This window comes from Saccostrea cucullata, unplaced genomic scaffold (assembly GCF_032062105.1).
Source record: "Saccostrea cucullata isolate Sc308-1 unplaced genomic scaffold, CSIRO_AGI_Scuc_v1 ctg4646, whole genome shotgun sequence".
NCBI classification, from domain to species: Eukaryota; Metazoa; Mollusca; class Bivalvia; order Ostreida; family Ostreidae; genus Saccostrea; species Saccostrea cuccullata.
In genome coordinates, this window is record NW_026921196.1 from 43947 (window position 1) to 116035 (window position 72089).

Below are 72089 nucleotides of genomic sequence, written 5' to 3' on the forward strand. Positions count from 1 at the left end.
ATAGTCTTATGACACCAAATGCTGGTCAACGAACCAATGAATATCCAGTAAGGAGGACGTTTCCTGGGGTCAACAATGATGTGTTGGATGATTTTTTGCAGTATTTTGAAAATATTGCAGAACTAAACTCATGGAAACCCGAGAAATCCCGCAGAGTGTTGTTAAGCACTTTGCGAGGACAAGCTGAGAGCTACGCATATGGAATGCCTGTGGCTGTACAGAGAGACTATGAGGAACTAAAGGAGAAAATAAATCAAAGATTCGGACATTCTGCGATGAAAGTAAGATATATTGTAGATGTCAAATTAAGGAGAAGACAACCTGGTGAGTCCCTGCGAGATTTTGGACAGGCCATCGAAGATCTGTATTGAAGGGCTTATCCAGGAAATCAAGATTTAGTGGAAGAAAAAGCTATACAGTCCTTTTTAGATAAGTGTGGACAATCTGAGGAATTTCGACTTGCAGTGAAACGGACCAGAACCAGGACACTTCAAGAAGCAGTTCTTAATGCGATGCAAGAAGAATGCTTACGAATTGGGAAAAAAGAATTGATAAAGGAAACCAAACCAGGCTATATGCCTGTGAAGATTGAAGATGGGGAATTGAATGGTGAAATAGCAGCTGCGGATACTGCCAAACCTCCAAGCGCGGGTGACGGATTCAACAGTACCTATAAAAATATGAGAATTTCCCCAAGTACACGTACCGGTGCAGGACCAGGGAGGAGGGGACGCCCATACAACCCATGGAACCAGAGAGAAAGAGGAGGATTTCAACCAAGTGACAGTTCTCGAGACCAAAATTGTTTTGAAAAGAGAACTGCAAGTACTTATATTAACTAAGATGACTGATGCCGCAGGCCAGGTGTCAGTCAGCTTTATACGGCCTAAAACCAAGAGAAGAAAAGCTACCAGTGTGATGAACTTTTGATTTAATCTAATGACATTTTTATTTGATATAATTTTGTTGTTTTACTTTTTGTCGTTTTATTGATTGTTTGGCTTTTGTGTATTGGGCAATTTTTTTTTTATTTGCATAATGTGATTTTACGTATAATTCATGTTCATGTTTTAAATATTGATGACAATGGAAGTCATGTTTCAAAAGGAGGGACCAATGTAATGTTTTTGTTTATGTATGAAAATATGTTATTGTTATAAATGAAACAGAGATAGGGATTTTGTTTATCTGATAAGCCCTAACCATGGTACCTGATTAGTGCCCTTATCTTGGAAGTCTAATTAGTGTCCTAATTATGGCGCTTATCAGATGCCCTAATTGTATCAAGTGTCTTGACACCTAACGATGGTGCAGAGGCCCTAATACTTGGAGCCGATTGCCCTAATAGGTGCCCTAATGATGGAGCCGATTGCCCTAACAGGGTGCCCTAATGATGCAGCCTAACGCCCTAACAGGTGCCCTAACGATGGAGCCTAACGCCCTAACTAGGTGCCCTAAATCATGTTAGGTGTCAGACAGGGTATATAAGGAGAGAGAGTTAGTGAGTTGATATACATAGCTTGGAATTGATTTGTAAAACTACTCTTGGATATTGTTAATACACTCGTTGAAACAAACTTTGTCGTTGTTCTGATGTTAGATCTATAAAGATCTAGAGTTCCTATCTTCTACACGGGATCCAAAATATTTTGTGACGCGGGTAAAAACAAACACCCCATAGAGAAAAACGTTACAGGATAAAATCTATCCTCCAAAAACAGAGGCCGCCTAGACCTGTTAGACTTTCACTGAACATTTTCTGTAGTAAAACACAACACAAATTTGGGGCTTTCTTCTTTCTCTTTCTTTTTTAGCAAATCCAAAGGGGTGGTTGCAACCCCCGTACCCCCCCCCCTTCTTGATCCGCCACTGGGAAGTATATATGTCCCCGTTTCTAACCGTCGATTGCCATATTAGAAAGTTTCAAAAGCGATGTTTTCCACTGACACCTCCCCCCTTAAAAACGATCTCGAAATATGAATTTTCTTTCAGAGTTGACGACGTCATATGTACAGTTTACAAAACATTGGTACAAATTTCTAAATGAGAGAAGTTAAAGATTTTATATTTTACATGCACATTAAAAGGGCCTGGACACAGTTTCAGCTGATTTTTTAAAATCCCAATTTTAATGTTTACAATTCCCACACAAGGCATCATCTATTGATTCGCAAAAATTTGAACATCATTTTTTTGATTAACAAACAAGATACTAGTACAGAACTTAAAGTTCTTCATAACGTAAACAAGGCCTGTGCCTTGTTTTTGTTTACATATAAAAATTATCATAATTATAACAAAATGAAGTTCAGCAACTCAATAGTAATCGTCAAATCGTATTTAGAATTAATTTTTATTTGAAATTATCTACTTTCAAAGAACATATTTTAGTATATTAACCTGTGTAAACAAAAACATGACACTAGCCTTGTTAACATAACAAAGGTTTGGAGCTCAAAATCTGTCTTGTATCTGGACAACTAGTGTTTAAATTTTTGATGATCATTAGAAAGACCCTAGTTAAATATTTGTAAAAATGGAAAAATAATTTTTGAAATTTCAGCTGAAACTGTGTCCATGCCCCTTTAATTACCCATGACAACTACCGGTATGAGGTGCCGTTATAGTATTTACTGGCAGAAAGTGATATCACCAATTCAAATAGGTGATACATGTATCACCTATTCAATTTGTAATATGACCTATTGGAATATAATATGTGATATCACCTATTTGAAAAAGTGATAATCCCTAATGGCTATTCGAATAAGTGATATCACCTATTCAAATAGGCGATACCACCCATTAGATATGAATTGGTGATGTCACCTATTCGAATAGGTGAAATCGCTTATTTGAATAGGTGATTTCACTTATTTCAATAGGTGATATCACCTATTCAAATTATTTATGAAATAACAAATGCTCCCAGGGCTATATGTCTAAAAATCTTATTAACTTTCACTTTCGTTTTATGTCTCATTGTTATTGGAGACAGCTTTGCATTTAGTTTTAAGCACCAAAGTAGAATTTATAGTTTGTTTTGCTCACAAATTAATTTATTACACTTATCTATCATATATTATATAAGAAAATTGAAAAATCGTGAAAAACGCACAAATGTGGAAATTTATATTGTCTAGGGAACATTCATTATTTCTTGTTGTAAGAAATAAAAATAGGTGATATAACCTTTTCGAATTAGTGATATCACCAACTTAAATTGAATAGGTTATATCACCTATTCGAAAAGCTTTTATCACTTATTCGAATAGGTGATATATCCTACTTATTTTCAATAGGTGATATCACCTATTCGAATAAGTCATATCACTTTTTGCCAGTAAATACAAAAAAGGCGTCTCATAGACAACACCATGTCATTATTGAATTCATAACCTTTATCTAGAATTTGAAATACTTATTAAAAAGTTTAACTTTTGTTATTTTGCATCAGAAGAAACAGATTTAACACATTTTATGCATAAAATTATCTTTGGCATAATTTTTTGAACTTGAATGCCTTAGATTTTTTGGTATGATGAACAGACAAAACAGGACACTCATAAAGGACGGTTGAAATTAAGGAATCACTGGCTAATTAATATAGTATGTCAGGGACACCGTTGATTTCCCTCACTATCTAAACTAACTAGACAGTGATTCTTTATATTTCCATTTCATTGTGAAATAAAATTGTAGATTAAGATTTTAAAAATGTTGACATAGATTTAAATTAGGACGATTTTCTCCTTAGTTTGGACTTTCAGTAGGGCGTGGCATTCTCGGCGCTACATAATGGCGAATACTAGTAGATTCTCATTGGTTACGAAATTAATAACATCAGGAACTTAAAATTGTTGTAGATAACGATGAGACGACTTATGCCCCACCTCAGTGCCGTGAGAGAACTTTTAATGGGCTAATTACTACACCAGCTGACATTCGGCCGCATTTCTATCATATGTACACTTCAACAGTGAAGGGAACCTGTGTAAATTTCAGAAGCTAATTAGGAAACGTCGAGAATGTCACGCCTTACTGAAAGTCCAAATTAAGCGTGTAATGGTTCTACACGAAGACTCAAATGCCCATTTCAATAGCATCGGCCACTGACGTCAAACATAAAAGGCAGCCGCACCAGATTTATATGCATATTTGGCCTCCTTAGCTTCAGACACAGAGACAGATGCGCACAATATTTACATTCATATTAGGCCTCCTTAGCTCCTGACCTATCGACCTGCCTAATTTACTTTCCGGTTTATCAAGTTATCGAATTATCAAGAAATCAACTCCGCTGACTGTCAAAGAGTTATCACAGAGAAAAAAAAAATAGAAATGAAAATATGTCATTATAAAACATCTCATCCCAACGATTTAAAAAAATTAAGCGGGGTGGGGGCAAAATTTAAATTGCTTTTCTTTATGGTTGTTTCCTTACCTTAATGTATTTCAGAATTCGTTGAGAAATGGCAAAACTCAAGAAAATGAAAATTCCTTGAGATGATGTCAGAATTGTCACAACAAATGAGAAATACGAAATGTGCAAGATACTGTCTATAACCTGCAGTAGCCACACGCCTCCAGTCAGGAAAAACAGCTTCATGAAAACAACAATATCAAAGTAGAAAACCTCCCCGCTGGACTTTTTAATATTCTTTGTCTTCTTGATGCTAATTACAGTGATGACAAACAAGACAGTGTTTATAATACAGGTCAACAGAAGAGGAGCGACGAAGGTGACCAGGTTTGGGATGAAGTGTTCAACAAAACAAACATTAGTACCATACCCCATATTTCCATTTATAAAGTAAGACATTACCGCGTTTGTAGCCACTACAATTAAAGGAACTAAGTAGCAGAATGTCACGTACCGAAGAAATAAATTATGTTGTTTCTTTCTATTTGTATTTGTTATGGCACTAAGAGATTTTAAACTGCTGAACGTTTTGAACATTTGCAGACAGCATACAAAAAGGCAACAACAGAGACACAACCAAAAGTAATGCAATAAAAGCCCAGCGAGCTTGCAGGGTAGGGTTGCTTTCTGCAAGGCATTGGCTATGGTGTATGTAACTTGCATGAAGAACAAGGAGAAGGTGGTACTCATTAGATTCATTCCAGGCAGGGTCCTCAGGTCAGGGATAACCATGTAAAGGAGGAACAGAAGGAATAGCGACAAGATACTGATAGCATTCAGTACAGTGGTCAGAGTGTCCAGCGCCTCCGTGTAAACGCCTACAAGAGAGGCTCTGGACAACATCTCTGCACAGACTCCAACCTTACCATTATAATCAAGCATGTATTCTCCTAGATAAAATACTTCACGTGAATTCATTAAAACTATACGGTAATTTCTCTCGTCAATTTCTACATCTTTTACATCTATCACACGGTGTCGACAGATAAGCAGTTTGCTAACGATGACTGTACCCGCGGGACGGACGATAGTCGCATCTTCGTAATGCTTTTTGAAGGAATGATAATCATTTTCTAGTATGAAATTCGGAGCAGTTAGCATTTTACTTATATTGCAGAAGTCTATCCCTTTTAAAAGAAAGGAGATCTGATGTGGTCCTTTAACTGTATGCTGCACTTGCAACATTTGAGGAATCTTCAGGAGTTCTCTTTCAGCAGCCTCTCTATCGAATCGATTTATGTATACTAAGGAATAATGTAGGAAGACCTGCATTTCGTAGATAAATAATCTATATTGGCGGAGAATCCGCACAGGTACTATCGGTAGGAAATAAACGTCTACGACTCGTGTGTCACTGTTCTCGGTTGAGTTCGTGAAAATTTCAATGATAGACGACCGCACTTTGAGTAAGACGAGTTCTGTGCTGTTTATAGTGGCTGTAACATTGAGGGAGCAAAGAATGTGTAATTCGTACGTTATGTGGTTTGGAAAAGGAATGATCGGTACACAAACTCCGTCCACGTAAATGCGGCCTGGAAAACAACCATATTCCTCTGTGAACTGCAAAAGTGTATTAAAGAGTCAACACAAGGAATCGTTGATTTTTTTGATGTGCTAAAAAAATCAACAGCTTAAAAACTTACGACTTTTCAACTTTATACACTACCATTCCCCACGATAAATTAAAAGTCCAGACTTTTTGATATCATTGACGACTGCTTTTCAATAAAAAATGGAATCCGTAAATTTAACTACCTTGTCATTGGTCATTTGCAAAATTATTTTGTTAAAAACATTATGATTGTACATACAAGTACTCTGACATAAAAAAAGATGCTTGAGTTTCTGATTGACAATATCTATATGGTTTTTGGAGACCAGGTCTTCCAAACAACCAATTGGCCTTCCCACGATTACCAATTGCGCCCGTTATTAGCAGACCTTTTTTGTATTCATATGAAGCAAAATGTGTCCAAAATCTTATACGATGAATTAAGAAAACACTTGATGTGGCCCCGATGTGTTGAATCGACATTAAGATATATCGACGACGTATTGTCAATTAACAATGGCTATTTCCATTCTTATGTCGATACGATATATTCTTGTAAATTAAATTCTGTCAGTCGATGCATCTTGGGGTTGGTGTATGTAGGTGTCAACAGATTGAAGAGTGTATTGAAGTTTAAGACGTGACTTCTCATCTGGCCAGCTTCCTTTTTCAATCTTGTTAGAATTTATTGACCAGGTTATGTACTAGTATGTTGCAGATTACGAGTTCCAAATTCTGAATTCTGAAGATCCTTTTATTTACAGGAATGTATCTATGGGCATTCCTATTTCCCAGAAATCTAAAGTGACTTGTGTTTGATATTTAGAATGAAACATATAGAGATAACGAACACTATTCAAGCTCAAGTCCATAAAACAATACAAAATGGGAGCAGAGCAAACATGGATCCCCAAAACATCAGAGGTGGGAAAAGGTGTCATATGAAAGAGTGAACATCCCCTGCCAACCGGTCACACCCGCCGTGTGCTCCTTGTCATGATCTGGAAAATCCGTCTGGAATTTAGTGACTGCTGATATTCTTAGTTCATTAACTTGTTTATCAATAATTTACCTCGTTTTAGAAATTGTACATACATTGTACTAGTATTACGTGGAACATGCTAAAACGAGGTAAATTATGACAAATGAGTCGATGAAACAAGAATATCAACAGTCTCGTTTAAAGTCACAATTTCGTAAGATCTTTGATCGATACAATGACTTTGTAGGCAAATTGAGTCAGATGCTGACTGACATTTTTCATACTTATTGTTAGTCCATTGTTTACACACTGAATTGAAGATGGATTTTCCCGTTAATTGCCGATGGCCTCTATAGCAAGTCCTCAAGCTCAAGACATGGAGAGAACTAATATATGTCTTTGGCCTGCTATTCAATCCATATTCATATTGTATACTTTTTTGTATATTATGAATAAAACACTTCTTAAACTACAGCAAGTCCTCTGTTTTTGAACTTAATTTGACTACGAAATGTTCATTCTCCTTGATCAATGCATAGCGTGTGACCGATCAATAGGGGATGCTTACTCCTCCTTTGCATTTGATCCCACCTCTGGAATTTCTAGCGGTCAGTGTTTATTTCTTGTTCTCATTATTGTATTGTTTGAATATTTTTTATGAGATTGATTACTGTTTGCTAAGCTTTTAACTTTTTTTCTCAAAAGCAATTAGACCTTGTTATTAAGCTTCATAAAGCATTTAAGCTTTAACTGTTTTGAATACTTGCCACGTGTTTCCTGTCAAATGTGGAGGCCTTTAACGTCATTGTTGGTACAAAGAGGTCTCTCATAAGATTGGAGATTAAAGGAATCTTGAATCCGAATACTGGTTCACAGCTTTCTGGAGAAGGGAAGTGAAGTGTTATATTTTCTTTTGCACAATAAGAACAAAATACATTTCTATAAGGATACGCATGCGGGTGGTGTCGCATATCCGGTAAAGACAAACAAGCATTTTTGTACATGATCTGCTGGATATTTGATTCATCACAAACTGCTAATTGGTCCATAACTTCCAATCTTTCAGGGGAATTGCAAATTCGACAAATTTCATTTTTATACTTTCCGACTGGAACAAAAGCTTGCCAACTTGTATTTGTACACGCCCAGTTTTCAATCTGATCGACCTCGGTGGAATGGACTGCATGTTTACATGTTGATATGGATCCAATTGGCGGGCTTGTTTGACACAAAATGATGTCGTTGACATCATACAAAATACCACAATTGTTTCGGATAGCCTCCACTAGAACTTGATTAAATCTCATGAAGAACTCATACTGGAGTTGATTGTCACAGACGATATTGATGTTCACAATCGTGTACGGCTCAGATACAAGAGAAGAATTTGAAATGGTGTAATTAGTGTTGCAAAGGAAACAGAACACGTTTTTGTATGTAATGTTATTTGATACAACAGGAAAGTCAAAATCACCAAAGTTGTTTTCGCAAAGATGTACCACCTTTAGTTGCTCCATGGGTTTTTCCATTCTGTTTATCACACCGTAGCATGTTGCTACAACTTGTATTTTTTGTTCAATAAAGAGTTTTTGATCAGGGAATGTAGCTATGGCATTAGTGATGCATTTTACTGGATACAGTAATGCAGTATCCATACAGCAGGTACACGGAGCATGGAACAGGCATGAAGGGGAACATTCGCAGTTTTTCCCGGTACTGTTCCGGATGATACTTGGTATAATGTCTCGGTTACAAATACGATGTGGATACACTGCCGCCAATTTCTCGAAAAGTGATTTCAAATGAGCTCTCCTGTACTTTATTGAACCCTCTATTGTTTCTGTTTTGGTGCTCCAGATTTTGTTGAGAAGTGATACATCATTGTACTTGATTGCATGAAAGAATAAAATATGTCTATTTTTACCCTCAATGTTTTGAGCTTCAGAAACGAAACTGGAAAGCTCAAGAAATGAATATCCATTGCTCTTCTTATTGTGGTAATAATTTTCTGGAATATTACACAGAAAACAATAGTAATTTTTATATGGATACGTTAGTTCTGATACAGGATTTTCCTTACACAAAATCCGAGTGGTATTTTCCGCCAACGTGGGACAGGAATTAATTAAATGTGCTTTGGCTTTCCTTTTTAATTTACAAATGTAGCAAAATATGTTTTTGTAAAGTCGAAATTTGTTCACATAAGCTGAAGAACACGCAGCCCGGAGATCATCATCGGGACAAGGCTCTGTGAAATACTCATTGCCAGAATCATACGGATAAACTGAGGTAACTATATTACGAAGTCTTTCAGGAGGGGCAAAAACAATTATGTTATTGAAGAACTTAGCTAGCTTCGACAGTAGATCATTTGAACTTATAAAATATATGTAATTAACAGTCCCGCCCATGGATATATCCCACTGTTCTGTGTCGTCTTTACTTTCTGCATTACACAATGCACAATGAATATTGTAATATGTGTAATTAGTAACAAGTGAAGTCACGAAGATTCTGTCCTCTAAGCTATAAGGTGGACTATGACAAAGTGACACTTCGACATCTGCAGCGGAATCGGGACAATAATCAATCACCGGGTATTTTGGAAATCTCCCTCGTTCTACAGTGAAAGACTGTTGAAAAAAGGGATAACGATGTCTTGTGATTTTTCTTTCGAAAAATTTGTCGGGACAACATGTCTTCTGATAATCGCAGTCATCTTCACATGAACATGACGGACAACGAGTCTGGGCAGAATTTCTCGTGTGTTTCCTATTTCCTTGCCAATATCTGCAAGTTCTTTCTTCCCCACAAGAATTAATATAAATACCCATTAATCTTGTCAGGTTTAGTTTACCGCATATGCAAACTGACGTACAAAATATAAGAATCTCGTACAAAATGAATAAATTCATCGTTCCAAGTGCACGTTCAAGTATCGAGTAAAATAACGTAATCTGAAAAAGAAAAAAAAATAAATCACAATTTTAAATACCGGTATATAAGGTAGTTTATCACGAACAAGCTACGAAATCTGAGAATATATGTAGTATTCTGCCAAACTGCCAAGATACCGGTATCTTACAGTTAAGAAATTTGAGAAAAATTTGGTATACACTTTTTAAATTAAAAATTATCTGTCACATTTATATTTATGTACTTTATATAAAGTATCATTTGCTAACATGTGTTCATTTCATTTGCATTAATTTTACATACTGAATTGATCATTCTGTACATAGAAAAACTAAATTTATAAACTCTTTCCATATCGAACTTCACGTATAAGCAACTTAGAAGCAAGAACGCGCCACATTCCACTCTGATATATACTGAGTGCTGGTTTCAAAATATTCCTTACATCATAATCAGATAAATTAGACACATTTTTCCAAGTTTTCACAAAATATTACAGGGAATTACATGTAGTGGCCTTTAGCAAAACATGACGGTGGGTTTATGACAAGTTGATACGAGAATTGTACTTTACTTGAACGTTCTGACATAGTGACGAATGAAGATAAGACAGACTTCTGTTATAATTCTTATTTTTAAAAGGCAAAAAACCCACGGGCCTTATAGGTCACCTGAGCATCATGTAACAACTTCCAACAATTGAATTTGGTTCGTGTTTTAAACCAGAGCCCCTGAAATTAACAATTTTGAAAGAGGCACCATTGCTCATCATAACTATACACTTGCATGTTACTTAACACTCAGAGGTAGGTCAGAGTAACAAAAAGAAAATGCATTTTTCAGTGTTATTTAAATTTCATAACCAGTTGTGCACCCCATCTCACAGGAACCATTGTCCCTGGGGGCCATATATTTCAAACTTTTGGAAATTTTATGTGATTGCCACTTTTCCTAAGTATTAAGAATAAAAGTAAAATTTGTGAAAGTGCAAGGATGTGTCAATCAAACCCGTCTAAAAAATTGAAGTTTTAATAACTTTTAGATGAAACAAAATTTTTTAATATGCTATATTTTTGTGTGAAATGCTTTTAAAATATATGTCGTAATATTAAACAAAAAATATTAATTCCAAATCATTGTCCATGCACCTTTAAATAAATTGACTCACTTATGGCACTGTGCTGTACAAATAACCCGAGATTTTTTGTGAAACCTTGCTTACCTTTGGATTCTAATAGCCCTTTCCAAATATTTTAGAAGTCAAGCTTTGGATCTGTACAAATTTTAAGTTTTGAAATATACGGCTTACTGCTGTTCTTTTGCATTATTTTTGTCTCGAATGACCTGGAAGCGTAAAATCTGACTGTCTTTGAAAAAAATATTATCGATGAAAATAAATTACCATACCTAATTAATAACTTTAACCCCGTATGAATTTCACAGGAATTCCTTAAGAGTGGATTCTTTACATTTTCTCATATTTCTTGTATTAAAGAATTAATGAAATTAAGGTAGGATTCTTCTCATTTTCTCATATTTCTTGTATTAAAAAAATTAATGAAATTAAGGTAGGATTCTTCTCATATTTCTTGTATTCAAAAATTAATGAAATTTTCACAGAATACAGAAAATGTCACTATGTGATGATATCAGTGAGATAAAATTTGTTATATATTAGAGGTAAACTCTTTCCTGGACATTAAGAATAAAAAAGTAATTGTGTTGAGGAAAGAAAAATATGGCTAAATACATTCAATAGATATGATTTCAGACATGTAGGTATTTTTACGTTAAATACCACAACATGATCAATTCCCAGGTTACTTGATGTACACTTTAAAACGGGGCCAACTGGGGTTTTATTGTGCGAAAACTACAATAGCGAAACTCTTTAACTGGATAACATATGTCATTTACATAACTTCAGTGTACATGCCAAGTTTGGGGAAAATTTACCATCCAGGAATTCTTAAGAGATCGTATCAAAATAAATATACACTTACGATAGGATTATATAGGAAACGTGCCAATTTTCCGCACTGTAAAGCAAATTATACAAATACTACAATAGACTTTTTGCTCAAATTATAACATATGATGAGTAAATACTCTACTGTACATTAAAAACTCAAAATTTTACCGCCTTATTTCCAGAGGGGTCATCTCAAAATGCGAAAAATTAATGTTTTTTCCTGTTTTTATGGAGTACTACAAAATAAATGTATGACAGATATAAAGGATAAGTACATTGTACTAAAAATAATATAAATGATCAAGAGATTGTCAAATTTCAGATTTAAATTTCAAGAGTATAATACTTTTTTTTCTTTTATAACAATTCATTTTACCCATCTTAAAGAGATGTAGTTTAAAAAAACGTGAAAAAAAACACTATGACGACGTCAATCTACCTATCAGCTGAAAAATTGTTTGAAAATCAGTTATGAAAAATTATGATTAAATTTTTCAACCAGTTATTTCTTAATTTTGTTAAATTGTGTTAATTAAGTGAAAAAAAAGTTAAATACGCTTCATTTTACTATGATGTGCGAAGTATTGCGCAATGGAAACCCCAGTCGTCCCCCCTTGACGTCAAGAATCTAGTAAATGTCTTTAGCACTGGCGGATTTAGAGGTGGACCCATGTCCCCCCCCCCTCTTTGAGTCCAAAAAAATACATAATATTTGATAAATCAATGTTATTTTTTGTGTGGCTTTGGGCCCCCACCCTGACCTCAAAGCGGTCGCCCCTTTTTTTCAAAATTTCTGGATCCGCCACTGTTTAGACTAACTTTTTGGTGCTAGATCCATTATGAGGTAATAATGACTTTCAACTTTCTTTTTCCCGTACTTGACGGCTCTAATAGAATTAATTATAATCGAAAATAAAGTATTTTCATTGAATTCAAATTGAAATTACATGAAAAAAAGTCCCGATACCTATATCAAATTTAACATTATTTCAAAGAAGAGGCCATGAAAAAGAATATACAAATTACCTTTTTCTGAAAGACTGTAGGCAATCTGGATACATTTTCTTGTTCATTGGAAATGACAGCTTAAATTAGATTTAACATTTTATTTCAAAGAACATTTTGGAAACACCATTTGAAAAGATCGCCTTACAAATTATGAAAAATAAATTGTGACGTTGTGAAAAGACAATATGTAGGCAATCGAAAAATGGTTGATACATTTTCTGTAAAATTTAACATTGGAAATTCCGACAGCTTAAAATAATGATTTTAAAGACAATGGATTTTCCAGACGTTCAATCATGCATAAAGAAGATAGGGAAACAAGGCGGGCAGAATGCCTATAGCGTCAGATATTAATAAACCATATTCAATATGTGAATTGAGTATTTCAATTAACTTCTCATTATTAAAATTTATGAAATTATGAGAAAAAAAAAACTTTTTTGAGAGAAAAAAAATCTCAAAAAAAAATTTTTTCATAAAAATATAAGATGATATTCATGGAATTCGAACCCTATCAATAAAAGTCCGACGTATGACTCAAATAAATATAAATACTCATTAATCTTGTCAGGTTTAGTTTTACACCGTATGTGCAAGACGTACAAAATAAAAGAATGTCGTACAAAATGAATAAATTCATCGTTCCTAGTGCACGTTCATGTTCACGTGCATGTGAATTTTTAATACCGGTATATAAAGTAGGTCATCACATTTACGGAATCTGAGAATATATGCAGTATTCTTCCAAACTGCCAAGATACCGGTATCATACAGTTAAGGAATTTGAGAAAAATTTGGTATAAACTTTTTAAATTCAAAATGATCTGTTACATACATATTCAATACGTCTTTTCAGGCACGTAGCAACAGGGAAGACCAGGGTCAGGGGGGAGGTGTCCCCCCACTTTTTGTTTCAAACTTTACTTTTACTATTGAAATGTGCATGTGGTTGCCCCCCCCCCCTCACTTTGCTAAAGCAAAGTGATATATTAAGGGTAATGTAGTAATTGTATGAAGAAAATGTGATACTGAAAGAATTTTTTGTTGAAAAAAGTTGGCCTCTACCCCCACCCCCGACCACTACCACCACCAAATAGTATTTTCGAATTTGGGCAAATTTCCTTTTTTTTTTTTTTGCTATATGCTTTTTGTCAACTTTTTTCCTCTGGCTCCCCCCCTTCCCACTTTTAAAAACGATGTTACGTCACTGCTTTTAATTACTTGAAGCATTTCAAATGGTATAACACTCAATCTTTAAAAAATCCTTCAAAATATAGGCTAGAAATAAAAAAAAGATTTTTAAGGACTATTTCTTCATATGGAAGGATTTTTCAGCTTGCCCCATACCACATTGAGTACCACATTGTGGTGGTGACGGGTGAACAGGGGATGATTACTCCGCCATGGCACCTGATCCCACCAATGTTTTTAAAGGTCCATGTTTGCTTTGCTTCCGATATATAATGCTTCAAAGGACATTGGGTTTTTCAATACTGTTCGTTATCTCCTTATATCATTGAAAGAAATCCACAAAATGTACTATTTGCAGGAGAATTATCAATATTCCAGTATTATATCATGCCCTGCAAAGAAATATTACAAAATACAATGTTGATATTTTAAAAACAAGTATTACACATTATTTACAACACACTGCCAAAAATTATAGATATCACCTTACCTTTTGAACAGATATCTTAATTCTACAGTATCATTTGCTAACATACAGGTGACTCTCGATGGCTCGAACTCCGATCTCTCGAAGTTCTCGATCTCTCGAAGTAAACCTCCGGTCCCGATTTTTTCTTCTATATAACTAAGCAAATTTACTCCTGATCTCTCGAACTTCTATCTCTCGAAGTTCTCTATCTCTCGAACAAAAACCTGGGTCCCATTACACATATTTCATTGCTATCTCTCTGATTGCGCGTGTATAAACACCGATTTAATTGAGCCTGGACTTACCTGGAAAAACATTGAACGTCTGGGGCTGGCATGGAGGTGTTAATTGGGTGTTTACATAGATGACACTACAGCTGTGGGTCGTTCGTGTGTTGGTATAATTAATTTGTTATTATTAATAAATTATAAACGATATTTTAAAACCAAGTATAGAAAATAAATTTATAGACAGTAATTATTTACAATATGGCAAAACACTTTCTCTAAGCCAAAAATTATAGATTTCACCTTATCAAAACAAATAAATATTGAAACTTCAGGAGTATTTAGATCATTGTTGTCTGATATCAATATCTAAAATACGATTGAAAAGTGCAGTAACTTTTTATTTACATATACTTTTGCTAACATATGAACTGAAAATTCGGATTTCATGAAGTACTTTGTGTTCTTCAGTTTGAGACTCTTTGTGTTCACTTTTTGTGCGGTCCCTTGAACTTTGCACCTGTATTAGTTGCATTTACATATTTAATTGATCATTCGGTTACATGGAAAAACTAAATTTATAAACTCTTTCCATATCTAACTTAACGTATAAGCAAGAAAGCGTCACATTCCACACTGATATACATGTATACCGAGTGATGGGTTTAATATTCCTTATACATATAATCAGATAAATTAGACACATTTTTCCAAGTTTAACAAAATATTACACAGATTTAGTAGGCATTAGCAAAACATGACGGTTAGTTTATGACAAGTCGATACGAGAAACGTACTTTACTTGTGCTTTCTGACAAAGTGACGAACGAAGAAAATACAAATATTTGTTATAATTCTGATTAAAAAAAACAATAGGCCCACGGGTCTTATAGGTCACCTGACCCTCGTGTAACAACTTTCCAACAATTAAATTTGGTTCATGTTTTAAACCAGAGCCCGTGAAATTCACAATTTTGAAAGAGACACCATGGCTTATAATAACTGTACACTTGTATGTTGCTTAACACCCAGAGGTAGATCAGAGTAACAAGGAGAAAATGCATTTTCAGTGTTATTTCCACTTTATAACCAGTTGTGCACCCCATACAATTGTCCCTGGGGCCACATATGTCAAAATTTTGGAAATTTTATAAATTTTATTTCATCATAAATGGTTTATTAATACCAATGAGCAGATTTCAAAGCAGTATTTTTTTTCCGGATATTTAACCCCACCCCCAGTACCCCTGACCCAGGGGCCCTGAAATTAATCATTTTGGAAGAGGCATCGTTCTTCATATTACAATTGTTATTAGATCTTTGGCAAAATACCCAGGAGCAAAGGAAGAGATTTTCAAGGAATTTATGCATTTTCACTTTATAATCATCAAAGCCCCGCCCTAACACCATAACCCCTGACCCATGAAACCACAAATTTGAAAGAGGCTTCCTTCATCAGCATATCTATGAACAAAGTTCATTGGTTTAATACCTAGGAGCAGAGAAGAAGATTTTCAAAGAAATAATGCATTTTCACTATATAATCTATATAGCCCAGCCCTAAAACCCCTGACCCTGAGGCCATGAAATTCACAATTTTGGAAGAGGCAGCCTTATTCAACATAACTAATATGTACTTTCTTAGTTGATATACCCAGGAACAGAGAAGAAGATTTTCAAAGAAATACATGCGATGCATTTTCACTATATACTCTAGCTTTTTGCCAAAATTGGTTGCAGTTGGTTGATTGGTTGCAGAGAAGAAGCTGAAAATGTTCATATATTAACATGATTAACGCATAACGCCCGACGACGGACGAAAAACCGATAGCAATAGGTTTACTTTGGTGACCTAATAAAAAGTTCATCACACATTGGAGAGGGGAAGGGGTTGGTTCCTCACAAGTTGTTTGTTTTTCCTCTTATAATCGCTTTTTTTTGAAAGTGTTTTTAAGTTTCTTTTCTTCAAGTTCTGAATGAAGATGAGAGTACTGCGCGGAACGCAAGGGTCCAAATTTTTAGGCATTGATTAAACCGTTAACGGCAGTGAAAAAACTTTATGCTAGCCTTCCAGGAAGATGCAGAGAAGTGCTGATTCAGAAAGGCGACATCTCAAAATATTAGACTGATAAGAGTTCATTTAAAAGGCTGGCAAGGAATTCAGGTAAGTTGGTTTTATATGAATTAAATGGCAGCCATTAAAAAAATTGACTCATTTATAGCACTATGCTGTACATATAATTCGAGATTTTTCGTAAAACCATGCTTACCTCTGGATTCTACCAGCTTATTCCAAGTATTTTAGAAGTCAAGCTTTCGATCTGTACAAATCTTATGCTTAGAAATATCCAGCTTTGCATTATTTTTGTCACGAATGACCGGGATACGTAAATAGCTGACTGTCTTTGAAAAAAATATAATCGATGAAAATGAATTACGATACCTGTTTAATAAACTGTAACTCCGTATGAATTTCACAAATTTATCATTTTCACGATATTTGCTTCTAAACCCCCTTTCTCGTGTCTTTGTACATGCCGTCTAAGCCAAATTCTCTTAAGGTAGAACCTATGTCGGAAAAGTCTTTGTCACAAGATTTTCAAACTGTTCAAAATGATAATTTGTATTCGCTTATTAATCAGTTAAAAGAACATTATATGTTTCCCTGTCATTAAATGTAGTACAGTGCAACTTGGAATGATAATTAAATACTACGACTAAACATTTTCAGTCATTTTTAGGGGTACTTGTCATGAAGAGAATAAAATATCTTTAAACATCGTCATTTATAGACTTTATTAACTGAACAGTACTAAGCAATATTTTTCAAGAATACATCTTTCTAATTCAATTATTGATATAAAAGATAAGTCCACATTAAAAAGATAAAAGAAACCAAAGACATGTTCTCCATATATAGTTGTGTAGATAAATTATCGTAGAAAAAAAATGCTAATAAACAGTTTGCAAGTGCTTTTCCTCTGAAAGTGTAAATGAGTGCTTTTCTGAGGAGGGGGGTACTGAGTGTTAATCGGAGTTAGATACATTGTGTTTTTATTGTACTATGGGTTAAAAATTTATTTCTGAAACAAGTGCCTGTTTAAAATATGATTTTTCATCTTGTTTATCAACACATTTTCCCCCGAAACTCCTTATTTGACCTACAGCATTAGCATTACATAATAAAAAAATTTTACTTTTGTTAGTGTTAACGTGTTTCTTTTCATTTTTTTTTTAGTTAAGGTCAAGATCTATTAAATGAAAGGTGCCAACAGAGTAGAGAGTTTATCAAAGAACTGCCAACGATGGTATTGTTCGCCCGCCTACCTCTAAGTCAATTTTCAAAAGTTAACATATTTGAATGATTTTTTAAAATATTTTTATAGATATTTATATGAATTTTCATAAAATATTACTTATTTGGGAAAACAAAGAAGGGTAACCCTATAATTTTGGTAAAACCTGTGTTTTTCACTATGGAATTCAACGGAAAAAACGGAATTTTTTTAACCCCCCCCCCCCGTGAAACAAAAATTCCTTTTTACAGGTAATATGGACTGTCATTTCACAAATTTGTACCAAATCTTGTGTTTCACCGGGGGGGGGGATGTATGTTTATAGTCAAAAAACGACAAAAATGCTTATTTTTTTCACTTTTTTCAGAGCGATAAAACAACTAAAACATTGTATTTAATTACTGTATATATGTTTCATTTATTTGCGTGAGACATAATAAAAGATATAAGGAACATTTAATTATATCCAAGACTTATTTTAAAAGAATGGTGATGCTTGAAAGTCCGATTTTAATGGAAAATATCGTCTACCCCCGCCCCCCCCCCCTTTATTTCAAGAGCTGGAATTTGATACGAAGATTTGACATCCAAAAATCCTGCTAAGTTTCACTTAAGATTTTCGTACGACCTACTCTTATGTCAGACTTGTGACTGTGAAGTCACATTTCAAACTTCTTGCATGCACTCGTTTTTTGTTGTCAATAACGTTTGTTTTTGCTGATAAATAATGAAACAGAGCTATATATTTATTATCATCTACTAATTTAAGGATTATAAAGCATATTGAGACTGTTGCTAAGGACAAAGTCTATCGTAAGTAAAATCTTAAGTTAAATCTGCTACGAATGCGTTCGTGAAAAGCACTTAATATTTGTCGTAAGAGATTCGTAAGTTAAGTCCTAAAGCAAAAACTTAAGATTTTTTTGTGAAAAGGGCTGCTGAAAAAATGTGATTTTACGACAATAATCAGGAAAAAACGCCGAAATGGCTCTACCGACGTTACCATTTTTGGATTTTGTAAGCAACGCATGACGCTGAAGAATGACGCATGACTCGCTTGTATGTTTAAGACGTCCATGGATATTATACTATTATACATCTAAAGAAGCATACTAGCAATTCAAACATTGCTATTTTTTTTCCCCCAGAAAAATCGTATGTGCCGATAATTCATCTGCACTGATATGTATTTATACCGTAATATGAAAATTTTAGAGGTATTGGGTTTAAAAAATAAACTTAGTAATGAATTCATAGACCAAAGAAGATGGTGATTTTTTTTTTTAATTTCACAATGTTGTGACTTTTTGCAATAACTTTCATGTACTTGAATGAAAAAGAGATCTCTAGGGCAGAAATACAAAAAATATGGAAAAAATGTGATAAAATGGCGCTTTTCCAACAAATTCCAATAGGGTCCAATAGTAAAATTTGACAACTTTTGAGATGGTCCCCTAATAAATAGGGGTGGTAAACATTCGATTTTTTAATCTTAAAACAATAATTATAACAGTAAAACTTTATTATCAAAAAAATTATCAAAATTCCTAGGGCAGAAATAATTAGACTCGGTCTCGTTAAATAGCATATGAAAAGTAATGATTTTCTCCATCATTGTGACGTCACAATGTGAAAATGACGTCAATATATGGGTGACTTGTGACAAAATGGTTGTCACAGTCTTACTCGAGCACATAGTCGCAAACCACGGCCAAAATATACGATCCTCTCCGGGATCCCATGAGAGAGCTATACCCTAGGTATATGCAAACGGTTTGTTCCCGTTTTGCACACATTTGAATTTCAGGCATAGAAAAAATGTGTGCAAAATGGGAATTTGACCAGGTAAATTCTAACCAGAAATCGGACTATAATTGTTATCAAAAAAACATTTCACACCTATTGTTCTATACCTAATTATCAAATGTGTGCAAAACGGGAACACACCGCTGTACGAGGGGGTATCAAAAAGTTCGTGGACGCACTTTAAAATTAAAACCGCTCTAGGTACATCAATGAATTTAAAAAATCTAGTTAACATCATTTTTTCTATCTAAAGAATAAACCACAATTCATAAATTTTATTTTTTGATAAATTAGTCATGTTTTTGTAAGCAACGGTATGTCCAGGCGGCGTAACCTCGAACACGACGTTTTTTTCGACCTAAGTGTAACTGAGAAAAAACTCTTTTGATACGAAGATTTGACATCCAAAAATCACGTTAATTAAGGGTTTTATGTTGGGACACTATTTAGCCATAAAACCTTTTTTTTACGTCATTCTGGAAGTTCTATGAAAATTTATCGTAAATTTTGCATGGAGTGCCCAAACAAATAAGGCCTTGAAAATGACATCAAAAGGGGGAGTGGTTTCCTTTTCCAAGATTCTTTAAAGTTTTCCCCTGAAAAAATTCCTATTGGCCTAGATGTTTACACTGGCTACGGAGAAATAAAATGCATCCAGAATACTTGGTTTTTTTTATGCCAAAAGAGATTTAGAGAGAAATTGGATGCACAGTAAATGTCGATTTGTACTCAAGGTGTGAAAAATCAATCACGTCAAAAAAAGACGTTGATCATGTGTTGTACATATTTTAACTCCAAAAAGCAAAATATGCTGGCACAATCAAGTGAGGATCATGTTTAACCCATTTGCAATATTATATGCATTGAAAGCCACTGTTCATGATATTGTAAAATCACATAAACAAGATAGTTTAAAGTCCTTACTCATAATAGTACTTATTTTATAGCCTCCGTCCACGAACTTTTTGATAATCTCTCGTAAAGTTTAACGTATAACTCAAAAATTCCTATGAAGCATCTTATAATGATTTGTACAAGGTTTATGAAGACAATAGACTTTCCAGACGTTGAATCATAAATTGGATTGATTGTTTTAGTGAAGGGAGGCAGATGGTTAAAAAAGACGTTTGTTTTGAAGCCATGCGAAAGCAAGCCGGGGAAGAGATGTGTCCTTTGTTAGACAATTTGTTATGAAAGATTGCGGAGTTACAGCTAGAACAAGATGTGTTTGTGAATTAACACTATGCGCCCACGGCAACAAAATTCGAAAAGGTATTTTTAGCATATAGGTAACAGGCAAGGTTGCATACCAAATATGCAGTCTCTATCTCCTATGGTTTAAAAGTTATGGCGAAGGTATGAAAAAGCTATTTTTAGCATATATCCAGTAGGTCACAGTCAAGGTCACAAGGTCGTTGACCTTGGTGTCATTTGAAAGAACTTAATTAGTGGAGAATACATACCAACTATGAAGTCTCTATTTCTTATGGTATAAAAGTTATGGTGAAAGTTCAAAAAAGCTATTTTTAGCATATAGGTCACAGTCAAGTTCACAAGGTCATTGATATTGGTGTCATTTGAAAGAGCTTAATTAGTGGAGTATGCTACCAAATATTAAATCTCTATCTTTCATGGTTTAAAGGTTATGGCGAAGGTTAAAGTTTGCAGAGAAAAAAACTAATTTTTAGCATAAAGGTCACAGTCAAGGTCACAAAGTCATTGTCTTTGGTGTCATTTGAATGAGCTTAATTAGTGGAGTATGCAAACTAGTACCAAATATTAAGTCTCCATCTTTCATTGTTAAAAAGTTATGGCGAAGGTTAAAGTTTGCAGACTAACAGACAGGCAGGACAAAAACAATATACGCCCCGGATCTATCGATCCCGGCGCATGAAAATGGTTGAATATCTAAAAAATAATAATCTTGTATTATCAAATCCCTAAAATATCGTTTAATTTAGAGTTTTAACATATTAGATATGATAAAAATAAGGCCTCCACAACTATATCCATATTGGATAAACGACGTTCCCAAGACAGACATCGTTGCAAACCACGGCCAAAATGTACGATCCTCTCCCATTCTGGCCTTGGCTGCTTGATCACAAAAAGTGTCTTAATCTTGAATATTTTCGCCCCTCTATTGTGAGGTCATACGTCAATTACAAGTTTTATTTTCATCGCAATCAACAATTTAGGCCTACATTGATCAACAGTATTTCGTACACTGCGATTGGGTATTGAAAGATCGCATCAAAGTTCATTATCCGACTATGCTTTACTCGCATTGGTCAATATTTTGTTGAGCTACGAAATATTCTCTTCGTAGGAGAAGCTATATCGCAGACTACGGACCCTGGCTTGAGACGAAGTAAGACAGAGTACTTGGTTTTTGATGGTCACCATGTTCTTTCTGGGAAATGATATCCTTATCCAACCTTCCCATTTCCGAGATCTGGTCATTTCTGAAAACGGACTGGTCTTGTTATAAAAATCAACTTGCATGGCAAGAAATATAAGACTCGGAAAAATATTTTAGCATCTAGAACAGAATGCTTCAGAGCATGTCATGTGACCGCCTGGATTACGTGATTCGCGCATGGACAGAACGGTGGCAAATATGCATTAAAATCAGAGAGGGGTACTTTAAAAAATAATGAACATGCACTGAAACCTTATTTTATTTGTTTTATGGAAGATTTGTTCGCAAACGTTTTGATCCTCGTAAATTCCTTTAATGTTGCTTTATAGATTTAGCTTGGGCAAAATAAGGAGTTTCGGGGCATAATTTGTAGATAAACAACACAAAAAAAATAATCATATTTTAATGTATAATTTTCAATTAAAATCAAGAAAACTAGTAATGATATTACTTATTCGAATATTACCTATTCGAATAGGTGATTCACTTTTTGCCACATCGTCTCAAGCTACGGTCCGGAGTCCGCATATAGCTCTCTCCAGAATGGGAGAGGATAGTACATTTTGGCCGTGGTTAGTCCGAAATATCTGACGTTTTCCAGGGGTTTTATTTTATGATTTTGATATTTTACATGGCAGGAAAACGTCAGAACCGGCGCCATTACGTTAACTGGGAATTCGCCGCCTCCAACTGGAGGCAGCATTTCGAGTTGATTTTAGATACTTGCGAATCGAATTAAATTTCAGAGTCACATGTTATCAGTAGTACAATACCTTTAGTACTTACTACCGGGTAATATCCTTTTCATGGTTCAGTTATAAAATATACAATCCGTTGAAAACATTTTATCAGAGTGTCGAGATTTGTCTTCATTTCGTGCATTTTAAAATCTTGCAAGTACTGGAACGAAATATGGAGTGATATTTTCTTTTCATCGATATTGGTGAGTACTAGAGGCATTGTGCTATTGATAAATTCTGATTTCGCCATTTAGTTCTGTTCGCAAGTAATAAAGATGAACTCCGTTTGGAAACGGCGAAATTTCCAGTTTTCGTAATGGCGCCCGCTCTGACATTTTCCTGGCATGTAAAATATCAAAATTGTAAAAAGGCCTAGAAAACGTCAGATATTTCGGACTAGGCCGTGGTTTGCGACGATGTTTTTGCCAGTATATACCAAAACGGTGCCTAATATTATATACCCCGCGAAATTGTTACAAAATAACGTCGTCAATTCAAATTAAAAGGTAAGATTTTTCTCATACTTCTTGCATTTAAAAATTAATGAAAATTTTCACAGAATCAAGAAGACAATATCCCTAAAAGATGGTATCAGTGAAATAAAATTTGACCGTTATATATTTGAGACAAGAACAGGTTAAGGTCAATACATTTTACCTGGACATTAATAAAAAAAAATACTGTTGCCAATTAAGCGATCCTTACTTGTATTGCAAAAGATTGATTTTTTTCCTTTTGCATAGAAAGATACTGCCATAAAGGGCCTATAAGATGATGTTACCAAATTTACGTGAATGATTTAACGAAAGTGGATATTGGCTAATCCGAATTTTCTCTACTTTTCTTATTTTCTAAGGATATCTTAATTATTTTTATTTATAATGCTTCTATATTTAAATTTTTCTCATTTTCACATATGGTAAAGTTGTCACATAAAGATACAAAATGATACAAAAACAAAAAGTCTTTATCGTTTACTAAGAGAGAAAAAAATACTTTTTGGCTCAAATCTGTTCTCAGATTGGAAACTTATAAAAGCTAACATAGTTTAGTTTGTTTGAAAAATATTTATTTTATATATTTAGCAACTTATGTTTTTTTTATATTGATTAAACTTACATTTGAGAAGTTCTTCAAGTCTTTGATTGTGGAAAAATATAACTAAATTCATTATTCTATAATAATTTTGAGAGGCAGAAAAGAAGATATTTTCATACCTCATCATTCCGCCAAAAATATGTCCCTGCTAGTTTTCAAACGCGGTTTTCCATTTCTATTTAAAGTTGTACAATTGTGATGAGGAAAGAAAAATATGATTTTTTAAATCTCTTACACCTAAATACTAGTATATAAGACATATACTAGTAAGCAAATGTACTGTGAATATTTCATCTAGTCAGAAACCAGAGAAGAATCCTACCTTAAATATACATAAACACAAATATCTGTGATGAGAAGAAAGCTTTATATACTCTTTTTTGTATTAATTTATTTACCAGTTTTCTGTATTTCAAATAAATATTGAGCCAAAAAAATAATATGATCCCTGTTATTAAACGAACTGAACAGTATTTTATGTGAATACCGTACTTCATAATATGGTTGTATTGCATGTTTAATGCAAAGGTGTCAATTTTTTGGAACCAAGGATTGTTCGGAGTCAGCCGAGGATTCTTTGAATTGAACGTAGAGGAGTCAGCCAAGGATTGTTTGAATGAAAAGGAGCAGAGTCAGCCAAGGATTGTTTGAATCGAACCTAGAGGAGTGGGCTGAGGATTGCTGGAATGGAGCTTAGCGGAAATAACCAAGGATTGTTTGAATAGAGTGTAACGGAGTCAGCCGATGATTGCCGTTTGAATAGAGCATAGCAGAGACAGTCGATGATTGTTTTACCTGAACGTACCGGAGTCAGACGAGGATTGCCGTTTGAAATCGATGATTGCTTGCATGGGACGTAGCGAGTCAGTCGAGGATTGTTTGAATGGAAGGATTGTTTGAATAGAGTGTAGTCGGAGTCAGCCGATGATTGCCAAGGATTGTTTGAATAGAGTGCAGTCAGCCAATAGCAGAGACAGTCGATGATTGTTTTAACTGAAAGTACCGGAGTCAGACGAGGATTGCCGTTTGAATAGAGCATAGCAGAGACAATCGATGATTGCTTGAATGGGACGTAGCGAGTCAGTCGAGGATTGTTTGAATGGAGCGTAGAAGAGTCAGTTGAGGATTGTTTGAATGGAGTGTAGCGGAGTCAGTCGATAATTGTTTGAATAGAGCGTAGAGGGGATGAATCAAAGATTCTTTGAATGAAGCGTAGCGGAGTCAGCAGATTATTTCTGTTTAAATAGAGCATAGCAGATTCATCCGAGGATTGTTTTAATGGAGAGTAGAAGAGTCAGTTGAGGATTGCTTGAATGGGACGTAGCGAGTCAGTCGAGGATTGTTTGAATGGAGCATAGAGGGATGAGCCAAAGATTGTTTGAATTGAACGTAGAGGAGTAAGCCTAGGGTTGTTTGATTGGAGCGTAGCGGAGTTATGCAGCCGGGGATTGTTTGAATGGAGCGTGGTGGAATCATCTAAGGATTCTTTGAATGGAGCGAAACGGAGTCATCCGAGGATTGCCGTTTGACTAGAGCATGGCAGAGACAGTCGCGGAGTCAGTCGAGGATTGTTTTCATGGAGAGTAGAAGAGTCAGCCGAGGTTTGCTTGAATGGGACGTAATGAGTCAGTGGAAGATTGTTTGAATGGAGCTTCGCGGAATCAACCAAGGATTCTTTGAATGAAGCGTAGCGGAGTCAGCAGATTATTACCATTTGAACAGAGCATCTATTAGTAGATTTAGTCGAGGATTGTTTTAATGGAGCCTAGAGGGATGAGCCAAAGATTGTTTGAATTGAACGTAGAGGAGTCAGCCTAGGGTTGTTTGAATGGAGCATAGCGGAATCATGCAGCCGGGAATTGTTTGAATGAAGCGTAGCGGAGTCAGTCGAGGATTGTTTGGATGGAGCGTAGCAGAGTCAGTCTAGTATTGTTTATGGAATGTAGCGTAGCAGGAAAAACCAAAGATTGACGTTTGAAAAGAATGCAGAGGAGTCTGTCTGATTGTTTGAATGGAGCGTAGCGGAGTAAGTTGAAGATTGTTTGAATGGAGCGTAGGTAGTCAGTCGAGGATTGTTTGAATGAAGCGTAACGGAGTCAGCCGATAATTGCCGTTTGAAAAGAGCATAGCAGAGACAGTCGATGATTGTTTTAACTGAACGTAGCGAAGTCAGACGAGGATTATATGAATGAAGTGTAGCGGAGTCAGCAGATTATTGCCGTTTAAATAGAGCATAGCAGATTCAGTCAAGGATTGTTTTAACTGAACGTAGAAGAGTCAGAAGAGGATTGTTTAAATGGAGCGTAGCAGAGTTAGCGGAGGATTGTTTGAATAAGCGTAGCGGAGTCAGCAGATTATTGCCCTTAAATAGAGCATAGCAAATTCAGTGGAGGATTGTTTTAACTGAACGTACCGGAGTCAGAAGAGGATTGTTTAAATCCATAAATCGTAGAGGAGTCAGCCGAGGATTGCTTGAATGGGACGTAACGAGTCAGTCGAAGATTGTTTGAATGCAGCTTAGCGGAATCAACCAAGGATTCTTTGAATGAAGCGTAGCGGAGTCAGCAGATTATTACCATTTAAATAGAGCATAGCAGTTTCATTCGAGGATTATTTTAATGGAGAGTAGAAGAGTCAGTTGAGGATTGCTTGAATGGGACGTAGCCAGTCAGTCGAGGATTGTTTGAATGGAGCGTAGAGGGATGAGCCAAAGATTGTTTGAATTAAACGTAGAGGAGTCAGCGTAGGGTTGTTTGAATGGAGCATAGCGGATATATATCTATATGAGTGAAAAACTCTGGATTGGGACCTAAAACAACATACAATCAATCAATCAATAATGAAATCTTGGATTCACAATTTGGAAATGCCTTGAAACAGTTTTTTTTTTAAATATGTGAACTCATCAAAATTTCTTAGAACAGAGGAGAGCTATTTTATGCCCATGTTTAAAAAATTGGGGAGTATATATTCTTTGTCCTGTCTGTCTGTCCACATTAACTTTAACCATGCCAATAACTTTTGAATGCATGGGACCATGACTTTCATATTTCACAGATGTTTTCCTTGTGACAATAAATTTCTAAGGATAATTTGATTTCTTGGCCCTGGATTTGATACGCTTTAACCAAAATTTTCCAAATTTAAACCTTGGCCATAACTTTTGAATATTTGGTACTTGGGCTTTCACACTTCAAATGTGTATTCATTGTGACATGACCTTTAAAGGTATAAATATTTTTGACCTTAAATTTTGACCCACTTTTTAAAAAACATTAATGGATCTAAGGCTTTCATATTTCACAGGTGTATTCCTTGTGACAAGACATTCATTTGGATTACCAGCAATTTTGACCTTGGAGTTTGACTTGCATTTGAGCAATTTTTATCCCTCACTATAAGCTGCCATACCAGGCATCAGTGTTTAACAAACACATCTTGTTTCAAATTAATTTTCCTGTATTCATAAATGCACTCTGTAGAGCTATATATTTTTAAAAAACAAGAGATGTTTGTAAAATACTTATGCCCCCCTCCCCCCAAATTGGAATGTTTCTAAATCCAAAAGGGCATAACTCTGTCAAAAATGGGGCGATTGTACCCAAAACAGAAGCTGACCAAGATATTTATCTGATAAATCTGTATACCAAATTTTATCTCAGTATGTGCAACCTCTGCAATCAAAATGAATGGAAACTGCAATTAATTGGAATTTTTCTAAGTCCAAGGGACATAACTCTGTCAAAAATGGTGCAATTGTACCCAAAACAGAACACGACCTACATATACCTCTGATAAATCTGTACGCTAAATTTCATTTCAGTATGTGCAATGGTTGCGAAGAAAATGAACGGAAACTGCAAATAATTGAAATTTTTCCGAGTCCAAGGGGCATAACTCTGTCAAAAATGGTGCGATCTTGAAACAGAACTTGACCTAGATATTCATGTGATATATCTGTATACCAAATTTCACTTCAGTATGTGCAACGGTTGCGAAGAAAATGAACAGAAACAAAGTGGACCGACAGACCGACCGACAGACAGCAGCAAAGCAATATGCCCTCCCTTCTTCGAAGGGGGGCATAAAAATATGAGTCTGCAGTTTTTAATGTAGAATACTTTTTCCAAGGCATATATAACCAATGAATATAATTGTAAATTATTTTTATTGTGAACATAGAGTGAACCAACCCTCTTTTGTTTTTATGCATCGGTATGCTGTCAACCAATATTTTTTTATCAAGTTCTAGAACTAATAAACCACAGAGGTATAAAATTCTAAATTTAATTCCCTTTTTAGTAAAACAACTTATGAACTATAAAACTTTTTACATGCATACTATTTCAATGCCAGATGCAGTTAGTCATCTCACTCATTCAACTGATGGAAAGGCAAATGTCTTCATCATACATACAAAGCTTTTAAAGATTTAATGAATGGTAATGATTTCCCCATTTTCAACTACAGGTACATGTACTACATACTTTTTGATATATACAACTTAGTCTAAAATAGTTAATTACATGTATGCATTGAAATGTATATAAAAGGCACACAACTCTGCTATCCACTGACTTCATCCTTGTCCCATGACATCTATTATCTCAACAAAAGAACATCAAAAAGAAAAGAACATCTAACAGAATATGTAAATAGTGGAAATCAATTCACTTCAAAAGATTGTCAACTTCAACCAATAGCAGTATGTACCTAACCAATTTTTTTTTTACATGAAATCCTTCAGTATATAATATGGAAGCTAAAATCAAGACTGGAGATTCCCTTTGACATATCTCTGGTATTTGATGTTCTTTAGATAAAACCTAGACCAATATATCTATGAAACCCTTTTCTACACACATTACATCATAATTGTTTTGTAAGCTTTTACAACCTTGCATATTTCCCTCACTAAACTAACACTGTTTGCTAATGGTGGTCTACAAACTACATTCATACAGAAACACCATTTTTCTTGTACTAAAGAATTGTTATGACATAAAACATAAAAAATAAATGGTTTTCATGAAAATGTAAAATATTTAATGAAGTAATTAAGTAAAATACTTTTAGCTGCTGAAATGTAAAATGTTTTTGAAGTAATGAAGTAAGATAATATTAGCTACTTTCTAAAGTCAAAATTTTTTTTAATAATAAAAAGAATTCTGTCATTTGATAAATGTTTAAGTGACTGAATCAGACCTTTGTATTTTTGTTAATCACATACTTTCTTTATAAGATACTTAGATGCTTAGCAAACATTGCTTATGATACATCTTGATAAAAAAAAATATGATTCTTGAAGACTAACAGTAAATAGAATAATAATTAACAGTCATTTCAGTCTAGTCAATCTTCAAGTCAATTTTAGTTTAAACTAAATTATTGCTTTTTGTTAAATAAGACATATAAAAAGTTTGAATTTGTTTCTTTCAAACAAATTGTATCATATAAAATAACCTTTCCTCGACAAAATTACACCACACCTATGCTATCCTGAAGGAGGCATATTGTTTCCTCCAAAAAATAGTAAGCCATTATTGAAAACTTGTAAAAAAAATTGACCACTTTCATGTTTCAAAATCCATCAGTGTCCATAAAAGCACCATATCTAAAAAAAATCCAGTTTAATATTGGTTGTAAAACTTAAAAAGATCTGAAGCATTGTGTTTAAAATGGTACTCTATATGTTGTCTCATAAACATATCAAGATACATGTATATCACTGTATCAGAATATCATAACATTAACACATATAAAATATGACACAGTCATCTGTTTGTCCTTCCAATTTTGTCTTTAAAAATAAAAAAAAAATATGATTGTGAAATTCATTAATCATATATCAGACTTAAAATTAATACAGTAGAAAACTGATTTTCGAATGAACATGAATAAATGACATTAAGTTTGATATGCCTGAAAGAAAAATCTTGAAATGAACAATGGCCAAAGAATTTTAATCAAACAACCTCACAGTGTGCATGCGTTGCAGAGCACCAAGTCAATATCACTACTGTCTCATTCCTTCCGGCTTCACCAAGTTTAAAATAGGAAGTCCACTTCCTCCATGTTTTGTCATGTAATTTCCCGACTTAGAGACTGGATAAATTTTTCTACAGATAAACGCGTCTGTCTCCATCTGATTCTGAGGCAAAACGATCACTGAGACTCACACCAGTCTATAAAATAAGAGACAAATAATTATATCAAATTCATTTATACAGATAAAGTAAACGATACTAGAACTGTCAGAACTTGACTAATACTTCACAATGTAACTAAACAAAAGGAGCAAATGAATGCAGCCATGATCCTTATCCAAGTATTAAAGTAATATTGTCATTACTTGGATAAGGTAAAGACCACATGTCTCAGAACTCAAATTTTCTATGAACCGTTACTTATCTAAGCTACATTCATATTTAAAACCAGGCTAAAAAACAGACAAGAACATTTAGCCTTTACATTTCAACAAGTTTAAAACCACAGACAAATGTGTACATGGTTTATAAATGTATCTTACGTTATTTCTGGCAAATATTTCTTTATTCATTCTATATCTTTGACTTGCTGATGGTTTCAGGTTCTGAAAAATTGACAAAAGTAAAATATGTATATGATTACTTATTTCCAGTAGATTAAAAGATAACATATCCAGAGAAAATCTTGGATTTCATTTCCTTCTTCCTTAATGCAAATAAAGTGCCCCGCCACAGCATGATACGCCCGTCAAATATTGTTCAATAATCATAATTTGGTTAGGGTGCAAGAAAATCAGGTAACCTTAATTAACAGATTGACACAGATTTCAATGATCTAATTTCCATTTCTTATCATTTTAAATTATTGTACATACATCTCTAAGAGACTTACAGTGTAGGGATTAATTATAACAAATAATACATCATATAATTCTAAACTGACTGTGTAAGAGCTTAACAAATATCCATCTGCAGCTTTAAATTGTTTGTTGCATATTTTATGAAATAATGGAAATGCTACAGTCTAACAAAAAAAAAAAAATCAAAAATAAATTATTCTTTAGACTATAAAATTCTAAAGTGAGACATGACTGCAATTTGTTGCAAATTTATAAAAACAAAATACTAATTCAGTTTTAATCATACACTAAAACATCAATTTGTTTTAATTACATTACACCAATTGAAAGATCTTTATCTGGACTATAGCCATCAAGAACTCTTAATTAACACAAGCAACTATGAGGCCATTTCTTTTTGCCCAACTCCCAATAGATAAATTAAGATAACAGCTGCATGATCGGAGATGCCAGTTAGCTCCTGACAATAAACTCATTAATTTCTCTCTAATTTGACATGCGAATTTTTGCTATCAAAATTCATCTTGACCAGTGCTTTGATAATTATGCCCATGGGACAAACTGAATTCCTCTCAAAACATTAACATTTGTTACAGATTGCTGAAAATATATTATGAAAAAATAAGTTTTTACTTAATTTAACATTTTTTAATAAGGATACAACTATATTTTTACATTTTTTAGGATTATGAAATTTAAAATTTAAAAGACTTAGTTTTTTTTAAAAAAATTCACTTAAATTAAAGGGCACAGTGACCTTGAAATAGGCCGCGACACACCTTCTATCTTAGATGTATACTTTTGCCAAGTTTGAAAGCTCTGGGTCTAATAGTTTTCTAGTTATGAGCCAGACATATTTGGCCATAGCATCTTTATTAAAGGTCAGAGCGACCTACTTTTTGTGCGCGACACATCGTCTACCCAAGAAGTATCAGTTGAACTAGAAAACTGACCAGTCAGCAAGGGCCCCACCATGGGGTAGAATTAAAAGGGTGCAGCTTACGGAATGATTAAAAAATGTACGAAGAATAAGCAACAGCAACTGTATTCTTAAAATTCAAGATAATTCCTGGATATTCAAACATAGGTAATCAGAGATTACAGAGCTCACCTCAACGAATGTTGTCTTTAAGTAAGGCAAAGTCACACAATTAACCAACAAAAAGTGTACATTCCAGAAATGAAAATATTTAAGCAATTGAATACATTGAAATAGACCTACATAAAAAATTTAAACTAGTTGTTCATGAAAATGTAATTAAAATTAAGCATCTGAAGCAAATTTGAGAGTTTTCATCTCCTGATGCAACATTTGTGCAAGTTTGGTTTGGTTTATACAATGTTATATAAGCCTTCAAGTTTTTTGGTAATTGACCTGCACCCATAACTTTTACCTGGTCTATTATCTGAAAAAATGTATGTCGAATTCAGCATCCAAAGTAAGTCCATTAGTGTGCATCCTAAGATGTATCGTCCATGCAAGTTTGCTCATTATAGGGCTCATAGTTAATTGGAAATGATACATTCAGCACAAACTAACATTTTCACTCATCCACAAAATGTAGGTCAGATTCAGCATCCGAAACAAGCCTGATAGTATGCATCCTTAGATGTATCATCCATGCAAGTTTGGTCAACATAGGGCTTATAGTTACTTGGAAATGAAACCTGCACCAAAAACTTTAACCTTATCACTCAACCAGAAAATGTAGGTCAGATTCAGCATCTGAAGCAAGCCCGGTAGTATGCATCCTTAGATGTATCATCCGTGCAAGTTTGGTCATAAAAGAAGTCATAGTTACTTGGAAATGAATTATGCATCAAAAACTTTAACCTGTTCACTCAACCGGAAAATGTACATTGTAGATCAGATTCAGCATTCGAAGCAAGCCTGATAGTATGCATCCTTAGATGTATCATCGATGCAAGTTTGGTCAACATAGGGCTTATAGTTACTTGGAAATGAAACCTGCACCAAAAACTTTAACCTTATCACTCAACCGGAAAATGTAGGTCAGATTCAGCATCCGAAGCAAGCCCAGTAGTATGCATCCTTAGACATATCATCCATGCAAGTTTGGTCAACATAGGGCTTATAGTAACTTGGAAATAAAACCTGCCCAAAAAAATTTAACCTGTTCACTCAACCGGAAAATGTAGGTCAAATTCAGCATCTGAAGCAAGCCCGGTAGTATGCATCCTTAAATGTATCATCCATACAAGTTTGGTCAACATAGGGCTTATAGTTACTTGGAAATGAAACCTGCACAAAAAAATTAAACCTGTTCACTCAACCGGAAAATGTAGGTCAGATTCAGCATCCGAAGCAAGCCCGGTAGTATGCATCCTTAAATGTATCATCCATGCAAGTTTGGTCAACATAGGGCTTATAGTTACTTGGAAATGAAACCTGCACAAAAAAATTTAACCTGTTCACTCAACCGGAAAGTGTAGGTCAGATTCAGCATCCGAAGCAAGCCTGATTATATGCATCCTTAGATGTATCATCCATGCAAGTTTGGTTAACATAGGGCTTATAGTTACTTGGAAATGAAACCTGCACCAAAAACTTTAACCTGTTCACTCATCCGGAAAATGTAGGTCAGATTCAGCATCCAAAGCAAGCCCAGTAGTATGCATCCTTAGATGTATCAACCATGCAAGTTTGGTCAACATAGGGCTTATAGTTACTTGGAAATGAAACCTGCACCAAAAACTGCACCAAAAATGTTAACCTGCTCCAAAAACATGAACCTGGCCATTCCTTTGCTGAAATTGCAGCATCTGAAACTTTGACTGGTACAATGAAACACATTAGAAGCATCTTCCATGCATGTCTAATCAATATAGGACATAGAAATACTTAAAAAGAAAACTGCTCCAAAAAACTTAACCTGGGACGCCAACGCCGACACCGACGCCGACGCCGAGGGTATTACATAAGCTCCCCCAACTTCGTTGAGGTGAGCTAAAAACCTGAAAATAATATCCTTGTATTTACATTAGGCAGTAAAGAACAACTTAACATTGAATGTATATTTAAACAATTATGAAGCTTGTGTTATATAGAATGCCAGCCTTCAATGAATGCAAATATCATGAAGGCTTGACCTTAACTTCAAACAAACTGCAGTTGCAGACAAAGGTTTTCATTAATCTTAAAGATAAAGAAAAGCCTGCTAAATTTTCTGCAGCAGGCCAGATAATTAATCCCAAAGGATTAATTGTACCTCTCTCATCATTTTCTTCTAAAGTTACAATAAGAACTTTTTCAGTATTAATGATAGAATGGGGTTTTTATACAACTACCTTAAAAATTACAGACCCTAAACCGTGCTACTACACCTCAGAAACGAACCGTACCATTCCGTGCAGAAAGCGTACCGTACCGTGAACAAAGTGTACCGTTCCGTGCAGAAAGCGAACCGTTCCGTTCACAAAGCGTACCGTTTCGTGCACAAAGCGAATCGTTCCGTGCAAAAAGCGTACCGTACCGTTCTCAAAGCGAACCGTTCCGTTCACAAAGCGTACCGTACCGTCCACAAAGCGTACCGTACCGTTCTCAAAGCGAACCGTACCGTTCTTTGGTTAATTATGCAAACCACGCCCCCAATGATTTTTGAATCGTGTAATGACCAAATAAGTCATTTTGGTTTATTTCTCGCTACGGCGCCTGTGAAAGAAGGACGGAGGTTGTGTCTGCCTGTTTGAAACACCATTATCAAGTATCATGCGTCTGGCCTTCAACTGTAAAAATAAGGAAACTACTCGAAGCAAACTACAACTTTAAAACAAATAGACAGAGTGTGAGACGATTCCTTATTTGCTATTAATTAGATCAACTGGTTGTGTCTGTGGTCAAAGGTACAGTACAGGCCACAAAACACGTACGGGGCAGAGTGGACCTCGAACAATGTCGGCGTCTTTGAAGTCTTCCTTTTTCTTTATATTAGCAAATTAAATCAATTTTTTTTTAAAATATTAGTTGTATTTAAATATTCGTAATTTAACTATACAGACATTTAAACTAATATTACAAGATGCCATAAAATTCAATATTATTGTGCTCGTGCCCGGGGAAAAAAACCCTCTTCAAATGTATACATGTACATTCATGTTTCATAATTCTATAATTATATTTGACATAAAAATAGGTTCATTAGACTATAATACCACTAAGATAGAAAACGCTTTCATGAATTAATTCCCTGGTTGTCTCTACTTTTGATTTTAATTTTGCTTATTTGAATCATTAAATCTTATCAGATACAAGATCGTTTTTGTCGTAAGTATGCATTCATATGTAGTACATATTAGATGCATGATTTTACTAATGAATTATTTTGTAAGAATTTCAAAACATATATTAACTGTCTAGAGTAAAATTTAAAAAAAGAACCATTTTAGACTCTCACATTAATTCTGTTTAGATATTTACTATAGGCGAATCATTGGTGCAGCTATACTTACACTGAAAATCTGTAATCATGTAAAATATGGATTAAAATATTGCATGCGGTAAACATGAAGATTTCTACTGAACTGACAGAGATGATAATCTTACTAATAAAACTGTGATCAACTGTCACGCTGCATACAAAAATTGCCAGCCGAATTTCTTTCAAATAAAATTTGCAAACTGCAGTATAAATATAAAATTACTTCATTCTGAAATACATCTCATGAAAAAAGAAAGAAACAGTTTGCGAAAAAATAAAGATATTATAAGGTTTGTTACACTACATACCCCTATCTTCTTTCTAGATAGCAATACGAATTAGCTGGTTAAACGTTCTTTAGAAGTCTGCAAAATGGTACATTGTTGTAAATAAAAAAAATCATAATCTACAGGAAACATCCTTATTAGTGTTTGAAAAAGATAATTTACTAAATAAAATGAAATTTAAAAAAAATATCAATCCTCTTTCAAGCCTTATGAGTTTTGTTTGTTAACCCCCCCCCCCCTTCCAGAAGGTGATACTTATGCGAATTCATGCGACTTTAAATTGTGCTTTTGTAAAAAAAAATTATAATTTAGGGATACTTGCTTATTTATTTTTGTCTGAAAAAGGATAATTTAGGAAGTAAATTTGTAATCAGTGTTGTGGTGCAACCTGGAAGATGAGTTTGCTGGATGTTAGTTGAGTGATTAAATACACTTGATGTGGTCAGAACTAAATAATTTGAAAGGTGTTAAACCCACGGCGCCCCCGTCCCTCCGGTGTGACCCAATATTTTTTTTATACAGGTGTGAACTATGAACTGACCATAAGAATGTTTCAAATCACAGGAGAAATTCTTCCAGCGTAAACAGACTTTCAGGGTCACCTAGCGTCATGCCATATTGATTGACAGGTGATGCACGAGGATTTCATGCATGCAGCATGCATATACAGAGAACGGATTATTCATTGCACAATAGTTGTAAATGAGTTGATTAAATAGAATCATAGAGTGATTAATTGTGACATTGAGGATGTAAATAAAACGAAGAATGAGAATAAATACAAGTTTTTTGGTTTTTTTTTTACAGATGTAATGTATTAAGGGGTTGCATCTCTCTCTCTCTCTCTCTCTCTCTACCCCCCCCCTCTCTCTTTCATTCACGACATCGTTTTTACAGACTTTACAAGAATAGAATAACTTAATAAAATTAAAAAAAAACTTATTAAAATAATTACTTATTAAATACACTGAAAGGATTATTGAAAACATAGATACATGTCTGTGAAAGAATGTTTTCTGTTACGAGAAAGCGCTCGGAAGTTATTGTATTGATTTCGTGTTTCTGCTGCTGGTTTTCGTTTTTATTTTGTTTACTGATATTTCTCTTCTGAAGCAAACGTTTAAACGATAGATCTACAATTTTAAAAATAAAAAAAATAATGTACATATTTTATTACTAGGAATAAAAATGAAGCAGGAATAGTCATATTTATTTCTATAGATCAATCAATTAAAAATAATTTAGGGTGAATTCACCATGCATCGGATACCCTTGTACTTCAACAAGTTCTAGCGATATCGCTACCGACGGAAAATTATCAAAATGGAGTTTAACATATAGTTTGTGATTAAAATAACAATTTAGGACACAATTATATGCCGTTTATTGAGAAAATATCCCCTAAAATCGAGTTTTTAGAAAAAACAGAAAATTCACCATGGATCGAACATTGTTCACCATACATCGGACAGACGGTATGAAGACCGGAAAAATATCATACCTTTATCACAATGCTTTAAAATCCTTGATATGGATATATTTTCATCTTTTATCTAAGAAATAATCCTCAACTGTAATTTAATAGACGATATTATTACACAAACGAATAACAATTCCAGAGACCTCACTCTGCCTTAGAAATGCTTTAAAATGCTTATAATGCCGTAATTCGCGCCTTTTTCTTGTGGTTTATCATACTCTGGTTTGTAGAAATAAATAGAGTAAAATTCTAGACGTCCTATATCGATAACGTGTATTTTGACTGCAAATATAGATTTTTTATTTTCTTTTTCCGCAAAAAACAGCTGTCAGCTGGGTTCTGTATGAAAATGGTAGTACTTACCTTTGCATCGAAAAGTGTCCGGTGCATGGTTAATTTGTGTCCGATGTACGGTGAAAATAGCATACTAGTAAAAACCAGCTCTAATAAGAATTAAACAAACATTGAAGTGAAATTTAATTATAATTTATGTAAAATTACCAATCCCTGACAAAATTCACCAAAGTCCGACTCGTTCCGCGGAAGTCGAATTTAAAAGAACGATAACTCTAAAAATTGCAAAATCATAAATTTCGGGGTATTCCCCTTTGATGATGTAAAATATGACGTAACTTCAAGGCCATTTGCGGGGTATTTTTATCACAACATGATAAACACAATCGGTACCGTTAAAAAATTTAAATCTATGTCTTTATGACAGAAACAAATAAATACACAGAACTCATAAGTTGAAAGAGAGTTTATTGCCTAAAGTTGTCCGAAGCAAGGTATGTGTCCGATGCATGGTGAACTCACCCTATATATGTGCGTAGCATTATATGTATAGAACAAATAAATACCCGTTATATATTAATTCCTTTTAATTATGTTACAATTTTATTTTAAAGTGAAAAAAATATTTAATTTATTTTTTTCCTTTTTAAAATGAAGTTTCAGCATACGTAAAAAATAAGAACGGAAATATTTACGAGTTCTATATAATAATACATGTCTCTTCATAATGCCAAAGACATCGGTGGGATGATGTTTTTTCTTCCTTTCATTTTTTTTCTTCATTTTTCCTCCATCACCGCTGTAGTGTAAATTTATGTTTAAATTGAAACCGAGAAATTAATTTGTTGATAGCGGAAATATAATTGTATACATGCATTAATTATAAGTACTTCAAAAGTCATTTAGAATGAATTAATTTTTTGCAGCCAATCAAGAATTAAAGTTAACAGGCTCCGCCCACTTCATTTGCATACCGTTTCCCAAAGCGTACCGTTCACAAAACGAACCGTTCCGTGCAAGAAACGAAACGTACCGTCCACAAAGCGTACCGTTCCGTGCACAAAGCGAACTGTTCCGTGCACAAAGCGTACCGTTCCGTGCACAAAGCGAACTGTTCCGTGCACAAAGCGTACCGTACCGTTCACAAAACGAACCGTTCCGTTCACAAAGCGTACCGTTCCGTGCACAAAGCGAACTGTTCCGTGCACAAAGCATACCGTTCCGTGCACAAAGCATACCGTTCCGTGCACAAAGCGTACCGTACCGTTCACAAAACGAACCGTTCCGTTCACAAAGCGTACCGTTCCGTGCACAAAGCGTACCGAACCGTACCGTTCAAGTGGTGTAGTAGCACGGTTTAGGGTCTGTAATTAACATAAAGTTTAAAAAGTAAATCAAAAAATCTTCTTTAATCTATTTCTTGTTTTTAGAATTCAATGAAATCATAACTATTAAACAAAAATAAATAATAAAAATTTATATTTAAATCCACATTTCAGAGTGTTCATAGCATTCCAAATTGACTTAACTTCAAAACAAACTTCATTTGCAGACAGAGGTGGTAATTCATCTCAATGTGACAGATAAAGATAATGCTCTGGATTTTCTTCAGGAGGAAAGCTAATTAATCCCAAGGGACTCATAGCCAACATTCAGTTTACAATGGGAACATCTTCAGCAGTTATCTCTCTTTGCCAATGCATTCTTATATAAAGTTAAAGAATCTACCCCACCACCCCAGCTCCAAACCAGGGGACATAGAGAACCAAACTTAGCATCAAAATATGTATTTCTGCCTACTGAACTACCATACCAAATTTGTACTTGATTGGGCAACCATAAAAAAAGTTGCCCATTCATTCTTATGCATAGTTAAGGAATCTACCCCACCACCCCAGCTCCAAACCAGAAGACATAGAGAACCAAACTTAGCATCAACATATGTATTTCTGCCTACTGAACTACCATACTAAATTTGAAGTTGATTGGGCAACCATAAAAAAAGTTATTAGAAAAAAACAGAAAATTTGTGGACGGAAGAGTGACAGACGGACAGACAGAGTGATTACTATAGGGCACCCGCAAATCCTTGCGGGGCCCTAAAAAGTTTGATAATACTAAGCCTAATAGTATTCAAGTTATGACACAAATGGACAGACGGACAGCTGGATGGACATAAAGCCTATAACATAATACGTCCCGTCTTAAGACGGGCGTATAATTATAAATTATCAATTCAGTACTAGTACTTCTTAATGCATACTGTCTAGTGAAATCATGCTGACAATATTAACATTATTGAAAGTCTTGAAACTGAATACCCCAAGAAGTCATTATCTTTTCTATGCTTCACAGAAACCAGAATATACCAGCACTAAATTCATTAAACAATGTCAAATTTATCAGAAGATTGCAAAGGTATTGGAGATATTTACAAATGTGGTTTTGAATGTTGCAAATTTGTGTTATTTATTTCATTGTCTTGGAAAACAGGAAAAATGCTTTACACATCAGATAAACTCTATACTGCTTGATCGGACATTTTTCTCTGCTTTGTAATGTGCATCAATTCAACTATTTCAGTGAATCCCATACTTACAAGTATTTCTTGTCGAATATTTGAGGTGCTTAAGTTGTTTCTATTGATTCTGGGTCTGCAGAAAAAAAAAAATTATTTTAACAATTTAAAGACATGATGGTAAATAATCTCAAAAGAAAATGGCAAAATGGTCCAAAATGGGGGGGGGGGGGGGGGTATTATGGTTTGAAGAAACTTAAATTTTCAAAAACTGAGGGTATTTATTTTAATTAATTATAACTTAAGAAGCTTTTTAAAGATTTTTTTCTTTATAATTTTCAAATCCTTAGTTTGTTGTTCTACTTGGGGGTCATGATTTGAACAAATTTGATTCTATGTTACCTGGGGATAGTCTTTTAAGCATGATAAATCATGGCTTTATTATTCTGAGAGATTTTAAATATCACGTTTTTTCTATATGTCTATATGTATAAATTTGATCTCCTGCTGTGGCCCCACCCTACCCACTGAGCTCATGCTTTGAACCAACTTGAAGCTATATTACCTGGAGATGTTTCTATAATCATATGATTATGATTATTATATATGATTATTATAATATGATATCATGGCATTACTGTTATCAATAAGTTTTTAATTAAAATATCTTTTTCATATGTTCCTACGTATGTATAACTTTGGACCCTTATTAGGACCTAGCATAGTTTAAGCACAACTTAAACAAATTGAAATCTACACACTTTGCTTTAAAAGGTCACTTGAGCTTTTGGGGTAACAATTAACATGTACCAGCAAACATACAAATATCCAATCATAACAAGCTATTGTTTCAGTATGAAGCACCTGTTTTGCTGCCTTTGACTTTGTGGGGAGTTTGCCACACTGACTGTAATGATACCACTGTCATCTACTGTGGACTGCTGGTTTGGCTGCCTCCATCCACGTCGGAATCCGCCCCTCCCACCTCCCCGACCCCTGCCCCCTCCTCCTCGACCCCCTCTGTTCAATGACTGTTGTCTTCTTGGGTTCTGGTTATTATTGGTCTGAAATACAAATGCCATATCATAGCAGGTACAGTCCCTGAAACGTTCTACTTTCCCATTTTTCCGTTTGCTCACCGTTCATTCACCATTCGTTCAGCGTGCGTTCACTGTTCACAAAACGTTCACAATTCGCTCTTCATTCCGTTTACCTGTGTTCACCTTGCGTTTTACCGTTCACTTATCGTTCAGTCTTCATTGTCATTCGGAACTCCGAAGTGAAAGGACTTATCTTTTTGACGGTAAGGATTTACACGTTTTTTAATTAAATAACTAAGATATCGTGTTTGAAGAATAATTATTTCATTGCAAAAGTATCTACTATATTTATATTTCTATTACTTAGTTGTTACTTTATCCATGAAATTTCCCTGGAAAATAATACATTAAGTACCTACATGTATGTAGAATGATGCTAAAATATTAAATTTGAATAAGGGCAATGTACAAATGCTTCAAGCACGACAACATTTTGTTGTAATGTAAAAGACCACAAATCATTAATGGATGGATAATAATCGAAGTCTTTTACTAGACAAGAATACAAAAAAAAACATTTCTAACACGTATTTTAAAAAAAGATGCATGAAAACATATTAGAACTACATGTAGGTCTGAGAATTATGAACAGTATTGCAGATATTCAGTTAAAGTCCTACACGCTATATGAACCCCGAATTTTGTGTGAAACAAAATGATTAATGATTTGAAACATATGAAGTGTAATGAAAAATAATACTTTCCACAAAATTTTACCATAGACGTCGTTGTAATAACAAAACAATTAAGCAATATCTGGCAATTAAGAATTCAGTCTTTTCATGAATATTGATGAAGGAAGTGCGTAAACAGTAGGCCTATATATAGACACGCATGTCCATGGGAAATCACAGACAACGAGGTATGTTGCATTTTGACAACAATTATTAATAAAAAGGTTAATAATGCGTCATAACAGAGTAGATGGTTGATACTGATTACATTAAAAGATAAGCATCATTAAGAGTAAGACGCTTGCCATCCACATCAAAAGTGAGTAGTATCTCAAATGGCCTACCTTGTTTTCTTCACGCCAAGTTTGTTTATCAATCTAAAAGTAGCGACAGCGTCACGTGATGGATTTATTTAAACATAGCCATTTCTCTCCTAGCAGGGTAATAAATAATTATAATTTGATAACTTTATAACGCGTTTTATTTCAATGATGTAATTAACAGTATTTTCGTAACTTTTATTGATAAACAAAATATATAAATCTCCAATCTTATTTAAACTGGCGCAAGTTATAGCGTGTATACTTTTAATTAAATATCTTTTTTTTTAAATTTCATCTTTCACTGTACCTAAATATATGTTTGCCATTCAGTACGATTAAGAGCCCCCCTCCCCCCGTGCCTTTTCATCTGAAATCAAATTCTTAGTTAGTATTTTCAGTATAATTTAATCAATATTTAATGTGTATTGTAACACAAGAAAATCAGTCTTAAAACGAACATCAAAACATATTGTAACACAAGAAAATCAGTCTTAAAACGAACATCAAAACAGTCATTAAAAAATAGTATTTCAAAATATACATGTGCCGACAGTAGTATTTTAAATTGGCAGGGAATATGTTTCAAATTCAATTTCAAACTTAATCCTTCCAAGTATATATTCCCATTATTTATTTTTTTTTCTGCAGAAATGCGAAAATCAGATCTAGAAATGATAGGAAAAATCAGGGGTTCAAAAATCCTCAAGCCCGACGTCCCGGACTAACAAATTCCGGATCCGGACTCGGCATTTAGAATTCGCCAAAGTCCTGGGACTTGGCTATGTTTCTTGTTTATCTTTTTTAATAAGTTAAAAAAATGATCGTAAAGCTAAAAATAAAGCAAATTCTCAAATGTATTAAGTAAAAATGTGGGTTTGTGGGCGTTAAAATACCCATAAAACATTACGAACGTTTCGAAAATACAATCCGTCTTTTTATTTTCCGTTGCGGTTAGACTCTTGTTTTACGCAATTCCTCATGTTTCCTCCTATATGACAAACGGCAATGAGTTTGTTAAATTTCGGTTTTAGCTGTGACTTACAGCACATTCTAATTTTTTCTATTTATTGGAACAGATGGTTTATTCAGTAGTGAGTATTTGTAAAAGTTATTGTAATGTACAAGTAATCTATCAGTCTGGTATTGTGTTGAAATACTCATGTATGACTACATGACAGTTTATGGAGGAAAAATAAAACATATATTAATACATATAGTCTTTATTCATTCAATGCAACAAATGAAAATAAATTATAAGTTACATAAATTTAATGATGTATAGGTAAATATGGACTCTGAAATTTCTTCCTCGGACTTGCCTAAAATTTACTCCTCAAGTCCTGGACTTGACCATGACAAAAAAAATTTTGAACCCCTGGAAAAATATTAAAACTTCTTGGAAATACTAAGTGACACTTTGCCTTCGGCATGTTCGTTGAAACGAGATTTCCACACGTCCACTGTGTCGAATGATTTTGATTGACAGGACAAGCACGTGGACTTCGTGTGATGCGTGTGAACTTGAAGATGGAAAATAAAAGCCGATGATTACTGTCAAATGGATTTGTTAATCTTTAGAAAAATGATTACTTTTACTGCTTGGAATATTAAGGAAAAATAATGAGAATTTTTATTTGATACAACAGATATCTGAGAATGTACGGGTCTCTCTCTATCTTGTACATTTCTCTGTTCAATAAAAACTATGACAGCACATTACTTTTTTAGTTTTGAAAATTTAATCTATTACAAATAATTTGATTGCCGCTTTCCATCATCTTGTCTGAGTATAATCACGGCCGGGAAATGTCTACAGATACATGTAGAAGTTAGCTAAAATAATCATCATAAAAGAATAAAAATGACACATAAATAAATAATATTTTGCATTAGAATTTTAAAATATGAGTGTATTTATGCAATATGTCAACAGACTTTTGTAAATTTAAAAAATCCATTATTTTACTCAGAATCGCCTTGGCACGGAAATACATGTATGGTTGTTTCAACCCGGTACAATGTAATTTATTCATTCTATAAATAGTAGTTTTATTTTCTAAAGTCCACACATATAAATAGTAGTTTTATCTTCTAAAGTCCACACATTATTTTATTAGTTAAAATAATAAGCATATTTACTATATAAGTAGATTAATTTTATATTTATACACGTTTTACGGCAATTAAAATCGTGTTATTAAAATATCGTGTTAAAACATACGTATGTGCAGAAAAAAATGTTTTTATTAGTTATTTATTTATCTATTGTTTATTTATAATTCAGCACCTGAAATTAGAATTATAGAATAATAGAATAATTTCAATGCAAGGAAAAGATCGGAGGCATTACGAATAAATCGTTCATCTCGCGTTCACCGTTCACTTTGCGATTGCATTCACGCTCCGTTTGCATTCTGCGTTAACTCACCGTTCACACATCGTTCACCAAGTTGAATTCAGCATTCGCACAATGTTCACTCACCTTTCGCTCTGCGTTCGTTCACCGTTCAGGTGGGAAAGTAGAACGTTTCAGGAATTGTATGTAATATGATATGTATTTAATAGCACAGAAATATATCAGCTGAGGTTATTATTCTAAAACTTACAAATTCATTGGAAATCAAAACAGAAGCTCAGCACAAGCGTAAAATTGGATTCAAACGAATCAAAGAATAAGTACTCAAAGGATTATAATGCTTGCCTGTATAGGAGATTTTATCATGTTATTAAAATTTATGTTATTTCAAAATATATAATTAAATTGTAAAGTTATCATTGTTTAACAGAGTCATTGCTCTGGCATTTTTAATTCTAAAATAACTGACCTGAATTCCCCTACGCTGGTTGACGATATTTTCCCTCTTTTCACGGGCTGAAATCTTAGCTAATGTAAGCCTAGCTTGTCTAAGAGCACTGAGTGCTTGGGACTTGATCTGACCTAGATTTGATGCCCTGTTTTGCTGATTTGGCCTCCTTTGATCCTGATTCTGCGAGGAATTTAAACAATACCAGTTAATGTTGACTGCTTTCAATAGCCTTAAGTTTTATCATTATTTTGTTTAATCATATGCTTCTACATTTTTTAACATGTTGAGTATGACGAAGCATTCCCTACATACCTGACTAGCATTCCCTCTGTTTAGTGGACTCACACCCTTAGCTCCTCTGGCCTTTCCTCTCCTCATCAGATTGGTCCTCAGCTGTTTGTATTTGTTAGGACCTCTTCCCTTGACATTGTCCACAGCAGTATTTGTCCTTCCCTGTCTCTTCCCCCGATTACCGCCCTTTGATCCTCTGACTCCTGAACTCTGACCTGCACCCCACATTGCCCCTCCTCTGCCTGTTTTTCCCCTCTGTGAGCCTCCCCTGTTTGAATTTCCCCTTTTCATGCCTCCTCTGTTGGTGTTTCCCCTAAAGCCTCCTCTGTTAGCTGATCCACCTCTGTTTCCCTGCCCCCTTCTGCCTTGCCCTCTACCTCCCCTATTTCCAGGTGGCCTTGCATTTTTCTTCTTGTTAAGTTTAATTATGTCATCTGTAACAGAAAAAAAATAAATAAGAAGAATAAAAAAAAAACAAATTTTATCAATTATAGCCTCTTTTCAACTTGTTCATGAATATTTAAGGTATATAATGTCAAGTATAAAACAATGAAACAAAAATATAAAATGCCACCATGAAAGTCATTTACTCTTTCATTATAACACATTAAAAGAAATGCTGTATTCAGGGATACTTTGTGGTGTATTTTCCTCCCACACTTCACACTTGCAAACAATTTTGCCCTGTTTAAATTTACCCAGTAATCACTCATCAAACTGTAGCAAAGTAGCTCATGAAAAAGATTGTCTGAATAATGCAAATGATAAGTCACATCAAAGCATAAACCCTGCCTGTCACATTGAATTTTGAATTTTTCTCCTGAGAAACTTAGGAATAAGATTAATTCTGTAGGTCATTAAATGTACACATTCATGCAAAATGAAAACATTTACAGTCAAGAAATTTCTTTTTCTTTTTTTTTTTAATTTTTTTGCACCAAAAATTTTAATTCAGGAATGAAGCTTATTTCAACTTATATTATAAGATATAACAAAAGTTAGGGCAGTTTACACTTGGGGTTTATAAAAAGCGTAAACTGTTATGTTATATCAAGTAAAATAAGTTGAAATAAGCTTCATTCCTTATAATTTAATTTCATTGTACACAATGAGACAATTTTTCCTCCAGAAAAAGGCTTCAAATTGAGCTTACTTTAAAAGTAACGTCAAGCGGAGTAATACGTTTTTGTTTTTGATGTTAACTCATTGTGACATAGGCAAGTTAAGTTATACAAAATGGATCAAATCTTTTACCAAATCAAATGATGTGTTACAACTAAAATTAAATTATTCTCTTTTGGAATATTAAGCCATCTTTAAAAGAATTGATTGCTACCCTCTCCAACTCACGGTAAAATTAGTGAGTAGTCTGGAAAATTTTTTTTCTAGAAAATTGCAACATATTTGTTGACCGGATAACAGGAATAAAATATTATGTACTTGAATTAAAAACAAAGTTTTGAGTCGGGCCATTTTTTGTCAGTTGATCGGGAGAGGACAACCAAACAATTTTTTAAAAGATGGCCTTAGGCCTTTTCTGAAACTGCTCTTTTACATGACGAATTAATAATGTTTGGCAAATATTTTGATGACAAAATTGATGTATATTAAACAATGAAATGCTCGTTAGTCCTGATTCACGAAAATATATGATCATTTTGCCCTGCAAAAGAGCATTATCACAGATATTGAGAAACACTCTTTCTCATTGTAAACAGATTATCATAGTAAGAATAGCGAGCGCAGCCAGCCTCGCTAGTAACTGTGAGCTCTAAAGACGCGAAGAGAAAATGCGGACTACTGCAAATTCATTCCAAAGAATTTTTTCCACAGTAATTTTGACCCACAATGCATCGCTTTGTACACAAACGCTAAAGCAATGTTCTCGCAAGAATAACAACAAAAGTTAAACAAATAATAAACTTGCCTTGATTTAATGAATTAATCTGTTTATTGAAGAAAAATAGTCATAAACTGATTGAAATCAGCCTTGTTCAGGCTTCAGTTTGGTAAATCAACATACAAAAGACGCCATATGACGTCAGATTCTTATACGCACCAAATGTCACGTGCGGTTTGACGAGTCCGATCTAAATGAAAACTAGATAAGCATCTGCGCTTGCCCTAACGGTCGCACCGTCAACATATCACTGTACATTTCATTTTGGCTAATGATCTCAACCTGTTTTTAACTTCAGACCATTACCAACTATATCACAAATATCATTAAAAATTAGAAACAACCATTAAAACTGCTATATTTGATGAGTTAATATCAAATTTCAAGGTTTCATAAAGGTCTATACAATCTAATAACATTAATTAGAAAGTGTTGATGGAGAGCATGAGGTAAAATCACTGCCCCAGTCAGTCAATGTTTGATGAGTATCTGATGCATCATGATCCGATTTCATGTTCAGCCTCCTTGCCAAGTTGAAGTTGTTTCATTTTTCCTCGTGCATTTAGGAATCACAAATTTCGTGAAGAAAATGCTAGATATTTACATTTGAAACATATATATTCACCTAACGACATGTCAATCTTTTCTACAGCCTCCATTTTCTGTCATAAAACTATACTTGTGGTGTGTACCGCGTTTATTTTGTTTTTTCTCCCCAACTCACTAGATGGCGTTTGCAACAGATGTCAATGTTAACTAGACGTTTGTATTCTTCATACAGTTTACACATATCCACAAACGTCTGGGTGATGCAGACTGTAATCAAAGTACCGAAAGCACAGAGAGACCCTTTGCTATCTCCCTCACCATAGGACGTGATTCGCAAGCAGCGACACCCCCACCCCCGAGAGATTTATTACTTTAAAGGTATTTCCTTCTGTGATGTCATAGCTTTTAGCAAATTTTTTTTTATCAATTTGAATTCATACCAAATAGAAGTAATTTGGAAGTATGTTACATATTAATTGGGGGGGTTGTGAAAAATATTGTTAAGTAAAATAAATGAATAGAAAAAAAATAATAAATAAGAAAATAAATCAATCAATCAATCAATCAATTAAATAAATAAATTAAATTAAATTGAGTTTTTTAAAATTATTATTTTTCCTGACCATCAATGAATTAATCTTAAATAGTAAAAGTGTTAAAAACAATAACCCCGACTTTGGTATCTTGATTCAAGCATTTTATTTTAGTATTGTTCTTCATATAAAAAAATGACTGGTTTCCCTGATATTTACAATTAACACATATTTTTAAAGTTATAGAATAATTTCGGAACATTTGACCTGTATTAACTGGTCAGGTCAGTCGTGAGGTACTTTCAGAATAGTTATGAAAAATTTCCTTAAAATGAAATGCATTATGCTTAGATTTATTTTTGTATAAAAAGATAGAAATTGATTTATAACGATGTGTCAAAAGGTCTCCAAAAATGTTTTTAAAAATGTGCCTGTATAGAAAGGGTTAAATGTTATCCTGACTCCGTCCGTCTGTCACACCTTCTTCTTATTTTTTTTTTTTTTTTCACCAGATAGATGTTTTAGAATTGGTTTTTATGGAGTAAAATTTAAAGGAGATAACCCCTTGAGGACAGGACACGGTCATATAATTCAGGACACATTTTCATACTGAAGTTTAAACATGAAAAGTATGTCTAAATATACTAAGTGTTCAACCCATACACATTTAGTATGCATTCAATTTCATTTCAATGCATTTCATCCAATTTCATTGAATCTTAGGATGATATGGGTTGGATACCTTAAGAACTTAAATTGATAATATTTGGTGGATAATGGATATAATTTATATTAAAAATTAAACAAATATATATTCGGATATTCTTTAGAAAGTGCGATTATTAAATAAAATTACGTTATATTGGCCATGATAACTTTTGAGATAGTAAAGGTAGAGCTTTCATATTGAACAGGTGTATTACCTGTACATGGCCTTTCTAAATGCGCCACAATTTTTGACCCAATGACCTTGAACTTGAAATTTGACCTACTTTTCAAAACTTTAACCTTGGTCATAACTTTTGAAAGAGAAAAGCCATAGTAGAGCTTTCGAGTTTCAAATTTATATTACCTGTGACAACACCTTTCCAAATGCATCATGATTTTTGACGCCGTGACCTTGAAGTTTGACTAACTTTTCAAAAATGTTATCTTTCCTAATAACTTTTGATTGAGATGAAATAGGGCTTTCATATTTAAAATGTGCATTGCCTGTAATAAGATGTTTCCGAGGTTGCTTTAATTTTTTACCCTTGACCTCCATGTTTGATCTACTTTTCAAAAATATTACCTTAGGTGATTTCTCAGGAATGACATATGATAGGGCGTACATATCTGACACAATATGCCGGGCCATAAATAATGGCATCCCATCCACTGAGACAGCGAAAGCGGAAGACCATAATGCTTTGAATTTGCTTTCAATGCTTAACGTTTTGTTCATGTAACTACTCAAACTTTTCAGGCACGCCCCCACTTCTTGTTGTTGTATAGTCAAATAAAGGTAATGTAGTATGTTGAGTCAAAAAAGTTACTGAAAGAAGTTGGAACATACCTGACCCTCATTGCACTTCAAACCACCTCCCCTAGTTCGGGCAATTTTTTTTTTGTATTGGTCAAGTTTTTTTCGGCCGTAAGTTGATTTTTATTTCTCTGGCTCCCCCTTTCGAAAAGGATGCTTCATCACTGCTTATTTGATACATATATATAGTGTATTCATGAAACTTTGCCCAATATTATACAATATGATTACAGAAACATATATCAAATAGTAAAAAATAAAAGGTTTTCCTGTTAATGAAGAGGAAGAAGAAGAAGAAGAAAGAGAGAGACAGAGAGATTCAGTTTTCGACAACTGTTGATTTCCTGGCAATTTTTTTTTATTATTTAAAAAAAAAGTAAGCTGTATACATACTGCAGTACTTGATCTTAATTGTACACACAGGATATTACTCGTAAATCATTTAGATCGACAAAATATAAAAACAAAGTTGAACCTTGGTGCATTTTATTTGTAAACAGTCGTAGGGCCTATATCTATTTTGTCCATTATTTGCAGAGGTAAGGATTTCTTTGATTGTTTGAGTATTATAAAATATAAAAGAAAAAATATATGAAGGATAAATTGCTTTTTTATTATTTGTAACAAGCATTTTTTTATAATCAAGGCCGTAAGAAACAGCGACAAGAACCCTCGATAATTCTGCCTACTAGTAAACGCGAGTTAATTAACTGTAGAGTACACTGCTACTTTATGCTTATGTCCCTAAGTTATAACCTTTCTTGTGGCTCTTTTCAAACTGAAAATATTTTCTTCCTACGGCCTGGCACTTATTTTTGTTTCAACAATTGTATAAATAATAGCTACCTCTTTTAATTCATTTTCCACAACCCTCAGTCTTTGATAACCGTATTCCTGTCAGATTCTTTTTCAACAAATACAAGGAACAAATTCAAAATGGATATTTATCTTTTTTATAATGACACTTATGCTAAATCCATTTTTGATACCGTAGTAACCGTTTTTAGGTCACGAAAACTTTAAGCAGAGAGCCAATTTGATTTTCATATGTAGGAAGAATTTATCAAGAGAACAAAGACGGAGAATTTCTAGCTGTCGAAATAAGACACTGGATGAAGTGAGTCAGAAAATGGGATGTCTTTTCCGGTACCACGTATTGATTCGCTCTCTGTTGCGTTTACTTCTTCTATAAACTGAATGACTTAAATCAGTATTGGTTGTACAATTATATCTTAGCTTTGTTAGCTTAAACGTAGGTGAGAGAGAGAGAGAGAGAGAGACAGAGACAGAGAGAGCGAGAGGCATTTTCGCATACTCTAATAGGGATTTCTTTTTGTAATCAAAACTTTTTCAAACAATTTTGTTAATATATATGTATAAGCTCATTCAAATTACATTTTTTTAAAAAAAATGTTAATAGTATATTCAGATAAAATGTGAAATTGTGGAGTTTGTATGGAATACATGGTAAATATTGAGGCATCAACCTTACTTGACAAACTCTTGACAATAAACCACCCTTAACCAGAAAAAACCCCAACATTTAAATAGGTTTGTTTGAGTACCTTATGATTGCTTTTCATTACATTTAGATTATTTAGGTTAATAAAGGTGGTTTTCCAACTGAAAATAATTAAATAAATATATATTTGAATTTCCTTCTCATATAAGTTGAAGATTTCACAATCTGTCTATGAAATATACGTATGGAGATAACGAACACTATTCAAGCTCAGAAGCTCATTAAACAATACAAATTATAGAGCAGAACAAGGACGGACCTCTAAAACATCAGAGGTGGGATCAGGTGCCATGGAAGAGTGACAATCCCCTGCCGACCGGTCACACCCGCCGTGTGCTCCTTGTCACGATCGAAAAAAATCCGTCAATTCAATGTGTAAATAATGGACTAACAATTAGTATGAAAAACGTCAGTCAGCATTTGACTTAATGATATTATTTGGGGGGTGGGGTGGGGGTGGAGAGCATTATTGGAATTAGAGAAACAAAAGTAAATTTAAATGTTTGCACAATACTCATCCATAAACGAAATTCCATGGGAATATAGAATTTAAAAGATATATCTACAAATAGAAACGAGTTGGTCGTATGTCTTGGACATCAAAAGGAAATAATAATTTACCCCCACTAATTATTTTTTTATAGTGAGGGATTCTGCCAGGTTATTTGCAGGAAATTTTTAAAGTATTTTCTCGGCCAAATGCATACAGACATCATATTCTCTCTCTCTCTCTCTCTCTCTCTCTCTCTCTCTCTCTCTCTCTCTCTCTCTCTCTCTCTTTGACATTTTGTGAAAAAAATATTAACAATTAAGTAGTCGTCAAACTGATTTTGCATGTACTTTGATAAACCCTTTCCAGAAATAAATATGCACACTCTTAAATTGATGAAGTACCATTACCTTCATCTAAATCTTAAAAATAAATGTACCGATTCTCCCTCTCAGGACCAGCCTTGTTAAATTTATGATTCATGATCACTACATATAAAAAAGTTTCCATTAAATAAGTTTGACACTCGGGATTTTAGATCATTTTTTCTCCCAGCGCCTGTTTTAAGATCATCGACCCCTTATCAAGATGGCCTGAGCTAGTTAGGGCGCTGCGTTTCGCCAATCTTAGATTTTACTTTTATTTAAAATGTACAATCAAAAACACACCTTTCATACACCTCTTAAAGTAGATAATTTGCACCTTGTTTCTAAAACCCTTAAGAAAATATACCTTTCTTGAACACAATAAGAACTTCCGATGAAATGATTAAATTACTACTTGGCATTAAAAGTTTCACACTGTTTTCATTGTTCAACTCATCAAGAGGTGTTACACACTGCGTGTATCATTAGGAGTAATTCACAATTCTATGTCACAAGATTTTCTTTTCTTTTCAGCGATCGAAGAAGCGGTGCAGTGACCTATATGAATTGATGTGATAGATAATTTTAATTTGTGTGAACTAAAATTAATTTATTCCATGGATATTAAACCACCTCCTTCTGGCCGAGGTGGCTATAATTTCTACCAATCATCGGAGGTTACTGGGACAGAGTAAAAATATATAGGGAGAGATTATCTAACAAAACATGACATATTGATCACGGAGAATTGTTTACAAACAAAACGGATAGGTATGTATTTACATGATTAAATTTCATTATATTCTGCAAGAAACAGCGCATGCAATTCTTATGAGTTGTCTTTCTTGATCTTTGCACGATGCACATTGTCTTACAACCTTTCCTTTGTTGGCTGGTATAGGAAACTTTGAGTAGATGACATTTATATTTCTTTTTATATGTCTTGTATTTAGAATTGGCATTAGCAACGAACATTTTTTCCTCAGCAACTATTTGTTGTCTCTGAATGTATATTCAGTTTTAATCTGAGTCTGCGAATTTAATTTTGTGAAAATGAAACTCGCAACATAAGATAAAAGAAATATTTAGACTGTTTTATATTATTGAACCTGATTATATAAATTCTGATGATTTTAGGAAGGACTATCTTTCCTGCCCTTATTTCGATCCATTTTATAGGAAAATAAAGTGACTATTTGTAAATATTATGTCTTAAAATAATTTTATTTTTGTACCTAAAACAATTTTTTAAAAATCGGTTTTCTCTACTAGCAGTACTTTTTAAAAGGAAGAACTTAAGAGACTTATTAGATAAGTTGTCTCGTTTGTCCTATTAAATAATGTCAAGTGTTTGAAACAATAAATTAGACTTTTGAAATAAATATTAAAGTCCAAATAAGATTGCGAATCACAACTTCACTTTTCATTAATACGCATTAAAAGTTGCTTGCGCATCTCCGCCAAAACTGATAGCATTGTAATATTTCTCGACAATGTGTATGTAAAGGTATTTTTTTTATGGAATTAAAGTTTATTGTTTAAGAAAACTTTTGAGTTGAAACATAGATTTTACGACGGCAAGTAAAAAATGATTGACGGCATTTCCGCCATTATCGCATACCATTTGATAAAAAATATGAGGATTTAGATTTGACTCTGTTTATTAAGTGTTTTCTGATAGCAAATGACAGTTATAATAATATGAAAAACCTTTTCACCCAACAGTATAGATTATGACTAAGGTCACCCAGTTGTGCCAGTGCCACATTTATAAAAGAAGACTTCCTTCCAACAATTTTAGATAAAAGCAAGAAGTAAATTGTTGTGGGAATATTTAGTTTCACACTGCCATGACTCACGCTATTACGGGTAGTACAGCTGTAAGCTTTTTGTCTTCAATCACTAGTTACGTCAGCAAATAAGACTTTTAATATAGCTGCTTGGCTGCACAATAGTTAAATGAAAATTTTAAAAATTAACTGTTCAATCCAGCAAATTACATGTACCCTTGAAAGAAGGATAATTACACTTTTCCGGAATATCGCACGAAAAGGAAAGAATTTCCTTACATAACCATATTTGTCTTTGATTTATAAGTCATGACAATATTTCTTATACTTGAGTATTGAATGATTTCAGTGATCGGACAATGAACACCAAGCAATGCAGCTGCAGCTCAGTGACGGCCCTGGTTCCTCCCTCGCCCTGCCCCAGCGAAAGCCCGGATGTCCATTTTACACTGACAACTTCAGCAAGTGAGAGTTCCATCGCAAGAAAGCGAAGCTCCGACTCCTCCAGTTCCGAAAAGAGTTACATGTCTTCGGAAAGCTCCAGTTCTTATCCTACATTATACAGAGCTGTCACTTTGTCATTGTTAATCCTTTGCATCGCTTTGACAGCATCCGTCGTCTCTTTGTTTCTTTTAATATCTGATCTCAGAAACAAACTTGCCAATGAAATCGAAAATCAAAACAGCAGGCAAATATGTGTTCCTTGTGCAGACTTAAAGTTTGGACCATTTCCCGAGGATAACACCCATCTCTCTAAACTTATGAGGAAGGTAGTTAACGGAGTAGAAGTTTGTTGTGGAGGGACACCAAATCAGACGTCGGCCATTCTGAGATTGGTAGGACTTATTTTCAATTTGCCATGTTCTTTACTTCGCTGTTTTCTTAGAAAGTCCATAAAAAGGTAGAAAAGTCTTGGATCTTAATACTTTTATGTGATTTTCTTATAGGTGTTTGAGAAAAGGAAGAACGTCACACATGCGAGAGGTATGTATATTGCAAAGAAAGAACATTTTATAATGAAATCTTTTATATACATTTACATTCTGAAGTTATGCACGGTATTTCTTGGATTTCTGCAATGTGCATTACCCTGTTAGCACTCGAATGTCACGAAGCGTCCAAAAATCAGTTTACCTTTTTTTTTTATTACAGCCATGATACAAGGACAAGAAAGTTTAAGAGCACGAGCCAATGCAACTCAAAGGAACCAAAATGATGTCGCTGCGCACCTTTTGATTGGTCCTCAATTTGCAGCCATGAGTTCCGGTAGATAACTATCAATATTGTTGAATATCTTTGAAGAACATTCCTATATATGAACTTAAGTAAACATTTAGAAAATAAACAGATACCTCTAATTAATAGGGTTAACTTTAGGATTGCGCTAATTAAGCATAGAAAATTTAATAATCATAGTTCAAATGTCTTCTACACTACAGAATTGGGCCAAGCAGCTGTGCGAAACTGGATGACCGCTGACCCAATAGCGCACGTCAAAGGTATGCAGTTAGGTCACGACCGGATTCGTATCAACAGTTCTGGGCTTTACTATATATATAGTCAAGTTTACTTCCTGTCTCAGTACTTTGGCGGGAAAAGTTCTGGCGCCACAACGCTGTATCACTACGTGTACAGATATAACGTGATTTACCCCAACGGCGGCGAGGAACTTCTCCTGAAAAGCATAAGAACACAGTGCTGGGAACGGAATAAGGACTATGACGATTACACAAGCTTCACAGGCGGTGTGTTCCGATTAAATGTGGGTGACGAAATTTATGTTAAGGTTTCGAACATTAGTCAGGTTTCTCAAGACCCTAAAGCAACTTTTCTTGGTATGTTTAAATTAGGATGAAATGCAAAATACCATTATGTTGGAATGGTTTGTAGGTTATAATGTCAAATCCCATGACAACAAAGTTTATGAAATGGAATCTGGATATTCCAATAAGATTTCGTCACACGCATACTATTATAGTTTAAGTAAAAAGTGCGTTCAAAGACCATTGATGGCGTAACTTGTACAAGTATTATACCCCACCGGTGATAAGAATAGTTGAATTGGTTATTATATAGTTTATTATTTAATGTTTATATATTTTGTTCCCGTATATAAAACTCCTTTTAAAAAAAATCAAAAACAGACGGCCACTGACACAATATTCGAATTTCACGTGCAATTGACCGGCGCCGTTAATGATGCAATGTAGATATACATATATTATAATATTATTGTGTACTTTTCAATCAAATATAGCCGTCCATATTAATAATGTCACATCAATGACCCCAGTGAATTGTTTACATTTTTGTCATCACGTATGTATACAGCCATGTTTGTTTCAGACGCTTTACATGTGATCAGCATGTGTGTGTCATGTATATTATTTTGTCTCCTAAATTCAGTGCAATGAAAATATTTACCATTTATTTATCTAATTTTAGATTGACAATTAAGATTTGATTTGTGTATTGCAAACATTTTAGGTCCTAATGACCCGGTGACATAGTTTTATGCATTGTTTACCAACAGTTATGAAATTAGGTTGTTTTTAGTGTTATCATATTTATATATTATCTATACTGAACACGTGTTATATATCTACATGCATTGTTTATGAATATTTACATTATCTATATTGTTCAGCAAGAATATAATTAAAATATGTCTTATTCTTTGGTTTTGAGCTGTTTTTTAATGAAAGGGTGATAGATTCATATAAATTTAAGATCCAGAGGTTGGTCATGACCTTGTGCAAAATCAAGCTCCTAATTGAAGAAATATGAAGATTACAATATGTAATCATGCATAGAAGTCCACCGAAACTATACACATTGTAGGCATAGCTAACACGGACCTCTCAAATTATTAACCATAGGTAATCAGAGATTACAGAGCTCACCTCAACAAATGTTGTCTATAAGTAAGGCAAAGTCCCACTAAAACTAATATCGTACAAGTTTACATCCAAAAATGCAAAGTTTAGGCAATTTTGATCTGATAGGGCTTGCAGATACTTGGGAATAAACCTATCCGAAAACTTCAAACTAGTCGCCCATCAAGAAAATGAAAATCAGCATCTGAAGCAAGTTTGAGAGTATTCATCCCTGGATGCATCATCTATGCAAGTTTGGTTAATAAAGGCCTTAAATTTTCTTGGTGATACACCCATAACTTTTACCTGGTCCATTAGCTGGAAAATGTATGTCGGATCCAGCATCTGAAGCAAGACCATTAGCGTGCATCCTTAGATGCATCATCCATTTCCGGACTCTACTATATACAGTCAGTTCTCGAATCATCGCCATTTTCGCAATACCGCCATGATTCCCCAAGAACGTTTTTCCTGCTATATAAAATTCTCTTTATAACGCCAAATTCGCATACCGCCATCCGCCACCCTGTTTTCACAACAAACGTCCATTTTTAAGTGTCAATTATCTCGATATACCGCCACAGGTGCAAGTGGTCAGTGAAGCGCGGCTAATTGGTTGACGCTATCCCTGTCGTTAAGTATGCAAAGCCAGACAAGGTACATGCAATTATTTAATTAAGTAAGAATTAAATAAACAATACTTTTCACATGAACCGTTATAATAATTCCGTTTCCTGTTTAATAAAAATCATTTAGTCACGGCTTCGCCACGAAAGCGGTTGTTGTTTATTTCGCCAATAACGATATTATTTTAATGATATCTGCTTTAAGCAATGAAAAGTTTGCTTAAAAAATAAATATATACAGTAGAAATTGTGAACGTTTTATTAACAATGATGCCATAAACAATGAATTTATTCAAGAATCCATTTTACGTACTATCGGCAATATATCACGACGACCGAACCAGCATGTTTTTTTTTTCAATATCAGACGTGCAGATTTACATGCATACAGTCATGTACTTGTCTTTATTTCATAACTGCACATTTTGTTTCAGCGAAATTGTACATAAAAAAATTACTAGAAGTATTTTCAAATTTAGAAATATGTTTTTATATATATGTATATGTAATATTAAGAATAGAAACGCTTAATGGTATTTCTCAGAACGATAACTCTACTTCATGTTTCCTAAAAGATGGGAAATTCAATTCATCGCCAAATTCGTTATACTGCCATGATTTCTAAATTACAAAAGGTGGCGGTTTATCGAGAATTAACTGTATACAGTTTGCTCAAACATAGGGCATATACCTGCTTAAGAAGAAGCCGCTGCAAATACTCTAACCTGTTCACTCATCCATAAAATGTAGGTCAGTCTGTTAGTGTGCATCCTTAGATGTTTCATCCATGTAAGTTTGCTCAACATATAGGACTCATAGCTACTTAGGAAATGAGACCCGCATAAAAAACGAACCTTTTCACTCATCCGAAAAATATGGGTCAGATCCAGCATCCGAAGCAAGCCTGGTAGTGTGCATCCTTAGATACATTATCCATGCAAGTATGGTCATCATACGACCAATAGTTACTTGGAAATGGGACATGCACCAAAACATTAACCTTTTCACTTATACGGAAAATGTAGGTCAGATTCAGCATCCCAAGAAAGCCTATTTGAATGCATCCCTAGATGTATTATCAATTCAAGTTTGGTCATCATAGGGCTTATAGTTAATTGGAAATGAGACCCACACCAAAAACTGCACCAAAAATGTTAACCTGCTCCAAAAACATTAACCTGTTCACTCATCCGGAAAATATAGGTCAGACTCAGCATCCAAAGCAATCCTGGTAGTGTGCATCATTAGATGTATCATTCATGCATGTTTGGTCAACATAGGGCTTATAGTTACTTGGAAATGAGATTCACACCAAAAACTGCGCCAAAAATGTTAACCTGCTCCAAAAACATTAACCTGGTCATTCCTTTGCTGAAATTGCAGCATCTGACACCTTTTCTGGTACAATGAAACACACTAGACGCATCTTCGATATATCCAAGTGTTTTTATCGTCTTCTCATTTAGAAGTTTTCAAAATAAATTCTGCTTTACATTAATACAAAAATGTAGGTCTGGTAATAACGGGGCGTATTGGTACCCATGGGAATTCGAAAAGAATTTGGAAAGGTCTGGCCCCACATTCATGAAACAGATCAAGAATTAAATCAAATTTTCAATCGCCTTTAAAATGTTTATTAATTTCTGAATTACTCTCAAAATATTTAAATAACAAAACTTTAGTGAATCATTGTTGAAACATATTTTAATTTTTATATGATTGACTTCCACAACATTTAAGTACACAATGAAGATTTTTACTATACTCTTAAGATGTTTCATGATCCTGGGGCCTGATCTCCAAAAACTACATACTAAACCTAGAAGATATTGTCAATCAGACACGCAAGCTTCTTTCCTGGAAGATATCGACTTCTGAGTACTTGTATGTACAATAAGATAATTTTCAACGAAACATTTTGAATATGACCAATGCATTTATATTGCATGTATTTTTTATTTTGGAAAAAGCTTTCTATGATGTCAAAAAGCCTGAACTTAAGTTTATTGTGGAGGGTATAAAGTGTTGAAAAGTCGTATGACTGTTTAATGTTGTTGATTTGCTATAGTTTTATGATTTCAAAATTTCTGACAGTTTCTTCCCCCCTCCCCCTAAAGTCTTGGATTACTTGTATACTGTTGTACAGTATCCTTGAATTTTCTCCTTTACTGCTGTAATTATTTTAGTATAGAAAGAGGTTTGATAAATCATTTACTTAAACAACTGTGCATCTTTGTTTGTAAAGACTTTTATTGAGTTTTGAAATCCAGTAAAGGTTTGATAATTCAAATTAATTTTATTTCATGGCAATATTAAAAAATATTTAAAACTGGCATATGGTTTTTAAGAATTTCCTCCTTAGAAAGGGAGCTAGGAGGTTATTTGAAAAATTCCTATGAAATCTGAAAAGTTGTTTTGTTTATCATAATTTAAAAAGTTAAGAAGAAATTTTAAAGCAAAATTTGATATTTTGAATGGGATCTAAATTTTTGATTTTTCAGTATTCATTCGGGTAAAAATCGTCCTTTGTTACAATCATTTCTTAATTGTGAAGTTAATCATGCCAAAATTGGCCGTTCTCCTCCGTAAGATCAAAGCCGGGTTATGTTTTTGCTACCATAGTGACAAGTTGTCCAGATTTTGTATGAAATATATGGAGATAACGAACAGTATTCAAGCTCAAAAGTCCTTTAAACAATACTAAATAGGAGCAGAGCAAACACAGACCTCCGAAACATCAGGTGGGATCAGGTGCCATGGAGGAGTGGGCATCCTTTACCGACTGGTAGCAACCGCCGTGTGCTCCTTGTCAGGACATACCGAAAAAAAAATCCATCGACAATTCAGTATGTAAGTAATGACCCGACAATTAGTATTTTATTATGTCAGTCTGCATTTAAATTGATTTAATGATCAATTGTTTTGCTGACAAGGTCATTGTATCAATCAAAGAACTTAAGAAATGCCATGTTGAAACGAGACTGCTGATATTCTTGTTTCATTAACTTTGTGGTTAATCTTTGGACTGTATAAAACAATACTGATACTACTACCTCTTATCTTAATTATCAACACTACTAATATATAATAGAAACATCACAAATTGATTTTCGCTTTTTCATTGGATGAACTGTAAGGAAAAGAAATGTCTTCGTTAACCATTTTTTCAGTAATAATGGGATTATTAAAATATATGTTCAATCTGGCAACTATAATTTTACTATTTACCAGATCTGCAGAAATAAGAATTTAAATACATTCCCTTGTGGTAAATTGTTTTGTTCCCCCTTTTGAATGATAAGCCAGAAACGAATCACTTATAATTTCTTCTACGTGAATCTTGTCATGTAATGCATTTTATATAGCCTTTCATTTTGTTAACACAATGAAAGTATTGGAAATAAAAAAAATTTAAAGCAATATTTATATATTTCTTTTTTATTTCCTCTGCCTCATGCATCCGGCTAAAGAAATGATGGGTTTTCCCCTCACGTTTTCATAATATTATCAAACAAAGATAATCGGCATATATATTTTACAGACGTGAATCTATGTTTATCAACAAAATCTATTGTTAACGTTTTATTACAGACAGATAAACTTAGATTAGCATTCGTAAATCTCAACGTTTTGACCTAACAAACGACACAACAGTCAAGTTACACGTCTTTATTCATCTTATAAGCAATGATTCTGCATTTCTTTTTTTTTTTTTTTTTAAAAAGGGCGTAAGAAAAGAAAATGAATAACCTTGAAACTCTTTTTTATTTGCAGCATTATTTATTTATCATATTATGTAGCAATTATATACTAGTACCACTTTTTATAATTATAGTTATAGGGGTTTATGTTGCCCGAAGTAGTTGGGCATTTCTGATCAATACTTCCTTTTTATTCAGTCAAATTTAATTGTTTTTGAAACTTCTATTTTTAAAAGGATGTACCGAGTCAATCTATATTTTGTACCTAAGCTCAACTGAAACTCATTGATAATGCCAATTAGACCAAACAGAAACAATGACATGCATGTTGTCTGTTGACATCTTCAACTGAAACCCATGCCAATAGTGACAGAAATTAATCATATATTTAGAAATATTGGCGTCAAATATAAAATCACCGGTCAATGATGTGGGAATGGAATGTTAATAAAGTCACAAACAAAATATATCTGTACTTACATCATCATTAGCATGATTTTGTCGACTGACATCAATGTTAACCAGGTACTGCCAATTTTTTACAAAAAAAATAATAATACCCACAATAGTAGCTAAAAAGCGTTAAAATGATTTATTATAATATATATATTATATATTTAAAGATAATTATTAATGAACGTTTTTATCGAAAAGCTATATTCAACAATTTTGCTTTCACTAAATTTGTACACCACCTGCAAAAATCTTATAATTATAAAAGTGTTGAGTGCAATATGAAAATCTTTCAAATAATATATTATTTTTGTACCCTTACAACCATAAACGTGGGGTGTGCATGATCTATTCAATTTTTGACCTACTTTATCGTTGGAAAACCCATTTAGCAGGCCAAGTTTGTTATATGTATTAGTATATATAGCACGTATATCAAGTTACGTGGAAGACTGGAAAATCTTTAACCCGAGAAAGCCCATTATAACACTGTCACTTTGTTTACCCTTTTTCGACCAACTGTCTAAAAATACCGACTCTTTTTTTTTTTTCAACCTCCAGGAAATAATATTTTTTCATCTTTATATTCCCGATTTATAAAAAAAACAATTTCAACATGCATGTCAAAATTTCTACACCTTCCTATATACCGACCAATTATAATTAAAACCTTGACTTGGGAGAGGACAAGCAAAGTGAAACATAAGTTTGAAGATGACATTATACAGTAAAGCAGACCCTTTCCTGTGACATATTTTGCCTAGGAGTTATTCCCCTTAGCCGCCATCTTGAAGGGCAAAGTAGTGAATTTACCTCTTTGAGCAACCAATTTTAAACATGCATGCAACAAATCTATGGGGGAAAATATTCATAATCTTAAAATTATGAATTAAAAGAGGCTTTAACAAACCTATATTCATAAGAAAAATAGTGATATCTTTACCTCAGTAACCAGTATAACAAGTTGAACTTGGTTGAATAATGAAGGGATCTGGGACTGTTGCCCTACAATATGACGGCCAAGGGGAATAACTCCTAGGCAAAATATGTCATAGGAAAAGGCACTCTCTACCATCGGCTCATACGAACGACAACTCTGCATGGGAGATTGAGGAAAAGGGTCTATACTGCTTTTATATGAATATATGGACAGGAATAAAAGGTGGTATTAGCTGATTAGTAGGGGTACCCGGGATACCTTAAAAGGAGGGGGCAATAAACGTGGGTTTAATGCAAATTGTCTCAAAATGGGTCTTAGGCGCCCAGGGGACGAAGCCCCCAGGAAGCTTAAATTCAGATTTAAAAACTTGAAGAACATTTTTGTGTATCATTTTAGCAACACTTTAAATTGTTATCAAAATTGTTTATTGATTTTAACTTTTTAAGTTTAATTTCGGTTAGATTTTTTAATTCGCCAGTGCTTGTCAAACACAATTTTAAGGAAGAAGATATTTCCTTTTACTCAAAACGGAAGCGTGATTTTAGGCTTCCTTCGCAGAAATCGTTCCTTCCTGATTGATTTCAATTCAGATCGATAAAATAGATATTTGGTTGACGTTTAAGAACACGGACGTATTGATCCACCAATTAGGATCGCCACCAAACTGCTTAGAATTAACAAACAAGTAAAAAGCCAGTGCGCATGCATGAAACTTAATTTTGACCTTTTAAAAGAAATGATTGAAGCTCCTTACTAAAACATGAACATGAAGAAAGATTGTTATCAATACATGTAACTTTGCAAATTTTCATCACAGAAACGTCCTACTACAAACTGAAATTCAAATGAAAATTTCAAGTGTATATACGAGGGCTGTTCAATAAATAATGTCCTCGGTGCTCGGAAAGAAGCAAAAGACACTTTTCAATGACTTAGTCTTAATGATTTAACTTAAATATTCTCTTTGAATTAAAACACATGTCCGTAACATTTTTATCCAATGTCTGATTGTTTTTAGCCCTTCATATACTGGATTATGGCAGATCCTATGATTTCCTGGACTTGTTTCTTCTTTCTGAAAGGTGTTTTTTCAAGTTTGGAAAATGAACCAAATCAAAGAGTGACAGATCTGGTGAATATTATTGTTTGACAAAATATTACCTTTCTGTTTACTAGTATCCCCAAAACTCCTTCACTCTTCATGGCGTGTTGGTTTGGACGCTGTCATGAAGAAATTTAATTTAGTGGATTCCTGATTATAGTTCCTTACTCTCAAAAACTTTTCGAGTTTTTTGTTGCAAAAAATTGCTTTCTAGACACCTCAAGAAATTGAACTGCCTTCCCGAATAAGAATTTGAACAACAAGACAACTAACATTTTTAGAAAATGGCATAAAAACGGTTTTTGTCCTCTTGTAATTCTTCTCTTTTCAGACCTTTCCTGTTTTTGTCAAGTGCAACTTAATGTAAAAATGTTTTGAGGGTAATAAAGCAAAGGATTCATGTTTCATTATCTGTTTGAATTTCAGACAAACGTGGATAACATTTTTTTGTTTTTTTGATTTTTTAAAATAATTGTTTAAATATTCCTATACGTTGTCGTTTCTTCTCATTTTTCAAAACATAGGGTGACCATTGAGTACTTAGCTTTTTTACTGTCAAAAGTTTCTTTAAAATAGTGTTAACTATCCCCAAATTGATACGTCCTATTAAAGCTGCTTTTTGTTTTAAAGTCAATCAAACATCATATGTGATAATTTGTTGAATTTTAGTAAACAGTACACTGGTTGTTGTAAGTCGCCAAGGACGGTACCCATTTTTGATGCCCATTATATAATTATTGTTCATTGAAATCCACCTGCTCATGTGTCTATAAAACGGGCACTGGTTGCTGTAAATTTCTCAAATTTCAATAAATATTTCTTTGGGATTCTTATCAAGTTTTACAGCAGCTTAAATGAAGCGTTTAATTTCACTCTAGTTTACTGATTCTTTACCATTCATTTTTAATGCAGTGTCTCGAATAGCCCTTGTTTTCCAGCTTCTCACAATAAAAATATGAGATGAAAAGTGGTCACATTAACTGATATAAATTAATTAAAGATTAAATCACGAGAGAAAGTCAAACTTAATGCCATATGATATCTGTGTTGTATGTCATAGAGTTCAGGACATTATTTATTGAACAGCCCTCGTACATGTGCAAGGAATGGGCTACAATATTGACCGTAGGTCAACAAAAATTGGAGCAAATTTTCTTAAGATAAAAAAAGTAGATAAAAACTACTGCCTTAAATAGCAATTTGAAAGAGAGAAAAAGATAAAATGGTGATCTAAATTTACGTTTCTCATCTGTTCCTTTATAAAAACACGTTGGGGGAAGGCGGATACTTTTTATAAACACAACAAAATCGTCTATAATTCCTGTTTATTTGTGGGGGTGGGTTAAAAATGTACAAGTAAAGAGTGCATAAACTTCATCACGTGTTCACTACCTCTAACGACTAGAGGTATGGCGAAGGGCCTTTTTTCAATATTTGTTTTCAGAAACTCTATGACAAGGATTTTCTGTGAAACAGATCATCAATTTTGTTACAAAAATTAATAATGTTACAAATTTTAAAGGTCAATTTTTAACGAAATATACCCAAAATAACACGCTTTTATTCACTTCCGGAGCCCCCGAAAACGCATTTTTAAGAAAAAATTCATAAGGATTTCTCCGAAAGCCTGCATTAATACATGTAGTTTTATTAAAAGTCACTATTTATTAAATTAAGCTAAAAGGGAGCACTCTCTCCTCATATTTAACTATTCCTTTTGTTATATTTTTTTTTATTACTTTGTAATTTTCATTATTTTAATTGTTGTTTAGAGGATCTGGGATTTTTATCTGCAAGTGGTAATCTTATACCCATATCAAATGAAATCTGAATTATCGTATATAAATGGATTCCTAAACGTTAGAAAAACCTTACAAAAAGATATATAGCGGGTTTCAGTAAACGTTTATCTAAGCCTCTTTCTTTACTCTTTACTATACGAGGGCTGTTAAAAAAGTTCGCGGACAAATTCTATTGTGAGCGCGCTATTTCCATGAAACCGCTTAAACTCTCCAAATAAAAACTTTACCTTTTTTCCAATAAATATACAAAGATTTAGTGTTTTTCGGTAATAATTACAAAATATACAGCTATATTATTTTGATAAAACATGCTTCATGGAGCATGTTTCTTTTTCGAACGTTTATATTACATAGACTTTTTAATGAAATTAAAAAATGCACAGTTGTAGCGCAAAAAGAATTATGAAATTTTATCTGCCGCTACAGTATTCATGAAACGTCAATTGGTGAAATTTTGAATTGAATTTGATAGTGTATGAATACGCACATGTATATTAATTGGGATGAAGGAGAAAATTCATGAGTACTGTGCGACAGTATACAAGATACAAGATACAAGATTTTATTAATCCAATTTGGGCCCCCGGAGGAGCAAAAAGATTTACAAATAGAAGGAGGAGGATCCAAATGATAGAACAAACATGATGATGATATTACAAATAAAGAGCAATTGTTAAAAAAAACAACAAAAAAAGTATATAAGAGATATACTGAATATACAAACATGTATTGTATTGTAAGTTACATACAAATATATATAATTTATATATATATATATATATATATATATATATATATATATATATATATATATATATATATATATATATATATATATATATATATATATATATATATATATATATAGTTAAGGGCAAGAAACTGGGAAAGAGGTATATAATTTTTTATGCTTATCACAATATCTTCATTTAAGGTAAATTACTAAGGAATGCAGCAAGTGATCTAAGGATGTCTGGGTCTTCATTAGTCATGAGCCAATAAAATTGATTATCATAAGATAGAGATTGAAAATTTTTACATTTAATTTTACAAATATTTATGAGTTCAAGTCTTTGTACATTAAGATGAGGACATACAAGGAGAAAATGAATTTCATCCTGAATCTCGTTGTGATGACAAAGTGAACAAATTCGTTACTCTCTTGGTATTTTTTGGTAACGTCCAATTTCAATTTTAAGCCTGTGAGCCGATATTATTAACTTTGTTAAAACTGATCTATGTTGATTGTTTGTAAGAATATCTAGATAAGGTTCAAAACAAAATTTAGTCTTTATGCTGGTAAAGGTAGACAATTTGCCATCTTTATGTAAATTCCTGTCTTTTTCCCATTTTAATTTATAGAAATTCAGTAATATTCTTTTCAAATTGGTTTTAAATTGTGGGGTTGACATACCTAGGATATCACTAATTTTAATATCAATATGGTTAAGTAAGAAGTTAACACAAGAATACCATGAAGTAAAACCATTTTGGTGTAGTGTTTTAGAGCAGTTGAAAGCCTCACTAAGCAAGGGAAATTCACCATCTAGATTCTCTAATCTATGCCAGTATAACAACATATTTTTAATGACATCAAAATGTAAATTCAAACGTCCTAGCTCAGATCTTACAGCAAAATTGCTGCTTTTACCATGAACCATTAGTAAATGTTTGTAAAATTTAAGATTTAGAATTTCGCCTTCTAAGCTTTGGTATATTTTGTCTAGTGTTATATTTGGATTTCTCTTAAATTTAGAGGTTGTTGGGTCAAAAAAAAAACCATAACTCCGAACCATACAGGATAATGGGTTTAATAGTGTGGTCAAATACATTTAAAGCAGTTCTAATTGATGGATTAAATGTGAGAAAGTCTTTTTGAAGTTTGAAATAGGCTTTTTTGGCTTTGTTACAACAATCATTTTTAGCATTACTTAGTGTTCCAGATGCATTAACAGTCAGACCCAGATACTTGTATTGTTTAACACATTCAATATTGTTGTTATCCAGATGAAAGGGAATTTTAACGTGTTTACCAGATGAATTGAAGACTATAATTTTTGTTTTCTTTGTATTAACTTTGAGACACCAGTCCTTACAGTATGTACTTAGTATATCGAGTTTTTCTTGTAGACCTTCAGCAGTTGGGGAGAGAAGTACCATGTCATCAGCATACATTAGGCAATGAATGGACATAGATGAATCATTGTTTAATTTTACAAAACTTTTAGAATTTGACAGATAATTTGATAGATCATCGAGATAAATCTTGAATAGGTTTGGGCTCATGTTATCACCTTGCCTAACCCCATTGTAAGTACGGAAGTGACCAATTAATTTGTTACCCAGTTTAATAGAAGAATAGCTTTTAGAATACATATCCTTGACAATTGAGTAAAATTTAGTGCTAATACCAGCTTTTAGTAGTTTAAGCTTCAGACCAGCATGGTTTATACTATCGAAGGCCTTATGAAAGTCAACAAAGCAAGCATATAGCTTCCCTTTTTTTGATTTGCAGTATTTTTCAACAAGTGTTTTCAAGACAAAAACATGATCTGAAGTTCTAGCTTGTTTTGTAAATCCTATTTGACAAGGATTGATTTTATCATTGCATTTTAAATATTTATCTAATCTTGAGTTAAGAATATAGTTAAACAGTTTGCCAATTGAGCTGGTTATTGTGATTCCTCTATAATTGTTGGGATCATTAGTATTGTTAGATTTGTATACTGGAGTAATGTATCCTTCACACCAAGAAGAAGGATAATATCCATGAGTTAAGCAACCATTAAAGATTTTCAGTAATATTGGTACCAAGACCGTTTGACCATGTTTAAGCATTTCATTACATATTCTATCAGTACCAGCTGCCTTACCATTTTTTAGTTTACCTATTGCTTTACTTATTTCATTGAAAGATATTTTGTAGTCAAGTTCATTAAATATGGGTGTTGTTTTCTCAGCTTGTTTTAGTTGGTCTTTAAGAAACTGATCTCGATCAAGGAAATCCTCATGAGTTTTATTCAATTTTTTGAAGTGGTTTAACCACTCATTATTAGAGATTGATGTATCAATTGTCTTTGTATTTCCAGTTCTTAATTCGCCTATAAGTTTCCAGTATTTTTTTGGATCAGTTGAATTTAAAGCATTTAGGTTGTTGATAATATTAGAATGGTATGTTCTAAATTTTTGTTTTCGTAGTTTGTTATATATTCTATATGCTTTGTAATATTGATTCTTAATATTGATATCTCTGGGGTAGTGGCCAAATAAAGTTCCCTTCTTAACTAGTTTTGAGCGCATATTTATCAACTTGTTATCAAACCATTTCTTTTTATGTTTAGCAGAGCTTTTATTACTTTTACAAGTTTTATTTTTAGGTAAGTTTGGTTTTAATGACATAATGGCTGCAGCTTCCAGGGAATCTTTTAATCTACTTATTGTCGATTCTATAGATTCTATGTCATTGATGCTCATGGTGTTATCAAGATTGCATTTTATTTTGGGGGATTGTAATGCCTCTATAAATTTAATAGCAGAGTCTTCCCCCCACTTAAAGGATGAATGGGTCTTGTAATTATTATTATCTATACTATTTTCTCTATTAGAAGAATCATGTTGAGAAAAAATATTCCATGATAACATACAGTGGCAGTCAGATAATGTGGAAATAAAATCTGATACTTCAAAAAACAAAATACGTTGTACAATATCTTCATCAGTTAAAAGATAATCAACAACACTACTTCCATGATAATTATGGCAAGTGAAATTTCCAAAAATGTCACCAAAACATCTTCCGTTCATAATACGAAGTTGGTTTCCAATACAAAAATCTATTAGTTCTTTCCTCTCTTATCCACACAAGTGTCTCTATTAACTCTTTTGAAAATATCATTATCAATTTTATATGTTTCAAATAAGGGTAAATATTGGTTGTTATCATCTAGTATATAATCAGTTGCATTTCCTGTTCTAGCATTAAAATCTCCACAAAGCATTATATTTCCTAAATCTTTATATTGATTAATATCCTTCTGTACGAGTTCCAGAATATTAACATTATTTCGTGTTATTGCAGGTGATCCCTCAGGGGGGTTGTAAACAGTACATATATACAAATCTTTATCAAAATTAAAAAAAGTTTTTTCTAATTTGATCCATTGATACTCACTACATGTATTTTTAATTACAGAAACATGATCTTTAATCTCATGCTTAATTAATATTGATATCCCTCCAAAGTATCTGCCATTTTTAGATATATTTCTACAAATTGTGTGGCAGTAAAAATCATCATGTAATACAACTGTATCTGGTCCAATGTGTGTTTCCACAAGAAATACTAAATCTTTATCTATAATTTTTGATAGAAAAAGCTCGTCCTCCATTTTGTTCATACCTTTTGATATCAATCCTCCAATATTCCAAAAAGCACATTTAACATTTGTTTTTCTGTACATCTGATACATTCTAAGAAAAAATACCAAATTTTCAAACCCAAATCAAGAGAAAAGGTACAACATCCTTCAAAACATCTAATACAATGTAAAATCTAGTAGTAACAATATGTGAGAAGAAAAAAAAAATAAATCAGTTGCAAATAAACATGACATTAATGAGTACAGGTGCACCGATAAGTGGAAGTGGTACATGTACAATATTTGAGAATGAAATTCATACATTGAAATACCCGTTAAAAGAATGGCATTGTTTATATATATCATCAGTGTAATTGATAAGTAACATCTGATATGGTGATAAAAAAGAAAATTTAGTAATTGTAGTTAAAACCATAGCTGGCAGGATGGTAAGGTCTCCCTTCCCATGGTTCGGATGGTGCGTACTGGTAGTTTCGCCACTTTCGCTGGTATTTGTACAACTTATTTGGTGAAGCACGGTGATAGTCAGGGTCTTGGTCTTGGTATATTTAAATAGACAGTAGGGTAAATCAGATATAAAACAAAATTTTTTAAAAAATCCAAGAAACCTTAAGAAATCTTGATATCACAATATTTTACACATCAAAATTATAAACATTAAAAATAACGAACTTTTTAATGCTTTATACAATCATTTCCCACGCTAAATTTTAGTTCTCCTTGAAATCGATAACAACTTCTTTTTCAAACAAAAATTGCTCCTTAATCTACTTATCTTTTTATTGGTCATTTGCAAAATTATTTGTTAAAAATACTTTGATGTATACAAAGCTATTTTAAAGTTGATATTAAAAAGATGCTCGAGTTTCTGATTGACATATCTATGCAGTTTTGGAGATCAGATCATCCAACAATCTTCTGGATTTCCCACGTGTTTCAACTGCACCCCCGTTATTAGCAAACCTGTTTTATCTAAAGCAGAATTTATATTATATATATGAGAAGAAGAAAACACTTGCTGTACCTTCAACTTGATATTTCACGACGAATTGTTAATAACAATAGTTACTTCTATTCCTATGTCAAATGTTTCCTAGTGAGCTTGAAATACCAAAGAGTCTATTGTATCTGTTTCATATCTGAATATTTTTGAAGAAAAAGACATAAACCTAAAACAAAGATTTATAGTAAACGTGATAACTTCAATCGTCATTCTTCTTTACTCATGCAGCAATATACCCTCATCACCTGCACATGCAGTTTATGTCTTTCAGTTGATTCGATACACAAGAGCACGCTCTACAATTACTAAAATTACTAAAATCTCTTGAAAATAAGTTCAACAAATGCAAGAGTTCACATGAACCAATTTATGTCAACATTTTGCATTTCTATAGTCATTACAATGACCTTATTAGAAAATGCAATCTTTTTAAAACGAATATTAAGTCGAACGTTTTTCATAAAAATTGTAAAGCATTTTCACACAGAATTTTCCACAGATTTTCCGGTATTCCCAATTAAAACAAATAGCATACGGCAAATATGATCATATCGAAAGGGATATTTACTCCTCAATGACACCTTATCCTAAATCCGATGACTTTAGAGGAACATGTGTCTATTCCCAATTTGTATTGTTCCAATGGACATTTTAGCTTAATAACGATTTGCTTTTTCCACATTTCCTTTAAAAAACTACTTTATAAACTTTATACACCTTAGACTTTTCAATCAAGCTTACCAGGTAGTAAAGTGAAGATTTGAATTGACTTTAAGAAAGTTTTATAGTATACATCATAAAAGTATCTTTTATTGATGACAAATTTGTTTTAAGATAGTGCCTTCATTAACAATAAAAGCTTACATATACGGCATATTCAAGGAGTGGGGAAAGTAAAACAAGGATTCTCAAAAACTCAACAAAAAAAACTTTTAGAAAATTTAAATTTAAACTTTTTTCAAAAGTCAGTAACTTTAAAATTTACTTCTCCATCGAATCATTCCTCGCGAAAAATAATTAAATATAGAAAAACATAATAAGTAAAAGACGTCAAGCAGACCAAAATTAAAATATTTTTCAACATTGTTTTACATAAGTGTTGTCATCTGCAAATTTAGCTATAAATTCCATAATAAATAAATATTTTATAGGCGATGGAAAAATTTGAGTGAAGTCTTAGTTTGTTTCATGATCCTGGATCCAGGTCTTCCAACAAACTGTTGATTTTGCGATTGGCACTAATTGTGTTCCTTTATAAGCTGGCTTGTTTTATATTTCTATTAAACAGAATTTATCTAAAAATTCTACTAAAGAAGAAACCACTTGCTGTGACCTTAACCGGTCCTTTAGATTTATCGACGTTGCATGTTTAAT

General features: G+C 33.5%; 2 protein-coding genes across 2 annotated transcripts; one reads left to right on the forward strand and one right to left on the reverse strand.

Annotated features, from left to right (window-relative positions):
* Positions 1-28375: 28375 nt before the first annotated feature.
* On the reverse strand, positions 28376-47838 carry LOC134259440 (THO complex subunit 4-like). Its single transcript, XM_062742023.1, has 7 exons — positions 47688-47838; positions 45184-45596; positions 44890-45051; positions 40832-41031; positions 40049-40103; positions 30632-30694; positions 28376-30287 (listed from the first exon to the last, which is right to left on the reverse strand). The coding sequence occupies exons 1-7, from the start codon at positions 47719-47721 to the stop codon at positions 30222-30224; spliced, it is 993 nt and encodes a 330-aa protein (XP_062598007.1). The 5' UTR covers positions 47722-47838; the 3' UTR covers positions 28376-30221.
* A 4633-nt stretch (positions 47839-52471) lies between these two features.
* On the forward strand, positions 52472-55875 carry LOC134259437 (tumor necrosis factor ligand superfamily member 10-like). Its single transcript, XM_062742021.1, has 5 exons — positions 52472-52814; positions 54183-54669; positions 54781-54817; positions 54986-55099; positions 55273-55875. The coding sequence occupies exons 2-5, from the start codon at positions 54193-54195 to the stop codon at positions 55686-55688; spliced, it is 1044 nt and encodes a 347-aa protein (XP_062598005.1). The 5' UTR covers positions 52472-52814; positions 54183-54192; the 3' UTR covers positions 55689-55875.
* The last annotated feature ends 16214 nt before the right edge of the window (positions 55876-72089 follow it).

Bases quoted from the DNA above. Each gene is read 5' to 3' on its own strand.
- LOC134259437 (XM_062742021.1), top strand. From the start codon at position 54,193: ATGAACACCAAGCAATGCAGCTGCAGCTCAGTGACGGCCCTGGTTCCT. The intron at 54,670-54,780 runs GTAGGACTTATT...ATTTTCTTATAG, and splicing joins CGTCGGCCATTCTGAGATTG to GTGTTTGAGAAAAGGAAGAA. The intron at 54,818-54,985 runs GTATGTATATTG...TTTTTATTACAG, and splicing joins GAACGTCACACATGCGAGAG to CCATGATACAAGGACAAGAA.
- LOC134259440 (XM_062742023.1), bottom strand. From the start codon at position 47,721: ATGGAGGCTGTAGAAAAGATTGACATGTCGTTAG. The intron at 45,597-47,687 runs GTGAATATATAT...TTTCTGTTACAG, and splicing joins AAAGATTGACATGTCGTTAG to ATGACATAATTAAACTTAAC. The intron at 45,052-45,183 runs GTATGTAGGGAA...AATTCCTCGCAG, and splicing joins ACAGAGGGAATGCTAGTCAG to AATCAGGATCAAAGGAGGCC.